Genomic DNA, 72,089 nt, shown 5'->3' with positions numbered 1-72,089 from the left:
GGAGTGTTTGGTCGGTGACTCCACATTGTTTGGTACCACTCTGGCTAAAGACTTGTAAAATGGAGTTCCGCTTCAAAATGTCGATGACTTGACTGCAGCAAGCAAGACTAAAGAAGAATCAGATTTAAACACTATCACCACTCTTAACATTCTGGCCTGGGCTGGGTACAAAGTATTCAGAAGCAAAGCCCACATTCTCAAGCCAAATTTAGCTTCCTGGGTTTCTGGCTCTCTCGGGGAAAAGAGAATTGTTCCCAGAAAGAAAAGAAGCTATTTGTGCAATCTCTCCTCCCTGGTCCCTAAGACTACTCCAAGAATTCCTAGGAATGGCAGGTTTTTGCAGAGTCTGAATTTCCAGCATTGGACTAATAGCCAAGCCTTTCCACAAAGCAAATGAAGGAAAAGATTCAGATCCTTTTATTTGGACTATGAACAACAAAAACCTTCTGGACAATTAAAGAAAAGCTCATATCGGGCCCCAGCCCTGGGGCTCCCCATTCTAGAAAAACCCTTTGAATTGTTTGTGCATGAGAATCAAGGAATAGCCACGCACGTCCTAACCAAAAACTGGGGGACTGGTGACTATATGTGGCCTGGAGACCACAATCAAGTGGAAAGTTTGAAAAAAAAATGAAGCAGACACTTAAAAGAGTCATAGGAAAGGTAGGTCAAGAAGCAAAATCAACATGGATACAAGGTTTCCATGTAGCCTTGCTTGGGGTTAGGGTGACTCCCAGAAGCAATCTTAGATTAAGCCCTTTTGAGCTGGTCCATGGAAAACCCCTCCTGCAAAATTATGGGCTTACAAATGGTGACCATTTAATTGTATTAGGTGGAAAAACTGTAGGAGAGTATTTGCATTCTTTGTCTCCTGTCCTTTATTCTCTCCACAGATACGCCATTGCCAGACAAGAACACAACCCTGAGGTGACAGTCCACCCGTTTCAACCTGGGAATTGAGCCCTGCTGCGTTCCTTGAAAGAGGAGCCTCTCCAGCTCAAGTGGAAAGGACCCTTCGAAGTATTTCTCATCACCCATACCGTGGACAAACCAGAAGGAGTCAAGCCTTGGATTCACCACTCCCGGCTAAAGACTGGGCCAGCTCAAGACCTTGATTCACCAATGACAGCCTTGAAGTACAACTGGAAGTGTGAGCCCTTACAGGACCTCAAATTTATGTTCAAAAGACTATGAAGGGAGGCGGGGCCAAGATGGCGGACTAGGTGGATCCTACCGCGGATCCCTCTTGCAACAAAGACTCGGAAAAACAAGTGAATCGATCACATACATAACAATCTACGAACCCTGAACAACAAACACAGATTTAGAGATGGAGAACGAACAAATACGGAGAGGCAGCAATTGTTTTCAGAGCCTGGAGCCAGCGTACCAGTCAGGTGACCTTTGGCGCCCGATTTGGGTCAAAGCCCAGGGGGGCAGACGGCACAAACAAGGGGCCTACCCCTGGCCCCCGAACTCATTCCGGGAGGGGGCCCAGCCAGTTCGCGCGGGCGGCGTGGCGGCGCAGCCGGTGGGAGAAGTCCCCGGGAGGCAGTGACTGGTCTTGGAGCGGGGAGAGCAGCGTCCAAGCTGGGGAGCCGTCCCGCCGGGATTTAGGATGGGAGCGGGCGCAGGGAGCTGCACCACCCCCCTGAACTAACCCCAGGAGGGGGCCCAGCCGGTTCGCACAGGCGGCGTGGCGACGCAGCTGGTGGGAGAAGGCCCCGGGAGACAGTGACGGGTCTTGGAGTGGGGAGAGTGGCGTCCCAGCCGGGATGCGCGGTCATGGCGTAGGCACGGGGAGCTGCTCCGCTCGCCTGAGCTGACCCCGGCGGGGAGCCCAGCCGGTTTTCGGGGGCAGCGCGGTGACGCGGTAGGCGGGACAGGGAGTCCCAGGGAGGCAGCGACTGATTTTGGAGTCGGGAGTGCACCGCCCCAGGCTGGCAGCTGAGGATCTGACCGTGACTCCGGTGGGCCAGACCCCCCGGGGGCAATCTCCACACAGACAGCACACATAGGCGACTCGCCCCGCAGAAATCTCAGATATAATAGTCATTCCAAGCAAGACTAGCAACTCTGGCTATATTCTGAGGTACTACTCTCCTATCTCTCTGATTCCTCCCCCACCCTCCCCAGGCGGCTTCATTAACATCCGAATAGCCTGAGCCAGAGCGAGAACTCTGATAGGGATCTGACTGCATTTTTTTTTTTAGCGGATTTTCTGGAAAAACTAGTTTCCCAGTGATGGCTCGGAGACAGCAGTCCATATCAAACCACATAAAGAAGCAGACCATGACAGCTTCTCCAACCCCCCAAACAAAAGAATCAAAATCTTTCCCAAATGAAGATACAATCCTGGAATTATCAGATACAGAATATAAAAAACTAATTTACAGAATGCTTCAAGACATCACAAACGAAATAAGGCAAACTGCAGAAAAAGCCAAGGAACACACTGATAAAACCGTTGAAGAACTCAAAAAGATTATTCAAGAACATAGTGGAAAAATCAATAAGTTGCAAGAATCCATAGAGAGACAGCATGTAGAAATCCAAAAGATTAACAATAAAATTACAGAATTAGATAACGCAATAGGAAGTCAGAGGAGCAGACTCGAGCAATTAGAATGCAGACTGGGACATCTGGAGGACCAGGGAATCAACACCAACATAGCTGAAAAATATCAGATAAAAGAATTTAAAAAAATGAAGAAACCCTGAGAATCATGTGGGACTCTATCAAGAAGGATAACCTGCGGGTGATTGGAGTCCCAGAACAGGGAGGGAGGACAGAAAACACAGAGAAAATAGTTGAAGAACTCCTGACACAAAACTTCCCTGACATCATGAAAGACGAAAGGATATCTATCCAAGATGCTCATTGAACCCCATTTAAGATTGATCCCAAAAGAAAAACACCAAGACATATTATCATCAAACTCGCCAAAACCAAAGATAAACAGAAAATTTTAAAAGCAGCCAGGGAGAAAAGAAAGGTTTCCTTCAAGGGAGAATCAATAAGAACAAGTTCAGACTATTCAGCAGAAACCATGCAGGCAAGAAGGGAATGCGACGACATATACAGAGCACTGAAGGAGAAAAACTGCCAGCCAAGGATCATATATCCAGCAAAACTCTCTCTGAAATATGAAGGCGAAATTAAGATATTTACAGATAAACACAAGTTTAGAGAATTTGCAAAAACCAAACCAAAGCTACAAGAAATACTAAAGGATATTCTTTGGTCAGAAAACCAATAATATCAGATACCAGCACAATACAAGGTCACAAAACAGAATGTCCTGATATCAACTCAAATAGGGAAATCACAAAAACAAACAAATTAAGATTAATTAAAAAATAAATAAATAACAATACACATAACAGGGAATCATGGAAGTCAATAGGTAAAAGATCACAATAATCAAAAAGAGGGACTAAATACAGGAGGCATTGAACGGCCATATGAAGAGTGATACAAGGCGATATAGAACGATACAAGTTAGGTTTTTACTTAGAAAAATAGGGGTAAATAATAAGGTAACCACAAAAAGGTATAACAACTCCATAACTCAAGACAAACGTAACGACTCAACTAACATAAAGTCAAGCACTATGAAAATGAGGATCTCACAATTTCCTAAGAAAAACGTCTCAGTACAAAAAAGTATGTGGAAAAATGAAATTGCCAACAACACACATGAAAAGGCATCAAAATGACAACACTAAAAACTTATTTATCTATAATTACGCTGAATGTAAATGGACTAAATGCACCAATAAAGAGACAAAGAGTCACGGACTGGATAAAGAAACACCATCCATCTATATGCTGCCTACAAGAGACACACCTTAGACTTAGAGACACAAACAAACTAAAACTCAAAGGATGAAAAAAATATATCAAGCAAACAATAAGCAAAAAAGAAGAGGAGTAGCAATATTAATTTCTGACAAAATAGACTTTAGACTTAAATCCACCACAAAGGATAAAGAAGGACACTATATAATGATAAAAGGGACAATTGATCAGGAAGACATAACCATATTAAATATTTATGCACCCAATGACAGGGCTGCAAGATACATAAATCAAATTTTAACAGAATTGAAAAGTGAGATAGACACCTCCACAATTATGGTAGGAGACCTCAACACACCACTATCGGAGAAGGACAGGACATCCAGTAAGAAGCTCAACAGAGACACGGAAGACCTACTTACAACAACCAACCAACTTGACCTCATTGACTTATACAGAACTCTCCACCCAACTGCTGCAAAATATACTTTTTTTTCTAGCGCACATGGAACATTCTCTAGAATAGACCACGTATTAGGTCATAAAACAAACCTTTGCAGAGTCCAAAACATCGAAATATTACAAAGCATCTTCTCAGACCACAAGGCAATAAAACTAGAAATCAATAACAGAAAAACTAGGGAAAAGAAATCAAATACCTGGAAAATGAACAATACCCTCCTGAAAAAAGACTGGGTTATAGGAGACATCAAGGAGGGAACAAGGAAATTCATAGAATGCAATGAGAATGAAAATACTTCCTATCAAAACCTCTGGGATACAGCAAAAGCAGTGCTCAGAGGCCAATTTATACCAATGAATGCACACATACAAAAAGAAGAAAGAGCCAAAAGCAGAGAACTGTCCCTACAACTTGAATAGAAAGTAAGCAACAAAAGAACCCATCAGGCACCAGAAGAAAACAAATAATAAAAATTAGAGCTGAACTAAATGAATTAGAGAACAGAAAAACAATTGAAAGAATTAACAAAGCCAAAAGCTGGTTCTTTGAAAAAATTAACAAAATTGATAAACCATTGGCTAGACTGACTAAAGAAATACAGGAAAGGAAACAAATAACCCGAATAAGAAACGAGAAGGACCACATCACAACAGAACCAAATGAAATTAAAAGAATCATTTCAGATTATTATGAAAAATTGTACTCTAACAAATTTGAAAACCTAGAAGAAATGGATGAATTCCTGGAAAAACACTACCTACCTAAACTAACACATTCAGAAGTAGAACAACTAAATAGACCCATAACAAAAAAGAGATTGAAACGGTAATCAAAAAACTTCCAACAAAAAAAAAGCCCTGGCCCAGACGGCTTCACTGCAGAGTTCTACCAAACTTTCAGAGAAGAGTTAACGCCACTACTTCTGAAGGTATTCCAAAGCATAGAAAATGACGGAATACTACCCAACTCATTCTATGAAGCCACCATCTCCCTGATACCAAAACCAGGTAAAGACGTTACAAAAAAAGAAAATTATAGACCTATATCCCTCATGAACATAGATGCAAAAATCCTCAACAAAATTCTGGCCAATAGAATCCAACAACACATCAAAAAAATAATTCACCCTGATCAAGTGGGATTTATACCAGGTATGCAAGGCTGGTTTAATATCAGAAAAACCATTAATGTAATCCATCACATAAATAAAACAAAAGACAAAAACCACATGATCTTATCAATTCATGCAGAAAAGGCATTCGACAAAGTCCAACACCCATTTATGATAAAAACTCTTACCAAAATAGGTATTGAAGGAAAATTCCTCAACATAATAAAGGGCATCTATGCAAAGCCAACAGCCAATATCACTCTTAATGGAGAGAACCTGAAAGCATTTCCCTTGAGAACGGGAACCAGACAAGGATGCCCTTTATCACCGCTCTTATTCAACATCGTGCTGGAAGTCCTAGCCAGGGCAATTAGGCTAGACAAAGAAATAAAAGGTATCCGGATTGGCAAGGAAGAAGTAAAGTTATCACTATTTGCAGATGACATGATTATATACACAGAAAACCCTAAGGAATCCTCCAGGAAACTACTGAAACTAATAGAAGAGTTTGGCAGAGTCTCAGGTTATAAAATAAACATACAAAAATCACTTGGATTCCTCTACATCAACAAAAAGAACACCGAAGAGGAAATAACCAAATCAATACCATTCACAGTAGCCCCCAAGAAGATAAGATACTTAGGAATAAATCTTACCAAGGATGTAAAAGACCTATACAAAGAAAACTACAAAGCTCTACTACAAGAAATTCAAAAGGACATACTTAAGTGGAAAAACATACCCTGCTCATGGATAGGAAGACTTAACATAGTAAAAATGTCTATTCTACCAAAAGCCATCTATCCATTTAACGCACTTCCGATCCAAATTCCAATGTCATATTTTAAGGGGATAGAGAAACAAATCACCAATTTCATATGGAAGGGAAAGAAGCCCCGGATAAGCAAAGCACTACTGAAAAAGAAGAAGAAAGTGGGAGGCCTGACTTTACCTGACTTCAGAACCTATTATACAGCCACAGTAGTCAAAACAGCCTGGTACTGGTACAACAACAGGCACATAGACCAATGGAACAGAATTGAGAACCCAGATATAAATCCATCCACATATGAGCAGCTGATATTTGACAAAGGACCAGTGTCAGTTAATTGGGGAAAAGATAGTCTTTTTAACAAATGGTGCTGGCATAACTGGATATCCATTTGCAAAAGAATGAAACAGGACCCATACCTCACACCATGCACAAAAACTAACTCCAAGTGGATCAAAGACCTAAACATAAAGACTAAAACGATAAAGATCATGGAAGAAAAAATAGGGACAACCCTAGGAGCCCTAATACAGGGCATAAACAGAATACAAAACATTACCAAAAATGATGAAGAGAAACCCGATAACTGGGAGCTCCTAAAAATCAAACACCTATGCTCATCTAAAGACTTCACCAAAAGAGTAAAAAGACCACCTACAGACTGGGAAAGAATTTTCAGCTATGACATCTCCGACCAGCGCCTGATCTCTAAAATCTACATGATTCTGTCAAAACTCAACCACAAAAAGACAAACAACCCAATCAAGAAGTGGGCAAAGGATATGAACACACATTTCACTAAAGAAGATATTCAGGCAGCCAACAGATACATGAGAAAATGCTCTCGATCATTAGCCATTAGAGAAATGCAAATTAAAACTATGATGAGATTCCACCTCAGTCCAACAAGGCTGGCATTAATCCAAAAAACACAAAATAATAAATGTTGGAGAGGCTGCGGAGAGATTGGAACTCTTATACACTGCTGGTGGGAATGTAAAATGGTACAACCACTTTGGAAAGCTATCTGGCGTTATCTTAAACAGTTAGAAATAGAACTACCATACAACCCAGAAATCCCACTCCTCAGAATATACCCTAGAGATACAAGAGCCTTCACACAAACAGATATACGCACACCCATGTTTACTGCAGCTCTGTTTACAATAGCAAAAAGCTGGAAGCAACCAAGGTGTCCATCAACGGATGAATGGGTAAATAAATTGTGGTATATTCACACAATGGAATACTACGCATCGATAAAGAACAGTGACGAATCTCTGAAACATTTCATAACATGGAGGAACCTGGAAGGCATTATGCTGAGCGAAATTAGTCAGAGGCAAAAGGACAAATATTGTATAAGACCACTATTATAAGAACTTGAGAAATAGTAAAAACTGAGAAGAACACATACTTTTGTGGTTATGAAGGGGGGAGGGAGGGAGGGAGGGAGAGGGTTTTTTATTGATTAATCAGTAGATAAGAACTGCTTTGGGTGAAGGGAAAGACAACACTCAATACATGGAAGGTCGGCTCAATTGGACTGGACCAAAAGCAAAGAAGTTTCCGGAATAAAATGAATGCTTCAAAGGTCAGCGGAGCAGGGGCGGGGGTCTGGGGAAAATGGTTTGAGGGGATTTCTATGTCAATTGGCAAAATAATTCTATTATGAAAACATTCTGCATCCCACTTTGAAATGTGGCGTCTGGGGTCTTAAAGGCTAACAAGTGGCCATCTAAGATGCATCAGTTGGTCTCAACCCACCTGGAGCAAAGGAAAATGAAGAACACCAAGGTTACACGACAACTAGGAGCCCAAGAGACAGAAAGGGCCACATGAACCAGAGACCTACATCACCCTGAGACCAGAAGAACTAGTTGGTGCCCGGCCACAATCGATGACTGCCCTGACAGGGAGCACAACAGAGAACTCCTGAGGGAACAGGAGATCAGTGGGATACAGACCCCAAATTATCATAAAAAGACCATACTTAATGGTCTGTCTGAGACTAGAGGAATCCCGGCGGCCATGCTCCCCAGACCTTCTGTCGGCACAGGACAGGAACCATCCCCGAAGACAACTCATCAGACATGAAAGGGACTGGTCAGTGGGTGGGAGAGAGACGCTGATGAAGAGTGAGCTAATTATATCAGGTGGACACTTGAGAGTGTGTTGGCAACTCTTGTCTGGAGGGGGGATGGGAGGATAGAGAGAGAGGGAAGCTGGCAAAATGGTCACAAAAGGAGAGACTGAAAGGGCTGACTCAATAGGGGAAGAGCAGGTGGGAGTACGGAGTAAGATGTATGTAAACTTACATGTGACAGACTGATTGGATTTGTAAACATTCGCTTGAAGCTTAATAAAAGTTAATTAAAAAAAAAAAGACTATGAAGTCTTTTTTCATTTTTACCTTTGTTCCTACCCCTAGCCTAAACCTGGCATAATCTGTTGCCCTGTTTAGCAGGTGCTCCTTACAACCAATGGAATATGGTTTATGGCCATATCCCCAACGAGAAGGTGGGATTAGATAGTGAGCACAGCCAGGAGCTGCTCAGCCATTATCAAGTAAGACCTGTTCCTCCTCTCCATTGTCAGCAAATCTTTAAATGATAGTGAAGTGTGTGCCTCAATTAGCAGCTGCTATGCCATTTTTTTTTTATGCCATTACCAAAGGAAACATGCCCCCTCCTGTCCATTGTCCTCAAAGACCCCAAGCTGTGCATATGGCTCAGTTTCTGCCTTACACCAGTCAAACCCAGTTTAGTAGCCTCAAAAGTGTCCTAAATTAACTTAAGCCTCATTAACTCCTTACTGAATATTAAAATCTCCACCCAGGGTGGGGCTAATGTGCCATTTTCTATAAACGCTAAAGAAAAAATGCCATTTGTCTTCCTGTGCCTGTGTGCCATGATAGCCTATGTAGTACATGATGTTTCTATGTTGTACCTTGTGGGGGGCGGTATAAAATGTTCTGCCTCTGTGTTCAGTGAGCTAGATTTGAGGTGTATACCTCCTTGCTCCCTCCTGCATGCTTGCAATAAAAGCGTACCTTGGGTACACTATGAAGGGGAGATTAGCTCAGGCATGTGGGCTGTTAGTGGCTTGTTGACATCACAAGCATAAACGGACAAGCCTGGAGGGCAGAAATCACTGTAAGCCAGATTTCAGTGGGTGCGGGACTTCCTGAGTAAATGAACAAGGAATAGACAGACTCTGTTAAGCCCCATGTCTGCCAGTCACTGGACATCGTCACCTTACCTTTGCCATAAATTAAAGGGCAGATGCACAGGGGAAAATGGTTCCAGACTGCATGGCATAGGTTATAACCCTTTTATGAAAGTGTTTGTAAAATCTGACAGGAAAAAAACCCAGTGGAAACATGTGAAAAACAGAACGTAAACAAAATTCACGAAAGGGACAATAGAAGTGGAGACCAAACATGTTTGATTAGAGGTAAAAAGGTCAAATAAACTGGCATTCTCTATCAAAAGTTTTCCAGAACCTTCAATTTGTTTATCATTTTTCACTTACCGTTTTACATACCAGATACTTTTTTGTTTCTCCTAAATGCAATCATCTGTTTTTTTTATTATTATAGATTATAATTTACAACATTGGAACATTATTTACAGTCTTTCAAAATTGGATTTTTTACCACACCACATCCAACTCTAAGAGAACAGTTATTATACTTTTTCAATAGGCTGTCATTAGAAATTATGTTTATGAAGAATATGAAATGATAGAAAATGGCTTGTAAAATGAGTTCAAAGATTGCACAATCCAGTCCTTGCGTATCTTAGGTCTTGTCTCTGCCTTGCTCCTTTGATTCCTGCCACATTTTTTCTTTCCCTGAAGTATGCTCATATCACTTATTATAACCTGGCATTAAATTACACAAACACACACACACAGAGTTGTTGTTTGCTTATTTAATGTCTGTCTCCCAGACCAGCAGGAAAACTCGTGAAGAGAGACCTTTTGTTTAGTTGGAAAACTCATGAAGACAGACTTTTTGTTTAGCTGGAAACCTCATGAAGACACACTTTTTGTTTACTTACTTCAGTGTTTGCAGTGCCTACAACTGTGCCTGGCATGTAGTAGGAGCTTGGTGGAGAGTTGTTTCACTTTTTTAATATTGAGTTGTAAGGATTCTTCAAGTAATCTTTTCTCATAAAAAAAAAACCCGTTGCCGTTGAGTCATATGTCCAGTTTATCAATTGGCTTATATTTTTACATGCTTGTTTTTGATTAGCTTATATTTTAGTTCAATAGAGTCTTTTATTAGAGAAACTCCTGTTTCACATAAACATCATATAAATGTTTGCTTAAACTTTGCTGGTTTCTATTTTTACATTTTACTTTTCAGTCCCTATGGAGTTTGTTAGCTATTGGTGTCAGCTATGGAGTTTTCCCCCAGAAACATGGCTTTTCATTCATTCTTTTATTGCATATTCCTTCTTATCTATCTCTTCAACCATCCATCCATCCATCCACCCGTCCGTCCGTCCATCTGTCCATCCATCCAAACTGGGTCCCATTTCTGAGCTCCCCCACCACTATCTTTTATTAATTAAAATACCAGCACGAAAACCAGTTGCTGTTGAGTCATCTTCAACTCCTGGTGACCCTATATTTGTCAAGAGTAGAACTATGACCCATAGGGCTTTCAATGGCTGATTTTTCAGGGACCTTCTTGGGGGTGGTAGGTAGTCAATAGTAGTCAGGGAGATGCTTCAGTAATGCACAGAGATAAGGAAAGTCAGCAGGTATGGTTCAGGGAGACAGAAGAGCAAACCTGGACTCTTGGTGGTTCCCAAATGGGTCGTACAGCACGCTGTGCAGGGAAGTTCAAAGGAGGTAGGGATGGTCTCGAGACACATGGCTATTTGGGCTTAAAAATATTTGTGCGCACAGGATATCAGGATCAGGGGTTGGATTCAAGACTGAGTGGCCAAATGATGTGTACCTGGAATGTCTGGTATAGACTCCAGTGGTGAACCCAGGGAAAAGTCACTGGCTAAAGTTGTGGTCAGTTGGCTCATGGTCATTTCCAGTGTCTATGTCTTGAGTTGATGTCTTCTGAGGTGACATCATCTCCAGCAACGAGCTCTTGGACCGGGGTGAGTCATCTCTGCTGATGAATCTAGGGGGAAGGCCCCTTGGGTCTGGGGTAGCACCCCTAGGTAGCTATAAGAGGAATTAGCATTTGCCCAGGAGAAACACAGGGTTTTTGTTTATAGATTGGTGCTTAGGTCAAAAACCTGAGCCCCACCCAGATTTCCATTTATCCATACCCCTTCCACCTGGAGTGTGGGTCTGGTTCCTGGCCCAGCAGTTGCTACCCTTTGGAAGAACCCTCCACCACCATTCCAGTGGATTGCTGGCCAGCCCCTCATGAGTCAGGAAGCTGATGTGGGGGTTAGGTAATCCCTCAGGACTGGGGTTTAGAAATATTGGCTCCTGAGGGTATTGAGAGACCCATTTTCAGGAGTATTTTCCAGATTGTAATTTTAAGGGGGATGTCCTTTAAATGAGGCATTCTATGAGTTCATACACTGAAGGCTATAGGGCAGATGAAAGTTTCATTGAATGTCTTACTCTACTACCCAGATCTGTACTGCTTGGGATGTAAAATATGATCCTGGGTAGGAATCTATTATTTCAGGACATGAAAGGGGACCAATGTGTTCTCAGGTCAACCACCAGTAGTGGTTTCACTGGTAGACTAGTAGCTCGGTGTGAAGTGAAAGCCAGCATAATCTTGTATAGGAACCAGTCATAGTCAGGGCAGACCATGTGGCCCCAGCAGAAGGTGTCAAACTGCCAATGTAATTTCCATGCCAACTCTCATAAGGTCTTGAAACCTGTGAAACAATCTCCCAGCCCATATAGCGCCAGTGTGTGGTCTCAGAGCATGAAGCTCAGGCGTCTGTTAGAGCTTTGCACAGTGTAGGGCCCATTGAAGCCTATGCGGCAGGCCCATCTATGAAGGCCTGAGTTTCCCTGTGGCCAGAGATGTTATGTGCCCAACCTGCCAAGGTACATGGAAATTTTGGTGTGTCCTTTGGGGGAGTGAGGTCCACCCTGTGTATTTTCGCTGTGAGCCCACCGTAGGATTGCTAGGGTTCTTTGTGCAGGAAAGTGAGTGACTGAGACAGGCAGGCATGGCCTGTGGAAGTAGTTCCTTCTACATCGAGGCTCCCATAAGGCCTTCCCTTGAATGGCGAAAGGGTCTAGATGTCATTGGCAGACCAGAGAGCTCACCCATTGCCTATCACCTGAGAATTGGTGAAAACACAACCCTCAGGAGCAAAGCGCTTGAGGGCCTCCGTTACAGCCATGGGCACAGCCTCTAGCGCGGCCAGTTGTGCCACAGTGGAAGCCCCATCTGTAATGAAAGGCAGGGTGGAATGCTGTGCTCAACAGCCGCTATCACGTGTGACAGGGGCGCTACTTTCAGTGATATACGCTGATTGCCTTTACCGTGTCAGGTGTTTGGATACAGAGGGTTCCCCACATAGCTAGATGGGGCACCAATAGGGGCGTCATCACTGTCAGCGAGAGACTGATACATCCTTTGGAATCTGGGAAGGCCCATCTTGCCTGATTTACTCCCTTTCCTGAAGGTGCCATTTCCATTTTAACAGGGAGGCATCAGTGCAATGACGAGCCTCTGTTTGTGTTATTGTGAACCCACAATAAGATGTGAACCTGTGTACAGGCCCCACTGACTGGGGGCCGCTAAGAGCCTCTGTCAGTAGTCAGCTAAAATTTGATGCTCAAGGGGCGTATATCAGGTGCCTGCCGTAGGGATCCTCCAAGTGCAAAAGCCCGTGGTTGGCCACTTAGTACAGTCTTTGTCCAGAGGGTCCTAAAGGCTTGGTGGTCTAGGCCTCAAGTCTAAATCCAGTGCCTGGGGGCACCTAATGTACATCATGTTAAAAAAAAAAAAAAAAAACCCACTACTGTGGAGTGGATTCTTACTCATAGTGACCCCATAGGACAGAATAGAACTGCCCATAGATTTTCCAAGGAGCACCTGGCGCATTTGAACTGCCGACCTCTTGGTTAACAGCAATAGCAGTTAATCACTACACCACCAGGGTTTCCATGCTGTTGAAAGGCTTGTGTAAATTTTAGTTCCCTTTTCTGGGAGTTCCCCCCCACCAATTAAAAACGAGGACTTATGGGCCACCTGATAAATGGGTTCGGAGAACTACTGAGAAATGTGGTGTGTGTTGTCACCAGAAGGTAAAGAGTCCCAACAGGTGCTAGAGCTGGCAGTGGGTCTGAGGAAGACACAGTAAAAGGAAGTAGGGGGTGACAGGAGCAGAGCTGTGCCTGTCCTCAGATGACCACATTATTCCAAGGAATTCAACAGTGGTCACCAGGACCTGGATCTTGTGAGGTTTGATAGCCCATCCCCTCAACTACAGGTGGTAGGTGAGGGTGAATTCCTGGACTTCCCTCTCAGAGGGGCCCTGTAGCCATATATCATCAATGTAATGTCACAGCCTGCAGGAGGCAGTCTGACTTCCTGCAGGTCATGGTGCAATAGATTACAGGCAATAGCAGGGCTATAAATAGAGCTTATTGGCTATCCAGTAAAGATATACTGAGTTCTTTCAAAGTTGAAGGCAAATTGGCACCTGGGGCTCTGATATTGGACAGAATAAAACATATTACCAAAGTTTATCACGACAAAGTAGCCATCCAGAGCCTTTTGCATGCCCTCAAGTAGTTCTGCCCCATTAGGTATTAAAACTTTGATGAAGGCACCTGAGTGTTCAGAATTCTGGAGTCAACTGTCAAGCACCATTCATTGTTACTTTGCTTGAGCATGGGTCAAATGAGGCTAGTAAAGAGAGAAATAGTGCACACAGTGACACACTGTCATAATAAGTTTTAATAGTAGGACAAAAGCCTTCAGTAGTTTACTTCAGATGACATTGGTGCACACTCATCACATTTATCAGTAGTAGAAGATCCATGGGCTCCTGACTGGCAGATCAGTCAATAATGCCAGGAACTTAGGTTTATGGAAATGTAGGAATTGGGCTGTCATGGCACCCACACCCACAATACGGAACTCAAGAGATAAAGAGGCCACCGCCCCTAGCAGCTTGGTTAGAAAGACTGTGTGAATCATGACATTAAGGTGAATTTGTTCAGCTTCTACAGTTTTGCCTGAGAATCCTTGCAAAGACTGCAAGTTTGCCTGTCTTTGGATTTACAGGGCTTCCTGGAATAACAATGACGTGGGCCCCAGTGTCCACCTGTTTTTATTGTGTGCCGTCGATTTGGTTCTGACTCAAAGTGACCCTATATGACAGAGTAAAAGTACCCTACAGGATTTCCTAGGCAGAAAACTTTACTGGAGAAGATTGTCACGTTTTTTCTTCCACAAAGTCATTGTGACACTGGGGCTATGATAGTTCCATGAAATAGAAATTGTAAGCTTCTCAATATACCACCGATTTTGTAAATGGGCAATTGTTTCCGGTGGTGGGACAAGAACTGAGGACTTGCGCGGTCTGTGGCACAGAGTTGGAGGGTGACAGTATCTCAAGTTAGGATGTGGCATAGATGGGCCATTAAAATCAGGCTGGCCATTGAGACTATCACTCTGGGTGAAGGAAGCATGAATATTATTATGTGGCGACATCATGGGAGTTTGTAATTGTAGGAGATCATCCTTTAGTTGAACCCATTTAATGGCAGATTTGCTGATGAGTAATTCATGGGGCACTCCTAAATCCCTCAGCTGCCAACACAAGGATCATAAGGGTACCCTGGAGGAGGTAAAGGTCACCTCCAGGACAGTGAGGGAATAGTGGGTGACATGAGCTTGGATCCTGGGCAAGTGGCCAAGGGACCCCACTGGGTCAAAGGTTGGTGGAAGTTTAGTATTTGAGAATCATGATCTGTGCCACCTTCATGCCTAGCAAGTTAGTCTACATTGACCATGGCCTCCCATATGTTCTGAGTCATGCCAATTAAAGCATCAGGCACCCCTGTAATTTGGAGGTGCTTCCTGAAGGAAGAATTCCTGGATTCTGGGTCAAAAAGCTGTTCCTCTCGGTTATAGATGTGCCCAGGGTCATCAGTGTCGGAGTGTTCAGCCACAATGATAGACTCACTGCCCCATGCCAGTCTTCTGAGAAGGTCTGGACTTCATTAATTTCCGTCCATCGAGTGTTGGCTTTAGCGGTGATGATGCACTGGGTGGGAGGGCTTCCAGGCCATAATCCAGGTCAGAAGAGGAAGTGCTTCTCCCTCTGGGATCCTCATCAGAGGCTCCAGTAACCTCCTCTGAAGGTGGTTAAGCACTCAGCTGCTAACTGAAATGTCAGCAGTTCGAACCCACCAGCTGCTCTGCAGGACAAAGATGTGGTCTGCTTCCTTAAAGATTACAGCCTTGGAAACCCTATGGAGCAGTTCTACTCTGTCCTGTATGGTTGCTGTGAGTTGGAATTGACTCAACAGCAACAGATTTTTTTGATGTGCCAGAGCCAGGGTAGGTTTGGCACCATAGCTGTAATCCAGGGAGACACAGGGCTCATATAGGGGTCACAACCTGGCCGGGAAGACAGGTCTGCCAAATTATAACGGGTCTGTGGGGTGTAACAAAAGTGGCTCCTGTGGCAACCAGGCAGGGGAAATTAACCCCTTGAAAAGGTGATGTTCCTGCCAAGACCAGATTTAAAGTAGAAGGAGGCTGTGCAAGGTTTTAGACAGAGGCGGCGATCTGCATGCAGCTAATGTTTATCGTGGGCTCACTGTGTGTCAGGCTCTGTGCACAGCACATAATGTGCATAACCTTGTTTGGTCCTCCCGTAGCCTTTTGCGACCTATCATCCCTTTAATCAGTGACAAAACTAAGGTTTACAGAGGTACTGTGACTTGCCTAAGGAAACATATCTACTAGGCAGAAGAAGGGCCAGGATATGGCAGCTGATTATAATGGTGGAAAAGATGGCTATATGTTCAAATCCCAGCCCTGCTACTTCCTAGCTTTGTGCCTCCTAGCCACACTGCCTTCCTAAGGCCCAGTTTCCACATCTGTAAAATGGGGCCAACACCTTTGGCTTCACCTGGTAGTTTTAAGGCTTAGGAATGCTCCTACCCAGCACAGCCCAGCTTGGAGCTTAAGTGGCAGAACAGAGCTTGGAGGTCAGGAGCTGTTCAAAGGACAGGTACTGACTTGGTTGTGTGCTGAGAGCATTGCTGGGTGTTTTTCCCAGAGATGTGGCCAGAGGTTCTCTGAATTCTGTCTTTCCCTCTCAGAGGCAAACAGAAAGAAGGAAAGGAAGAGCGAGGAGATCCTAAGATCACTCTCATATGGGTGCATTGGGGCATGACCTGGGTCTGGGCAGGCCAAAGCCAGTGGTGGATGGGGAGATTACCAGGTGGGGGGTAATTATAAAATCAAGCTCCCTTCACCCCCACTTTAGAACCCCAATGATGTAGAGCTCCAATGGACCTTTGGGATTAAGCCTCCAATCTCCTTATTCTCAAGGCAGGGAAACTGAGGCCCAGAGAGGGAAGGAGCTTTGCTGAAGTCCCAGGGTGATTCAGAGCAGAGTGGAGCCCAGAGTCCTGGGAGGCAAGCGAGAGTTTAGGCCACCAGAAGGTCAATTCCATGAGGCAGAGAGAGCTTTCCAGGGCTTTGTTCCCTGTGCATAAATAAGGATACACTATCCTATCTTGTTCACAGTGCCAGTTATACAGCCCAGTCCAGGGAGACCAAGATCACCCACCTCCAATGCTAAATCGTGTGGTGGTTAATATATCTCACTCCATATGCTTCATTTGAAAAATCTCAGCTTCCCCTCTCTGGCCAGCTCAGATCCCAGCTTCCCAGGCAGCCCTTCTATCCCAACCCTGGCCACCCAGAGAATTGGCCATCCCATCTCCAGCCTCCCTGGGTTTAGCTGTCTTATCCCTGGCCACCCAGTGCTAGGTCAGTGGGTACCAGCTGCAAGCACTGGGGTCCACACAACTCCCACCCATAGACCACCCATCTCTACTACTTGCTTTAGTTCTGATAATTCACTGGAATGACTCACAGAGTCTGCTAAAACACCATACCTGCTATAGCAACTTTAATATTACAAAGAAGGGTATAAATGAAGATATGCATAGGGCGAGGCCCAGGAGGGGTCCGAGTGCACGGCTTCACTGTCTCAAGAGTACACAGTACCCTCCCAAGAACTGATGTTCACTATCACCAACCAGGAAACTTTTCAACCCGGAAATGATCCATGACATCTCTTAGACCGTACTTCTTTTTATTTATGTATTTTTAAAGTAATTTTTATTGTGCTTTAAGTGAAAGTTTACAAGTCAAGTCAGTCTGTCACATATAAGCTTATATACACCTTACTCCATACTCCCACTTACTCTCCCCCTAATGAGTCAGCCCACTCCCTCCTTCCAGTCTCTCCTTTCGTGACGGTTTTGCCAGTTTCTAACCATCTCTACCCGCCCATCTCCCCTCCAGACAGGAGACACCAACACAGTCTCAAGTGTCCACCTGATACAAGTAGCTCACTCTTCATCAGCAACTCTCTCCAACCCATTGTCCAGTCCCTTCCATGTCTGATGAGTTGTCTTCGGGAATGGTTCCTGTCCTGGGCCAACAGAAGGTTAGGGTTCTATGACTGCCGGGATTCTTCTAGTCTTAGTCAGACCATTAAGTCTGGTCTTTTTATGAGAATTTGGGGTCTGCATCCCACTGTTCTCCTACTCCCTCAGGGGTTCTCTGCTGTGCTCCCTGTCAGGGCAGTCATCAGTTGTGGCCGGGCACCATCTAGTTCTTCTGGTCTCAGGATGATGTAAGTCTCTGGTTCATGTGGCCCTTTCTGTCTCTTGGGCTCATAGTTATGGTGTGACCTTGGTGTTCTTCATTCTCCTTGATCCAGGTGGGTTGAGACCAATTGATGCATCTTAGATGGCCGCTTGTTAGCCTTTAAGACCCCAGATGCCACATTTCAAAGTGGGATGCAGAATGTTTTCATAATAGAATTATTTTGCCAATTGACTTAGAAGTCGCCTTAAGCCATAGTCCCCAAACCCCCACCCTTGCTACGCTGACCTTTGAAGCATTTAGTTTATCCCGGAAACTTCTTTGCTTTTAGTCCAGTCCAGTTGAGCTGACCTTCCCTGTATTATTATCCTTCCCTTCACCTAAAGTACTTCTTATCTACTAACTAATCAGTAAATAACCCTCCCCCACCCTCCCTCCCTGCCCCCCTCATAACCACAAAGTATGTGTTCTTCTCAGTTTTTACTATTTCTCAAGATCTTATAATAGTGGTCTTATACAATATTTGTCCTTCTGCATCTGACTAATTTCACTCAGCATAATGCCTTCCAGGTTCCTCCATGTTATGAAATGCTTCAGAGATTCCTCACTGTTCTTTATCGATGCGTAGTATTCCATTGTGTGAATATACCACAATTTATTTACCCATTCATCCGTTGATGGACACCTTGGTTGCTTCCAGCTTTTTGCTATTGTAAACAGAGCTGCAGTAAACATGGGTGTGCGTATATCTGTTTGTGTGAAGGCTCTTATTTCTCTAGGGTATATTCCGAGGAGTGGGATTTCTGGGTTGTATGGTAGTTCTATTTCTAACTTTTTAAGAAAACGCCAGATAGCTTTCCAAAGTGGTTGTACCATTTTACATTCCCACCAGCAGTGTATAAGAGTTCCAATCTCTCCGCAGCCTCTCCAACATTTATTATTTTGTGTTTTTTGGATTAATGCCAGCCTTGTTGGACTGAGATGGAATCTCATCGTAGTTCTAATTTGCATTTCTCTAATGGCTAATGATCGAGAGCATTTTCTCATGTATCTGTTAGCTGCCTGAATATCTTCTTTAGTGAAGCGCGTGTTCGTATCCTTGGCCCACTTTTTGATTGGGTTGTTTGCCTTTTTATGGTTGAGTTTTAACACAATCGTATAGATTTTAGAGGCCAGGCGCTGGTCGGAGATGCCACAGCTGAAAATTTTCTCCCAATCTGTAGGTGGTCTTTTTACTCTTTTGGTGAAGTCTTTAGATGAGCATAGGTGTTTGATTTTTAGGAGCTCCCAGTTATCGGGTTTCTCTTCATCATTTTTGGTAATGTTTTGTATTCTGTTTATGCCTTGTATTAGGGTTCCTAATGTTGTCCCTATTTTTTCTTCCATGATCTTTATCATTTTAGTCTTTATGTTTAGGTCTTTGATCCATTTGGAGTTAGTTTTTGTGCATGGTGTGAGGTATGGGTCCTGTTTCATTTTTTTGCAAATGGATATCCAGTTATGCCAGCACCATTTGTTAAAAAGACTATCTTTTCCCCAGTAAACTGACACTGGGCCTTTGTCAAATATCAGCTGCTTGTATGCGGATGTTTTTTCATATGTGGATGGATTTATATCTGGGTTCTCAATTCTGTTCCATTGGTCTATGTGTCTGTTGTTGTACCAGTACCAGGCTGTTTTGACTACTGTGGCTGTATAATATGTTCTAACATCAGGTAGGGTGAGGCCTCCCACTTTCTTCTTCTTTTTCAGTAATGATTTACTTATCCGGGGCTTCTTTCCCTTCCATGTGAAGTTGGTGATTTGTTTCTCCATCATATTAAAAAATGTCATTGGAATTTGGATCGGAAGTGCATCGTAGATGGCTTTTGGTAGAATAAACATTTTTACTATGTTAAGTCTTCCTATCTACGAGCGAGGTATGTTTTTCCACTTATGTAGGTCCCTTTTAGTTTCTTGCACTAGTACTTTGTAGTTTTCTTTGTACAGGTCTTTTACATCTTTGGTAAGATTTATTCCTAAGTATTATTTTATCTTCTTGGGGGCTACTGTGAATGGTATTGACTTGGTGATTTCCTCTTCGATGTTCTTTTTGTTGATGTAGAGGAATCCAAGTGATTTTTGTAAGTTTATCTTATACCCTGAGACTCTGCCAAACTCTTCTATTAGTTTCAGTAGTTTTCTGGAGGATTCCTTAGGGTTTTCTGTGTATAAGATCATGTCATCTGCAAATAGAGATCATTTTACTTCTTCCTTGCCAATCCAGATGCCCTTGATTTCTTTGTCTAGCCTAATTGCTCTGGCTAGGACCTCTAGAACAATGTTGAATAAGAGCAGTGATAAAGGGCTTCCTTGTCTGGTTCCCATTCTCAACGGAAATGCTTTCAGGCTCTCTCCATTTAGAGTGATGTTGGCTGTTGGCTTTGTTTTTGTTTTTGTTTTGTATAGATGCCCTTTATTATGTTGAGGAATTTTCCTTCAATTCCTATTTTGCTGAGAGTTTTTATCATGAATCGGTGTTGGACTTTGTCAAATGCCTTTTCTGCATGAATTGATAAGATCATGTGGTTTTTATCTTTTGTTTTCTTTATATGGTGGATTACATTAATGGTTTTTCTAATATTAAACCAGCCTTGCATACCTGGTATAAATCCCACTTGGTCATGGTGGATTATTTTTTTGATATGTTGTTGAATTCTATTGGCTAGAATTTTGTTGAGGATTTCTGCATCTATGTTCATGAGGGATATAGGTCTATAATTTTCTTTTTCTGTGATGTCTTTACCTGGTTTTGGTATCAGGGAAATGGTGGCTTCATAGAATGAGTTAGGTAGTATTCCATCGTTTTCTATGCTTTGAAATACCTTTAGTAGTAGTGGTGTTAACTCTTCTCTGAAAGTTTGGTAGAACTCTGCAGTGAAGCCGTCCGGGCCAGGGCTTTTTTTTTGGGGGGGGGGCAGTTTTTTGATTACCTTTTCAATCTCTTTTCTTGTTATGGATCTATTTAGTTGTTCGACTTCTTATTGTGTTAGTTTAGGTAGGTAGTGTTTTTCTAGGAATTCATCCATTTCTTCTAGGTTTTCAAATTTGTTAGAGTACAATTTTTCGTAATAATCTGATATGATTGTTTTAATTTCAGTTGGGTCTGTTGTGATATGGCCCATCTCGTTTCTTATTCGGGTTATTTGTTTCCTTTCCTGCATTTCTTTAGTCAGTCTGGCCAATGGTTTATCAATTTTGTTAATTTTTTGAAAGAACCAGCTTTTGGCTTTGTTAATTCTTTCAATTGTTTTCTGTTTTCTAATTCATTTAGTTCAGCTCTAATTTTTATTATTTGTTTTCCTCTGGTGCCTGATGAATTCTTTTGTTGCTCGCTTTCTATTTGTTCAAGTTGTAGGGACAGGTCTCTGATTTTGGCTCTTTCTTCTTTATGTATGTGTGCATTTCTCGATATAAATTGACCTCGGAGCACTGCTTTTGCTGTATCCCAGAGGTTTTGATAGGAAGTGTTTTCATTCTCATTGCATTCTACGAATTTCTTTATTCCCTCCTTAATGTCTTCTATAACCAAGTCTTTATTGAGCACGGTATTGTTCAGTTTCCAAGTATTTGATTTCTTTTCCCTGATTTTTCTGTTATTGATTTCCACTTTTATGGCCTTTTGGTCTGAGAAGATGCTTTGTAATATTTTGATGTTTTGGATTCTGCAAAGGTTTGTTTTATGACCTAATATGTGGTCTATTCTAGAGAATGTTCCATGTGCACTAGAAAAAAAAGTATACTTTGCAGCTGTTGGGTGGAGTGTTCTGTATAGGTCTATGAGGTCAAGTTGTTGATGGTAGCAATTAGGTCTTCCACATCTCTATTGAGCTTCTTACCGGATGTCCTGTCCTTCTCCGAAAGTGGTGTGTTGCAGTCTCCTACTATAATTGTGGACGTGTCTATCTCACTTTTCAGTTCTGTTAAAGTTTGTTTTATGTATCTTGCAGCCCTGTCATTGGGTGCATAAATATTTAATATGGTTATATCTTCCTGGCCAATTGTCCCTTTAATCATTATGTAGTGTCCTTCTTTATCCTTTGTGGTGGGCTTAACTTTAAAGTCTATTTTGTCAGAAATTAATATTGCTACTCCTGCTCATTTTTGCTTGTTCTTTGCTTGATATATTTTTTTCCATCCTTTGAGTTTTAGTTTGCTTGTGTCTTTGAGTCTAAGGTGTGTCAGCATATAGACGGATCGTGTTTCTTTATCCAGTCTGAGACTCCTTGTCTCTTTATTGGTGCATTTAGTCCATTTACATTCAGCGTAATTATAGATAAGTATGTGTTTAGTGCTGTCATTTTGATGCCTTTTGTGTGTGTTGTTGACATTTTCATTTTTCCACTTACTCTTTTGTGCTGAGACGTTTTTCTTTGTAAATTGTGTGTTCCTCATTTTCATAGTAGTTGAATTTATGTTTGCTGAGTCATTACATCTTTCTTGGTTTTTATTCTGAGTTATGGAATTGTTAGACCTGTTTGTGGTTACCTTAATATTTACCCCTATTTTTCTAAGTAAAAACCTAACTTGTATTGTCCTATATCTCCTTGTTTTCCTCTCCATATGGCAGTTCTATTCCTCCTGTTATTTAGTTCCTCTTTTTGATTATTGCGATCTTTTACATATTGACTTCAATGATTCCGTTTTGAGCGTTTTCTTTCTTTTTAAAATTAATCTTAATTTGTTTTTGTGATTTCCCTATCTGAATTGATATCAAGATGTTCTGTTCTGTGACCTTGTGTTGTGCTGGTATCTGATATTATTGATTTTCTGACCAATTTCCTTTAGTATTTCTTGTAGCTTTGGTTTGGTTTTTGCAAATTCTCTAAGCTTGTGTTCATCTGTAAATGTTTTAATTTTACCTTCATATTTGAGAGAGAGTTTTGCTGGATATATGATCCTTGGCTGGCAGTTTTTCTCCTTCAGTGCTCTATATATGTCATCCCATTGCCTTCTTGCCTGCATGGTTTCTGCTGAGTAGTCTGAACTTATTCTTATTGATTCTCCTTTGTAGGAGACCTTTCTTTTATCCGTGGCTGCTTTTAAAATTTTCTCTTGATCTTTGGTTTTCGCAAGTTTGATGATAATATCTCTTGGTGATTTTCTTTTTAGATCAATCTTATACAGGGTTCGATGAGCATGTTGGATAGATATACTTTCGTCTTTCATGATGTCAGGGAAGTGTTCTGCCAACAGATCTTCAGCTATTCTCTCTGTATTTTCTGTTATCCCTCCCTGTTCTGGAACTCCAATCACACACAAGTTATTCTTCTTGATAGAGTCCCACATGATTCTTAGGGTTTCTTCATTTTTTTTACTTCTTTTATCTGATTTTTCTTCAGCTATATTGGTGTCAACAGCTTATCCTCCAACTGCCCCACTCTGTATTCCAATTCCTCGATTCTGCTCCTCTGACTTCCTATTGAGTTGTCTAATTCTGTAATTTTACTGTTAATCTTTTGGATTTCTGAATGCTGTCTCTCTATGGATTCTTGCAGCTTATTAATTTTTCCACTATGTTCTTGAATAATCTTTTTGATTTCTTCAACTGCTTTATCAGTGTGTTCCTTGGCTTTTTCTGTAGATTGCCTTATTTCATTTCTGAGGACATCCCTGATGTCTTGAAGCATTCTGTACACTAGTTTTTTATATTCTGCATCTAGCAATTCCAGGATTGTATCTTCATTTGGGAAAGATTTTGATTCTTTAATTTGGGGAGTTGTAGAAGCAATCATGGTCTGCTTCTTTATGTGCTTTGATATCAACTGCTGTCTCCGAGGCATCTATAAGATATTGTAAGGATTTATTTTATATCTGCTCCCTGAGTCCTACCTTGTTTTGTTTTCTTTCAATATACGTAGATGGGCTGCTAGATTGCGCCGTCTTGATTGTTGTAGCCCTTGAGTCACTTATGTCCTATTACCAGGTGGTTTGGGCTGTTACCAGATATATAAGCCTAACAGTCTATTTACTATTCTTGAGTAGAATATGATTTTGCGTCATCAAGTGTGTGGTGCAGACTGTCACCTATCCACCTAGAGGAGTAGTGGTGATAGTTGTGTGCACCAGATTCTAGCAGCAGCAGGGAGTCACACTCCAGGAGGGGCAGCGTGCTGACAGGGTTCCCCCAAGTGCCAGTGAGGTAGGTGTGTCTCTATTCCTAAAGCACCTTGGTGGGTAGGCTCTGCAGCTGTACCTTAGGCACCCAATGCATGTACCTCTACAGATTGGTAGGTGTCACCATCCTCAGACCCCTAAGGCAGGAGGCTAGGTGGTCTGGGGGGAGCTTCAACCCTCAGTTCCCCATTGAGGGTCAGTGAGGGCTCTGTTTAAAAAGGAGAGATATCAGACCTGGGAAACTTGTCTTTCCAGTATTCTGCTAAAACAATTACAGTCAGATCCCTATCAGAATTGCCTTTGCATTATAATAGCCACCTTGTTCCCTGTAGGGGTGAAAGCCCAAGACAGTGGATCTCATATGCTTGTCTGGAGCTGGTTCTGTGTTTTTAGTCCAATTAGGGAAGTATCTTTGGTCCCTGGGTTTTTTGTAGCTGCTTCTCTCGGGCAAGGAGAATGGGTTAGGAAAAAACCAAAAAACAAAAAACTGCAGAGCACTTCGCTCTCTGGCTCATGAAATTCTAATATTAATGAAGCTGCCTGGGAAGGGGCGGGGAGGGATCAGATAGATAGGAGAGAGTAGCACCCAGGAATATAGACAAAGTTACTTATCTTGCTTGGCTATGACTGTTTTATCTGAGATTCCCGAGGAATGTGTAGCCTGTGTAAGTTGGTGGGGTCGAGAGTGCCCCCAAGGGTCAGGCTCGCATCCTGTGCTTGTGCTGTCTCAGAAGCCATGGTCGGTTCCTCTGCTCCCAGTCCAAAGCCCAGCTCCAAGGTTCCCCGGCTGGGATGCCGCACTCCAGGCTCCAAAACCAGTCGCTGCCTCCCGGTGACTTCTCCTCCTGTCAGCCGCATTGCTGCGCTGCCAGTGTGCACTGGCTGGGCTTCCCCCAAGGTCACTTCTGGGGGCTAGGGCTGCGTCCCGTGTTTGCGCCGTCTCAGGATGCCGTGCTCAGCTCCCCTGTGCCCAGTCCAAAGCCCGGCACCAAGGTTTTCTGACTGGGACGCTGACTCCAGACTCCGAAAACAGTCATTGCTTCCCCGTGGTTGTTCGTTCTCAGTCTCTGTCACTCAGGTCAACTCTTTAGATCTGTGTTTGATGGTCAGGGTTCGTAGATTGTCATGTATGTGATTGATTCACTAGTTTTTCTGAGTCTTTGGTGCAAGAGGGATCCAAGGTAGCTTCTACCTGGTCTGCCATCTTGGCCCTGCCCCCCCGTACTTCTTTTTAATCAGACCTCAAACAGCCCTTTGCTGGCTCCGCCTTGTGCTTTTTCTCTGCAAGACTCCTCCATTCTACCTCCCTCACCTATCCTGGGCCAGATACTGCCCACTGTTCCCAGCCTGTCATCAGTCACACTTTTCCCAGCTGGCTGCTGCTTCTGGGCTGATTTAGCTCTCAACTTGGCCCAAAACTTACAACTCTTAGTGAAGCAGCTCTTCATCAGTGTAGAAGCTCTCGACTCTGCTCCATTCAATCCCTGTACAGCTCAGCTCCTATACAGGTAGCTCTGCTTCCATCCAGGAAGACCCATCTGAGGCTCCATGTTCTAGTGTTTATATAAGCCAGTCTTCATGTTCCTTCCTCAGTAACAGTAGCAGGCTCTTTGGCAATTACTGGGCGGGGCTTCCTAGCCAAACCACGCAAAAGTAACGTACCCTCAAAAAAGAAATTGCTGTGTAGTTGATTGTGACAGATAGCCACCTTATAGGAGAGAGTAGAACTGCCCCATAAGGATTCCAAGGAGTAACTGGTGGATTTAAACTGCCTACCTTTTTTTTAGCAGCCAAACTCTTAACCATTTGCCACCAGGTCTCCAAAAACCCTCAGGAGCAGGCAATTTAGGAAATCCCCTAAGGTCAATTTCCGGAAACCAAGGGCAAAAGACCACATCAGGGAACTCACTGCAACACAGAGTGAGTATCCTGGGAAGGGCACAAGGGCAGGGGAGACAGGCTGTCCCTGGGATTCTGTCTCTGCTCTGGGCCAGCTCTACCTCCCTGGGTAAGCTGCTTCTCCTTGCTGAGCCTCAGTTTCCCAAAGTGAGATCACAAACGCACCTTGTAAGTGCTTGAGCAAGAATTTGAACCCAGGTCTCCTGGATTTCAGGGTAGTTTTCCACACCACACTCTCCTGTTTCTTTTGCATACCTATTTCATCTGCTCATCTATTCACTGAGAAAATGTTTACTGAGCCCGCACATCATGCAGGGAACTCTTTTAGGCTCTGTGACTATAGCTGCAAACAAGACAGTCAAGGTCCCTGCAATCACAGAACTTAATGTTCTAGAAGAGGGAGACAGATCATAAGTGCTCTGAAGGCAGTGGAATGGAGTGGGAGGGGTGATGACTGACATGGTTAGGAAAAGCTGCTCTGCAAAGTTTATCAGAGAAGAGAAGCTGGCAATGCAAAAGCCTGAAATGCTAATTATGCAAAATGTAAAGCTTGTGGCTATTATGGAGTCCCTGGGTGGTGCAGATGGTTACAATGTTTGGTTGCTAACTGAAAGACGTAGTTTGAGTCCACCCAGAGGCACCTCGAAAGAAAGGTCTGGTGATCTACTTCTGAAAAATCGGTCACTGAAAACCCAGTGGAGCACAGTTCTACTCTGACACACATGGAATCGCCATGATTGATAATCAATTCAAGGGCAACTGGTTGGTTTTGCCAGGTTCTTATTGCATTTTCACAGTGGAGTAAGACTGTGTTTTGGATGTTCCTGAAGTCAGCTGATAATTAGTGTGTACATTTAAGTGGGAGTGTTTTTGTTTTTTTTTTTATGCCCTGAAGAGCTTCTTATTTAATCATGTCTCATAATGAGAACATCGTCCCTCCATCTTGGCCCCATGGAGAGGCCTGAATGAAGAGCCCTGGTCAGTCTATCAGCTTCCTCCAGATGGACAAGGGCACCACCATGTGGGCCAGCATCATGCTGAGCACACACTGTGACCATGGAGGCTGCTGACGGCTGCTGAGCCCTCTGCAGACAAACAGACCTGGGATCCAGTCCCATCTCTGCCTTCTTTACTGGGTGACTTTGGGCAACATCTTTCTTTTTTTAAGTGGGATATGTTTATTAAGTCATACATACATATAAAACGCAGTGTTGTATGTTCTCACATATATGAAGTATCTAGAATAGGCAAATACAGAGACAAAAGTAGATGGGCTGCGGGAAAGGGAGGAATGGGGAGCTCTTGCTTGATGGATACTGAGTTTCTGTATTTGGTGACAAAAAAGGTCTGGAGGTGGATGGTGGTGGTGGTTGCACAACATTGTGAACATAGTTAATGCCACTCAACTGTACACAGAAAGATGGTTAGAGTGGCGACTTCTGTGTTATATGCATTTTTACCACAATAAAACTTAAAGATTATATACATGTGCAGGTATGTGTGTTCCCAGCTTTTTATTTTCTACTGGACATTTTTATTTGCAAATCAGATAATATGCATGTCCATTTCTGGACTTCCTAATGTATCTACCAATTAAAGACGTAAAGGACTAGAAGGTAATAACACAGAAATTCTCTCTCATCGGAATTTCTGGATGTGAGAAAAACTAAAAGAGGCCTAAAAACTCTCCTTAAGGTTTCTTTTATCCACTGTCCCTGAGAAATCATTGTCAGAAAGAGTTGAACAATGCCTACAAAACCTGAATAGGTAACTACCCATACCTGTTACCTCAAAACGCGGGTTTGAGCTGTCTGCCGCAAAGCCAATACCGAGACAGGAGGAGGTAAGCGGTAAGAAGGCTTTATTGAATACCGGTATTCAAGAGACAGAGGGGGTTAAATTTCTCCCAAATTCTGTCTACCCTAAAGGGTTGATGGGAGGGTTTTATATGGGGAAGATCAGGGTTACCTAATGTTTTGAGCACGTAGTCCACAGATGGTCTTATATGTCACAAAACAACTACAAAAAAACTCTTTGTTAAACTAAAGATATGTTTATCAGGCATCTGGACTCTAATAAGTATATTTGTAACAGGCTGGAAAACTCACTTAAGAATGTCCCGGCTAGTGGAACTGTTTCGCCCAGTCCACTGTGGCTGAGACAGGGAGCAAGAAAGAAAGCTGCAGATTAAAAATGCCAGAGAGCCTTCCTGTTGGTTTGCAGGCTGAAGGCCATTTCTCAAGAGAACAAAAAAAAGAAGACAGACCAAGGCCACAGGAGCTGAGATAGCTCCACACCCCTTTGGAAGAGACCAGTGTAGCTGGTGCAACAAAAAAAAAAAAAAAAATGTTTAGAGATCACTTAGACCATCCTTATGACGTTAGTCATGTCAAGCTCTCAATCATCTATTTCAAATATGGGAAAACATGCTGTAAGGTATTAGGGTGTTTCTTATGTTTAAGAGTGGAACAGGCTGCTCGGCTATATTTTGAACAGAGCCTGCACCATTTTCCAAGGACTAGAGATTAATCACACCTTATACTAAAACAAATGAGAAAATATATTCTCTCTAATATTAAAACACTAAAGAAAATGCATTTTCGCTACTTCATACCCCATGCCCATTGCCTTTGAGTTGATTCCGACTCACAGCTACTCTGTGGGACAGAAAAGAACTGTCCCATAGGTTTTCCAAAGTTGTAAACCTTTACAGAAGCAGACTGCCACATCCTTTCTGCACAGAGCAGCTTGTGGATTTGAATCGCCACCCTTTTCAATTCTCAACTGAGCATATAACCACTATGCCATCAGGGCTCTTGAATAGGTAACTGACTGACTTCAATATAAACAAATGAAAAGTACTGTGTATACGAGTTACAAGTAAGATAGTTTCGACATCCTCACCAAGAATATTTCAAAACCATGGTCAGGTTAGGCAATATGTAGACGTTGGTTCCAAACCAAATTATTGTTGTCATTGGCTGCTGTTAACTTGGCTTCCAACTCATGACGACTCCATGTAATCCACAGGATTTTCATTGGCTGATTTTTTTTTTTTTTCCAGAAATAGATGACCAGGGCTTTCTTTCTAATCTGTCTGAGTCTGGAGGCTCTGCTGAAATCTATCCAGCATTGTAATGAAGCATAAGGAATTGTCTAAATTGCTGAGGGGTAAGAATTAGCATCAGCACAAAGCTGGTTCCTATGCGGCAGAGGTCAGGTATATCTGGTCTTCCCACTTCTCCGTAACTTCTGACACCACTCTGACGGCACTCTCTCCTTCTCTACAGGGTTTGATACTTGATTGCAGTGATCACACAGAACTCACAGATCATACTCACAGTTATGTGGTTTATTAGGGGATTAACAGGCAGCAGCTCTGGATTAGGATCAATTTTAGAGGAACAGCAACAACTTACGATCAGGATCAGGAAACACATAGGCAAGGTCTGGATGGGTCCCTGAAGTGGAGACCACATTCCTCGTCTTCAACGCAGGACAGTTTCCAACCAGGACAGCTCTTTCAGCTGCTCTGTGCCATGCAGGTCTCTGCCACACAGGCCCCCTCTTGGCCATGCAGGCCTCCTCAGCTGCGGTGGTCCCCTCTTGACTGCGTAGGCTCCTCTGCCTTAGGCCTCCCCACCGGTGGCCTCTCCACTGCTAACTGACCCAGCTCAGGGCCAGTGTAGCAGCTTGCTCAGCTGCTGCTCTCTTAGCAACAGCTTTCTGTCATTACCGCCGGCTCTCCTGTAGGGCCCCTTCTAGGCCTCTTGTCACCAGCTCTGCCACTTAGGCCACTTCCTGTCCTCGCACTGCTGCCTCTGCCACTGGGCTCCTTCTGGGCCTCTCGTTGTCTTCAGTATTACAGCCCTTGACCCTTATTACAGCTGTTTTAGGAGATTACCATCACAGGAACACGGGATCCAAACCACTCTGCTCCAGCTATTATTGGTCTTAAGGTTCCCTCCTGACCTCTCAAAACCTCTGTAGAGTTCGGCCGCTTATATAAGCAAACTCCTTGCCAATTTCAAGGTGTGGCCCTCCCAGCATGACCATGAATTGATCAACCCCCTTGGTGGTCCACAAGTTGCTTAATACTATTGGGAGGATTATACACCACCTTTCTGACTAGTAAACCTACCAATCCAAATTAAGGTGAGTAAAATAGACTAATCACAGGGCAGATTTCCACCCAGGGCCAGTCGAAAGTATCCAGCCATCAAGTTGTTTACAGCTTATGTGAAATGTCAGTCAACAGGGGAATCCCCTGGGCAGATGTAACAAATCCTCTGGGGTAGAAAACAACCTGGGAGCCCCCCTCCACAAATTGCTGCTCCAAAGAACTAAGGCAAAGGTGACTCCTCAGGGCTTAGGGAAAAAATCTCCCAAGCTGTTTTTCTAAGGAACCAAGGCAAAAGGCCACACAGAGAAACTCAATTCACCACAAGTATCATAGCAGCATGCAAGCCTCCAAGGACAGACAGGTGCTAGCTGTGAATGCAGCGCATGGACCAGGAATCAAACTCCGGTCTCCCACGGGGAAGGAGAAGTCTACCACCGAACCACCACTCCAAACCCTCCAAACCAAGTAATTGCTAACAAAAGAACCAGCTGCTCGTTAGGAGAAAGATGTGGCAGTCTTCTCCTGTAAAAATTGTAGCTCTGGCAACCCCATGGAGCAGTTCTGCTTTGCCCATATAGGGTTGCATTGGAGCCCTGGTGGCTAAGTGGTTAAGGGCTCAGCTGCTTGCGGAAAGGACAGCTGTTCAAATCCACCAGTGTCTCCTTGAAAACCCTATGGGTCAGTTCTACTGTGTTGGAACCCACTCAACAGCACCTAAAAAGAAGGACGACATGAGTCAGAATCAACAGCAATGAGTTTGGATTCAAAGAACATAGACTGATAAGGTCATCTTGATGGAGACAGTGAGCTGATGGTGGTGGATGGATTCAGTCCGAAAAGCTCTTGATGTTTTGTTTTGGTTACACAGATGGTGTGATATGTATCTTTCTTTAAATTGTACTTTTCATTTACTGTCTCGTTAGGTTATTTCTACATCAAAGCCCACATACCCACCTGCTGCTGTTGATTCCACACCATGGTGCACCATAGTTTATTTATGTGTATTCTTTTTTTTTTACACATTGACTTTGGTTCCACTTTTTCCCAATTAAAATATGCTGCAATAAATATCTTTAATTATGATGTCTTGTTTTCCTCTGGGGTATACCTCCAACATAGGTATAGTGGAATTGCTGGTTTTCAGAGAAACACTTTACTTTTTATTTGAATGTAAACAGTTACTGCTTATTATTCTCTGTATTAGTTATCTATTGCTGCTCCATTACAGCTTTTGCCACTAATAAGTGATCTTAGAGGGCAGCAGTGGTTCAGTGATAGAATTCTCACCTTCCATGGGTGAGACCAGGTTCAATTCCAAGCCAGCGCACCTCAAGTACAGCCACTACCCATCTGTCAGTGGAGCCTTGTTTGTTGCTATGATGCTGAACAGGTTTCAGTAGCGCCTCCAGATTAAGAGAGGCTAGGAAGAAGGGACTGATGATATACTTCGGAAAATCAGCCAGTGAAAATTCTATGGATCACAAAGGTCCAATCTGCAACCAGTCATGGGAATAGCGCAGGACTAGGCAGCGTTTTGTTCAGTTGTGCGTGGGGTTGCCATGAGTCACGGACTGACTCAACGGCAGCTAACAACAAGAAGTGGATTAAAACAATAATAACAAACATTTATTACCTCTCACAGTTTCTGTAAGTCAGGAATTCAGGAGAGGTTTAGCTGGGCGGTTATGGCTCAGAGTGTCTCATGAAGAAGTTCAAGGTAACTGTCTGCCAGGGTTGCAGTCGTCTGAAGGCATTGCCATGGCTGGGGGTCATCTTCCAAGGTAGCTCGTTCATATAGCTGGCAAGTCGGTGCTGGCACTGGCAGAGGCCTGAGTTCTATGTGGGCCTCTTCTCAGGGCTGCTTGAGTGTCCTCATAACATGGCAGCTCACTCCTGGCAGAATGAGCAATGCAGGAGAGAGAGAGAGCCTCAACGCCCTTATGACCTGGTGTTCAAAATCCCATGCCATTGCTTCTGCCTTTTTCTATTTCTTAAAAGCAAGTCACTCAGTCCAGCCCACATTCAAGGTGACAGAAACTTGTCTTCACCTTTTGAAGGGAAGAAAGTCAAAGAACTTTAAAACATATTTTAAAACCACTACACTTGCCAAATTTGTTGTTATTGTAAGATGCTAGCGAATGGATTCCAACTCATAGCAACCCTACATACAACAGAAATTAACATTGCCCAGTCCTGTGCCATTCTCACAATTGTTGCTGTGTTTGAGCCCATTGTCGCAGCCACTGTGTCAATCTATCTCATTGAGGGTCTTCCTCTTTTTTGATGACCCTCTATTTTACCAAGCACGATGCCCTTCACCAGGGACTGGTTCCTCCTAATAACATGTCCAAAGTATGTGAGACAAAGTCTCGCCATCCTCTCCTCTAAGGAACATTCCGGCTGTACTTTTTCAAAGACAGGTTTGTTTATTCTTCTGGTGGTCCAAGGTATATTCAGTATTCTTTGCCACACCATACTTCAAATGCAGCAATTCTTCTTCAGTCTTCCTTATTCATTGTCCAGCTTTCGCATTCATATGTTGCGGTTGAAAATACCACGGTTTGGGTCAGGCACACCTTAGTCCCCAAAGTGACATCTTTGATTTTTAACACTTACAGAGGTCTCTTGCAGTAGATTTGGGCCCTTTCTTAATTGATGGTCCACGAATGTTGATTGAGGATTCAAATAAAATGAAATCCTTGACTGCTGCAATATTTTCTCTGTTCATCATGATGTTGCTTATTGGTCCAGTTGTGAGGATTTTTGTTTTCTTTATGTTGAGGTGTAACACGTACTGAAGGCTGTGGTCTTTGATCTTCATCAGTAAGTGCTCTTCACTTTCAGGAAGCAAGATTTTGTCACCTGCACATCACAGGTTGTTAATGAGGCTTCCTCCAATCCCAATGCCATGTTCTTCGTATTTGCTCAGCATACAGATTGGATAAGTATGGTGAAAAGATACAACCCTGACACACACCTTTCCTGATTTTAAACCATGTAACCAAAGGGTCGGCAGTTTGAATCCACCAGGCGCTCCTTGGAAACTCTATGGGGCAGTTCTACTCTGTCCTAAAGAGTCGCTATGAGTCGGAATCAACTCGACGGCAGTGGGTTTTGGGTACTATGCACTCGTTCCATTTGAACAACTGCCTCTTGGTCTGTGTACAGATTCTTAACGAGCACAATTAAGTGTTCTGGAATTCCCCATTCTTTGCAGTTGTATCCATAATTTGTTCTGGTCCATGCAGCCAAATGCCTTTGTGTAGTCAATAGCACAGGTAAACATCTTTCTGGTATTCTCTGCTTTCAGCCCAGATCTGTCTGACATAAGCAGTGATATCCCTTGTTCTCTATCCTCTTCTGAATCCGGCTTGAATTTCTGACAGTTCCCTATTGATGTACTGCTGCAACTGTTTTTGAATTATATTCTTGCGTGTGATATTAAAGATATGGATGAAAATTTCTGCATTCTGTTGGATCATCTTTCTTTCTTTATAAAATTGTTGTGCAGTGTTTCAGCAGAAATTTATTATTTCTTATAAAATTATCCCTGTAGTTATAACAAAAACACTTTAGTAAGCCCAGCTGACATATGTCAATATACCTACAAAACTAAAACTGTATGCTCATTTACATTTTGAAACTTGTAATGCGCTCCGTCAGAGTTGTCATTATCACCAATTACAGAGATGCTTCAGATCACATGGTTTCGTCTGCATGTGGTTTCATCTGGTGTGTGTGACTGTGTGTCCACATCCATGTTTCTCTTTAGTGCAATTTCAACCTTACAGCAAGTGCTTAAGTCCTTAACTGTGTGTCCTTTTTGAGTCTGCAAACTATTCCATAAACACTTGCCAGGCAGTGGACTGTGAGTGGGGAGGGTGTGCACAAGGCCCAGGGGAGGTTCCCAGATTTAGAAAATAGAAATACTGGAGATCATTTAAATTTGAATTTCAGATAAACAATGGATACTATCTTGAAACATGCGTTGCCCATGCACTGTTGTATTTTATCTGGCTACTGTGCCTGGGCTCATATCCTGCTCTAAGGCAGAGCTGGCTGGGCTCCCTCCTACTCTGTGTTCTTCACCTGAGGACAGTTTCTCTAACACAGTCACCCCCATGTATCCACGTCAGTCAGCAATAAATACACTAGATAGGATCCCCATTCAGTGATGTCTGCTTACTTTCCAAGTCCTCATTCCATGACTCTCATAGCCGCCAGACTCAGAGCCCCTCCAGGGGCTGCTGTACCTGAGCTCTGGATCAGGGACCCTGGGACCTGTCACAATCAGAGTCTCAAGTCAGGCAGACTCAGAGAAACTTTTCTGTCCACCCACTGGCCTGCTTCACCCAGGTGTCTACAAGAAAGGGGAGTAAGACAGAGGTGTTGGGAAGTTGAGCCCAGCTCCCTGTTGTGTAAGAGACCAAACTCCAGAATTCCTGAGAACCTGGGAATCCAGTACACAGTTTGGCAGCCTGGAAACGAGGGCTCTGGTCTGATGGGCGCACAGGGAAGGAGGGTGCGACTCCGGGCACAGCCCCACATGCTGGTGGCCACCCTGTCACTGTGCTGGGCTTCTGGCTCTGATGCCTATTAGGAGAAAGTTCTTCAGAGAGGGTGAGAGCCCAGGACTTCCTAGAAATGGCTCAGTGAGCAGGCAGATGAGTCACGGTGCAGGAGCTCCAAGTAGAGAAATAAGGGCAGATGCATCTTAGCCAGGACACAGCACAACTGCCTCCTTTTGGGGAAGGTGGAAATAGACAAGAGCAGTGGAGAAACTGGAGACATGGTTGGATCTGGGCCCTGGGCCAACGCTGGGTGATGCCGGCCTGTTCCTGAGAGGCCTATGGGGTGATCACAGCTGAGAAACCAGCCTCTGGCCCTGAGGCATTTCCTTCTGTTCTCAGCTGACTGAACACCTTCCAGGACATCTGGGAAGCTCATCGTGGCCTTTCCCAAACCCACCCAGGAAAATGTTTGAAACCACTCGTGGCAGTTTGAAAACACCAGCAGCTCTGCGGGAGAAAAATGTGCCAGTCTGCTTCCATAGAGATTTACAGCCTTGGAAGCCCTATGGTGTCCCTATGACTCGGAAACAACTCAGCCAAAGTGGGTTTGGTTTGGCGTGGGCCAGTTTTGTTTATCTTGGTCCCTGAGTCTAGGCCTGAGACAGTGGAGTCACCCCTCTTATTCATCCCTAGGGGTCTCTACAAGGCCTCCTGCACCGCAGACCGTTCTTCTCTGTCAGGTGGGGCAGGATCAGGTTTAGGAAAGTGCATTCTGGGCCATGTTGGGTGCAAGACCCTCCCTTCCTTTCTGAAGTGAGTCCTTTTATCCTCTGTGAACAGGTGGGGCTCTTGGACAACTGAGGACATGGTTATTAGACACAATTCTTTGCTGGTAGTGTAGCTGGGGCTCCAAGGTGTTAATTGAAATGAAAAAACTTAAATTTCTTTCTGATTATTTCTCTGTCACCATAAACTCATTATATGGATTTTCTATTTTTTTTTTTTTTTTTCTGAGTTGAGTGTCTTTGAAGAAATATACTTTAAATTGTAGGGGTTTATTGAGTATGAGAAATTTACTCTGGGACTGGTGAGCATCTCAAGGATATTAAAAGCCTCCTCCATAGTAACTAACACTGAGAATAAACCAAACTATGAACGAAGACCATGGAGATGGCATGCTACATATATTTGTACATGTGAGGTTATTTGGTTGGTGATGTTGCCCTCAGGTGATCCTCACACGTATGGAAGGCTCTGAGAGATTCACAATGGATTCTTCCTCAGGTCTCTTAGAGTGACCACTAAAAGACTGAGGGGAGCTCCAGCTGAGCTGTGGGTGGTGGAACTCAAAGGTCAAGGGGGCTGTACCTGGTTTGGGCTCTTCTCACCCCTACCTGTCTTACCTTCTGCAGAGATGACGGGTCTTGAGGCACCAGGAGTATTCTCTCTCTCTCTCCTCACTCCAAACAATGTATATATATGAAGTAATTTGCATACAGTTTTAGGGTGATTCATGCACCCCTAAAACCTATCTGGTAATTCATGAATAACAGACCAAGAATCTTTGAACTGAATGACCATTCACTCATTCATTGATTCACTCAACAACTATTACAGATGGCCTGCTGTAGCATTTTGCCTTCCAGCCATAGTGTTCTATAACGTGAGATGACCCCGGAGGGTGTCTCAGATACAGCTTTGAACCTGTTACAACGACTTCTACCAATGACAGGCCACTTCCAGTGAACAGTACAGCATCCATGAGTACAGGAAGCTTGGCAAATGTTTCTGGAGTCCTAGAAGATGGGCTCATTTGTAGGAGACCCATATTTTTATGGTTTTAAGCTTCATAATCCATAACTTATATATATGATTTCAAGATGTTCAGTAATAGGATTCACGGTGTAATGTGGTTGATACGTTTGTTATATTGACTTAAATTTTAAGGAGGTAGTAAATAAAATTGCAAAGGTTCTTTCTTCATAGAGGTTATTTCCAAAATATTGGTGTTAAATGTAGCATAGAAAAGTATTTAAGGAAAGCCTGTGAGGACCATGTGATATGCACAAGGTACCATGGAGAAGCCCAGTGTCTACTGTCTGATAGCAAAATCCATTTGTTGATAAAGCTGTAGCTGCAGTTAGACATGACCCTGCCTGCACATCTCTGGGATGCTAAAGAGTAAGAAATAAACTAATCCAACTAATAACTAAATATAAATGACTATACCTAGAACGTATCCCCATGAAAATAAATGAATTTAAGATGATGTGAAAATTTATAACTATAAAACTAAATGACTCAAATGCAAATTATAAAAGAAAGCACATAGATGATTGAAATAAAGAAGAAATTAAAATTTATTAAAGAAGGAAATATTTATAAGCAAATGTAAATAAGAATAAAATAATAACTAAGAATAAATAACAGTGAACATTGAGTCATCTCCTGCTCCACTGAGGCTCAGGCCTCCAGGTCCCAGACTTCGCTGGTTTCAAGCCCAGAATCTGCAACACACACACAGGGGTGGGAGTGACTCAGGAGGTACCGAGATGGGTGGAGGAGGAGTACGCTGGGCTGGGCTGTGGGACTGAGAATTAGGACTCCTTGAAATCCTCGTATTCTAAAGGGTCAGGTGTACAGGTTGAGAGGGCAGCCTTCTGAATGGTGTCCATTGTCTTTTGAACCTCTCCTGTGTATCTGATACCTTCTTTGCTTCCTGGCTGTTCCCCACTTCCAAGCAAAGGGACACAATAAGATGGTCACAGGAGTGGGATCTGCCACTGGTACTGGGCTCTGCTTTGGGGTCCTGGCAGCTGGGCAGAGGGGTCAGCTTACCTTGAGGTCCTCCCCAGGGACACACTCCACCCTCCCCCAGCTACCACTGCACTGTATGTGTCGGGCCTGCACTAAGTGCTTGGTCAATCAACATCACCCCATTGACTCCAGTCATCTAAGAGATCATTTAGCATCAGCCCATTTCAAGAGCAGAAAACAAAAGCACAGAGAGGTGAGGAGACATGCTCCAGCCACAGGACTGGAAAAGGGATCCCAGGCCCAGGCTGTCTGACTCCCCCAGCCCATGCTGGGCTCCGAACTTCACTGAGCCCCGAGGGAGCCCATCTTTGCCCACCCAGATGCGGACACTCACTCACACCAGCCCTTGAAGATGGTCAAATCCTCTAGGTCTTCTTGCTGGGCAAGCGGGTGTTCCTGGATAGCTGTGCCCGGGGCTCCAGCTCACAGGACAGGTTGTAGCTACAGGACAGAAAGCAGCTGTGAGGCTACCGGGAGCCATACCTCATGCGGTCTGCCACCTCGTTTCTACTCAGAAGCTGGAGTCCAGGGGCCCCAGCTGTCATCGGAGAAAGAGGTCCAGCACTGACCAAGAAACCAGTCCACATTATCTATGCGACAGCCACCAGGGAGAGCCATGGCCCAATTCCTGCCCAGGCCTCACCTCTCAGTCTCAGTGAGACGCTCCATTTCCTGGAACCAGGCCTCAAATTGTTCCTGAGCCACAATGGTGTGGTGTTGGCAGGCCCTCTGGAGGAGTTTTATCTCCTGCAGCACACTAAACTCCTGGGAACAGAGGGAAGGACAAGAGACTGACCCGGCCTGAGTGTGGGCGATGGGAGAGCCAGGGTTCCACTCTCTGGGTCTTTCCTCCCATGGGCCTCCCCACCCTCCACTCCCATTTAGAGCCCTCCTGTCTCAGAACCGGTTTAAAGGCTCTTCCAGGAAGTTGACCTAGTTTCTAACCTCCTGGGTCTACCCTTATGTGGGATGTGTCTCCCCTTTCTGGCATCAAGCTCTCCCCATAAATCTAAAAGGAAGAGGGATAGAGCAAGGGATATCCTGTCCAGGAGGGGCTCCAATATCCAAGCCCACCCCACAGTGTGTTCCAAAACTGCTCACCTTTCTCCTTTTTTGGAAGTTTACCAAACCTCCCTAGAAGACACAAGGACATGTCCATCAGAACGGGTCCCCTAGGCCATTACAAGCCCCCAGCCTGTCTTATGGTGCACTACCAAGAGAGCTCAGCAGAGGGCAGCAGCTCAAGCACCAGCACTTGTTTGTGGGCCAGGTTTTGGCCAGCAGAAGAAAGGGGACAAAGAGACAGAGGATAAAGGATCATGAAGCCCAGCCTTCTCTGATGATAGATGAAGAGACTGAGGTCTTGGGCATGGAGGCGCTGCTCAGACACTCAGGGACTGCCTGACCTTGGGAGGGGTCAGCTTTACCCGCCTCCCACCCCGAGTGCCATGTCTTTATGGAGATCCTGTGTCCAACTCAGCCAAAGCCTTATGCGGTTGCAGTCAGAGACTCTTCTGCTTCATCAGCATGGGGCACCAGGACAGGTAGCTTATACTTGGCTTCCTTTTACGTGTGGGTAAGATGGCCTGACTCCCCCAACTCACAGGTGGCAGTGAGCCTCTCATGAGATGAGGTGCCATGTGCTGAGAGCTCAAGGAATGCTAGGGGGGGCCCTTTCCTCCCATGTCCTGGGATCCTGGTTACTGCCTCATGGCCCCAGGTCACTCACATCTAGGAAATCCTGTAAAGCAGTGTCCAGCATCACCAGGTCTGTGAGGTACACTCCCAGGTAGGGCACGGTGAACTGGACGACACCCTGTAACATGGGGTGGGGGTAGGAATGAGCACACAATCTCAGGTGCCCACAAAGGCCCCATCTCTGAAATTCCTCAACCTCACACTTCTTGCCCCACACAGCAGGCTCCCACATAGAGCACCCGGGGGACCCTTAACTGCCTCCACTTGAGTCTCCCTTCCCAGCTTCATGGACCCTGAACTCCCTCTAATCTTCTTGAGGGATCAGCTTGTGGCAACTGACAAACGCTATGTGCTCCCTGACCCTCCCCACTCCCAAATCCACCCTGACACTGGCTCTTTCAGGCCCTTCTTCTGGCAGCTATAACTTGCTCCCCTACCAAGATACTAGAAATCTAGGCACGGAACTTCTAGAACCCACAGGAGGGCATGTCAGTGAAGGCATATCAGCCACTGAGGCCTCAGGAGGGAAGGGCCTGAGGAGGAAGGTCACCTCCTCTCCTGACTTGGAGCCAGCCCCTCCTGGGCCCTTTCCAGGCCTCGGATCACTTACCTTCTCCCTCTGTAGCTACCCCTTCTGGGCTCTCTTGGGGTTCATCTCCAGGGTGGCAAACTTGGAGATCCCCTCTCATCAGTCATGGAGTCAGTGAGAACATCCACCTCTCAACACTTTACTTCTCCTGCACCTTGTTTGGGCCCTGAACACCTGGCCAGAGTCAGCTGGTACATCGCTACTGCCAACTCCAGTGTGCTCTGATTTTAGATTTAAACCCCAACTCAGCACTCACTGGAGTGTTTCCTTGGGCAAGCAGCCTGGCCTCCCCTGAGCCTCTTTCCCCATCTGGAAAATGTGGTGGGAATTCTGCCTACCTTATAGGGGCTCCTGAAGACCCAAGGGTACATTACTATTATTATTGCTCTCGCCATCACCCTTTCTGTGGTGGAGCCATGCACATACAAAGCTCACGCCCATACTTTTTCTCCCTAGCCCTCTTCACCATCCCATGAGGCGGGCACCACAGCATCCTAATCCTCCCATTTTCCAGATGAGAAATCAGGGGCCCTAAGAGGGGCAGCGATGTGTGCAGGGTCTCACAGGGAGACACAGGAGAGACCAGCTCCTCTCCCCCAGCAGGAGGCCCTGGGTCAGCTGCCTTCACTCCACCCCCACCACTGACCAGGGGACTGTCCTCCTGGCCTCTTGTTGTGAGGTTGGGTCCCAGATGGACTGAGCTGTGGAGAGAAGGGACTGAGTGTCTCAGAAGGCCTGCTCCCGCTCTGCTCAAGTCTCTGGTCCCAAGGCATTGCCAAAGTCGTCACCTCCGCAAGGAGCCCTCAGAAACTTCCCTGCAGAGAATTCTGTCCCCATCAACTATGGAATGGGCTTCCCAAAGGGCTATTTCTGACTAACTGGGTAGAAGTTGCCAATAGCAATGTGCAGTGACACTTTGCTCCCTTTTTGATGTGGAAGCTTCTGAGGTAGAATCCATATTCATTTGTCTCCGGACACTTCTCATAAGCCATCTGGCCATATGTCATTGCTATGGAGACCCCATAATGAAAATCCTGGGTCTGTGATTGATGAGCAGTGTCTGTTGTATGCAAAGTGGGTGGGGAGTGCCAGAATATATGCACATTTGACCCTGGGTGGAGCCATTTGGACCCAAGGCAGGGCCACAAAGCCCACAGGGCTCCCCTGCAGCCCTCATCCCCGTTGAAAGTTGGGCGCCATACCCCTTGAGTGTGCAGTGCAGACAGAAGGAGCAGCAGGGCTGTCTGCCTGAGGACAGGATATGTGCGCTGTGGAAGGAAGGACCCATGTCTGCTCAACTAACCAACAGCTTAAAGGAGCTAAGTCCAGTCATGAAGGTCCAGCTAAGAAACCAGAGACCTACTCATTCTGTCACCTCATCCACCCCTCCTACAACAAGCCAGCCTCCATCACTATACCGATTACCAGGGGCTTCCTGTGGTAAGCATGACACTGCTCCCAACCTGACCATTGACCAAAGGAATTCCTCTTCCACTTACTGCAGTCATAGCAAGACTGGGATTTTTCACACAAACTTTCAGAGTGAAACTCACAGAACTCCACCTGCCCTGTCCCTCCCCACCTCCTGCCTCCACTTTACCTTAATGGGCAGGTCCCTGATCAACATCTTCTTCTTCTTACACAGCTTCTTAAAGGTTTGATAGCTGTGGCTAAGGGAAGGAAAGAAGGAAGTAGAAATTTGGGGATGTAGGGCTGGGTATAAGTCAAGCCCATTTTGTCTGAGAGCCCAGAGGATCTAAACTATTTGCATGAGTGCTTTACAACCTGGGTTCCACTGAGCCCGCAAGGGCCCTCTGGGACTTGGGTGGTGCGGTCTCACGTTGGTGCAACAAGGATCCCACATCCCATTTCCTGAGCAGCTAGATTTTTCCAGTTTTGATTTCAAGTGGTCAGAGAGTTATGGAGATTTGAAGTAAACACCTGACAGTCAGTATTTTGACCCCACCCTGTATGTTAAGAGATCAGGAAATCAAGTCCTGACACTGAACTGCTGGTCTGAGGACACATGGAGGATTTGAGACCCTGCCCAGCAACAAGTTCCTACCCTCAACATTCCTCCCAGCCAGTCCCAGGTCACTGAGGGGGCAATTATCATCCCTGTGGAAAGTGCTAGGTCTACCCTGGTACTCCTGTGGGAGAGGCATGCCCACCTGGACACTTCTCCCCATGTTTCCTTCAAACGATTGATTGAAGTGCTCTGCAGAGCAGAGAGAATAGCTTGGAGCGAGGAGAAGTTCCTGTGGATCAGACACTCCTGGGGAAGGAAAAAGGAGATAGAGGGCTGGACCTCCACCTGCTGCAGCCTCAGTCTATTTCAGCTGACATCTGCCTTCCTCAATGAGACAGACACTCACAAAGCCCCTGCAGGGCACACTTGGACCCAAAGGACAAGGATCACAAGGAGGATGATCTTAGCTTAACCTGAGGATGAAGTTTAGGTAGGAATGGGTGTTCCCCAATGACACAAGCAAGTCAAGGCCAGTGTGCCATTTCATTGCACAGGAGGGACTAGGGTCTGTGTAGGGACTTCAACCACAGACCTCAATCCTGAGCTGACCAAAGAGGGCGTTTCCAGGACTGGGTGAGGGAGTCCCTTGGACCTCACCCACAACCTACCCTGGCTACCTCAATCCAGTGCTCCACCACTGTGGCCCTGTCTGAGGCCTTCATGCTCCTGTCCCCCAGGCAGGTGGTGATGACACTGTGTACTACACTATTAAACTGTGTGACAGTGGCCCGGACGGTGGGCGCCAGGTGCTCATTGCCCTTCTTCTTTCTTTGGGACCAGATGGATCCTAGGCAGTCATAGGGCACCACCTTCTTGAACAGCTCCTGGAGAGGAGGAGAAGTGTCACTTGACATTCCCCACCCCACCTCAGAGCCCACAGCCCCACAGTCCTAGGCCAGGGCCCACTGGGGTGAGCTGGAGCTCTGGAAGCTGAGGATGTGGCTTAAGCCTTGTGGTGTGTTTTGGATTTGTCTTCTCCCCATTGTGAACGCCCAGCAAATGAGTGAGCCAGAGTTCGTTGTTGGCCAGGAAGAGAGCACAGAATTGTCACCCAGCCCATCCTCACTAACAAAGGACCACAAGGTGGCTCCAGCCTGCACATACCAAGGTAGCACCTTCTGCCCATCTTGATAAGCCCTTTTGGTCTGTCACCCCGTTCAGATGCACATTCTCCCTGGACTCTACAACCTCAGGCTTTGTTTGGAAGTTTTCCGTAGAGCATGTACACATTAGTGCCTGATGAGTACTGAAGTTGGTGAGTATCTCTGGTCAGAAGGGTGGGCACCCATGAACTGAGTGTCCATCAAGGAGTACCCCTTGGCACTTAACTAGATGTCCCCCACCAACTTGAGTATTTGTCCGGTCTCTTCGAATCTTCACAGTCAGCCTATGCAGCAGATGGGTCAGTATCTTGTGTTTACTGTCCGTATGTGGACAATGGCCCAGGGGTTTAAGAAACTTGTCCAAGTCCCATGCTTGGTAAGAGGTGGAGCTGCCATTTGGAGACACATAATTGGAATCCACAACAGGGAAAGGCATGGCTTGGGGACCAAATGCCAGAACTAAGGTCCACCCCAGGCCCACCCCACCCGCCCAGCTGCTCACCATATCCATCATTGTTAATTGCTCTGCCACCAGCTTGGGAGGGAATGACAAGATGTTTGGCTTCTCCCCTCTGAGCCCATGCATTGTGCTCCCAAGTGAGGGGCAGGAAGACTCTGGTGTTGGAGCTTGCACTGGCCCAAGCTCTGGTGTAACTGCTGGGGCTGGTGATGGAGCTGGTTCTGGAGCTGCCAGAGGAGCTGTTTCCAGCTCCTGAGCTGCCACTGGAGCTGATGCTTGAGTTGTGTGTAGCTCCAGTGATGGTCCTGGAGCTGGAAAGAGTGAAAGTTTCACCAACACAAGGGCTTTCCATATGCTTTTCCAAACATACAAACCATGCCACTGCCTTGTGAGCAGCCCCAGTTCTCTTCCCAGAAGCCTTCCTAGACTGCAGTCCAAAACATGAGTGGTCTGAGGCCAAAACCTGGAATATTCTCCCTGGGTACGCAGCCAGTCCCCCCTCCCCACACAGCCACCCTCATTCTGCCTCACCCTCTGGCTCTGCCTCAGTGGGCTCTAGTTGTTCCATTTGTGCCAAAAGAAGGCGGACACGTTCCTGTAGTTCCGATCCGGGCATATTGAGCCCTGTGTAGTCTTCCAGCAGCCGGAGGCAGGGAAAATCCGGGAGCTCACGGAAATCTTCTGGGTATTTGTCCAACCACATACCCAGGATGGAGGAGATGGCACTGAGGGCAGGTGGGTGGGCAGCACAGTCAGAGGCCTGACTTTTCCTTTCATGTGTCCTCCAGTGGAATCACTCTGGGGAGCTGACCTAGTTGCTAGGGCCTGCCTACCAGAGGCTAGCCCCGCCCCAGCGCCCACCCACCCCCACTCTGGCTGTGCTGGTAGTTGCAGCTTGGTCCCCATGCAGAGGGCTGGAAAACAGCCTGCATCATAGGGAGCTCCAGGTCCCTGGTCTGACCAACTCTCCCTTTCTACAGGAAGCCTGACCTATACTGTGTGCCTCACCTGGGCCCTCCAACCTCATGGTAATCTCCAGGCGTTCCACAGATGTCTGATGGATGGGTGAACAATGGAGTCTGTCCTCTTGCCCCCATCTTCCCAGGGCCCTTGTGGCCACTCCACCTCTAGTTTGTGCTGCACCCACACACTGCCTTATTCTCTCCAATCCATGTGTAGTCCTGCCTCCCACTCACACTGTGTTCCCAAAGGGCAGGGATGCAGCCTGCCCCAGCCCCATGTACAGCTGAGGTTTAAGCCAGGTTGGGGAGCAGGTTGGATGCTACACCTGTTCTGGGCCCCAGGGTGGTGGTGTGATGGGAGCAAGCTGAGCCGAGATGGGGTTGGGGTGGAGATGGGTCTTTTCATGTTCTCTTTCTGAGCCTGCTGCCCACCTACTCCACTAGGCACTCTGGACCTCACCCTCAGCTCTTTGAATCCTTTCCTGGTGCAGGGGAGCCCATAGACTTCACCCCTCTAGTGGGAATCATAAGGTGTGTGAGACCCAGGATTCTGCCCGGCTTCTCCCCAGCTGTGGGTCACTCCACTCTTCCCACTGGTCTGTGAAGAAGGGGTCCCTCCTGCTTTAACCCCAAGTCCACTCACTTTTTTATTTCGTCCTGGGATTCATCACTCCCGAGCTTGTATCCGTACCTAGAGATAGCCGTGAGTGTGTCACAGTAACATTCTCTGTACATACCCACTGGTGAAGTCTGTTGTTTCTGTCTGATACATGGATAGAAGCACAGCCCAGGAGGGCAGGGGTTTGTCTGCTTTGTTCAAGAATGATGCTAAGTGCCTAGAAAATACCTGCAAATGGTGGGTGTTTAATATACATTTGAAGAATTCATGAGTGGCTGACCGCACCTTCCCAAGTATCTGAGTAGGCCATTTGTCCCTCGGCCACCCTTAGGGATCCTTACTCCAGTAACAAGGACCTCAAGATGGAATCTCAACTCTCATTTCCAAATGAGGAAACAGTTTTTCCCAAGATCCTGCTGTCACTGAGGGGTGAGACCAAGAGTTTACTTGTGGAGGAGAGGAACGTGAGTCAGCGTGAACCACCACAGCCTCTCCAACAGCCCTTTCTACACAGCAGACACTCAATAATCACTTCCCATGGCCATCCCACTTAGTCCTTACAATAACCCTGTGATGGGGGGGCCTTTCACTTGCCCACTTTTCAGAGAAGCAAACAAACTCAGAGGCGAAGTATCAGTCCCAAGACACACAGCTAGTATGTGGCATAGTCTCCATTGTGCTGTAGAAGGGGCAGGCACTTACTTTTTGAAGAGGGCCTCTAAGACCTGTTTGGTGGTCCCGAAGGACCGGTAAGTGGACAGAAAGGTGGAGACGTATGAGGTGTCATTGTCCTGGAAAGCAGGTACCAGGGGCTCCACTATTGTTTCAATCGTAAATAGTTTGTAGGTCCGCACTGAGGACTTCCTATGCAGGCTGGACACTGACTCCTTTTCACGCTGGAGGTGAGACAAAGAAGGGACAAACATTGTGGCGTGGCACCGTGAATGACTAGGAGGCCAGGGGTTGGAGCACACATAGGGAATCCCTAAGCCATAACACCGTTATCATCATCACAGCTCCCCTCACAAATCTCCTCAAATTGCATGACTTCTCCTTCAGCAATTCTTCTCTGTCCCATATGGACCTCTTTCCCCAATGGACCCAGTCTCATTCCGACCGCTTTCTGTCTTATTAGTTAGGTCCGTATTTCCTACCTGCCCACCTAACTGAGACTCCGTGAGGGTAATGGCTGTATGGCCTAGGGGCTGGTATGGTTGGGGAGGGGTGTGATACCGCCCAGGTGGGATCACAGCGGTGGCCAGACATGAATTGACCTTCCCCAGTCCACTCTGTGTTACCTTTGGGTTCTGCCCATCAACTGGCCTGAGGGTTCGGGGATGAAAGCGGAAGATGTTCTCACTCCATGACTTCCTGTGTCTGTATCCTCTGGAAGTCGATAAACAGCAAGAAAACATCTTGCTCTCTTGAGCTTCTTTGCCCAAGTGAGCTGGGTAGGCAGTTTTCTCTTGAATGTGAGTGCCTGGTTACCAGAGTTCCAAGTTCTGTTGGGGTCATCACCAAGGAAGTGCGGGTCACTTCCTGTGTCCCCTTACCTAGGCCTACTCCTTGTATGAGAACTCCCCAAAGGGCATCTGAGTTTCACATTCCGCTCCCATGACATCTCTGTGTCTCTGGACAGATAAGACAATACGTCTTAAAATCGTCCTGGAAAGCTAGGTTCAGTCGGTGCCCCAGCTTTGAACAGACAGAGCTGGCTTCAACCCTAGCTTCTCCCTCCTTCCAATTATGTGACTTTTGACCAGTTATTATGACTTTTCAGTGCTCCCCAGTCCCTCAGTCTTCTCAGTGGGGGTTCTGCTACCATCATCTTTCTGGGGATATCATCGGGTGTTCATAAAGTAAAATCTACAAAACCCATGGGATGATATGCTATGTAGCTAATAAACACATTTTGAGTTAGAAAAATACAAGCTGCGGCAGGAAGCAGCTTGAAGTATAAATCAAATGAGGGCTGGGTCCTGGGGGTGTGATGTTGTAAAACCTGCTTCTGCTGTTGGTCTCATTTCTTTGTCGGTACCATGAGGGGAATGAACTTAAACAAAAACTAGATACCATCACCCTCGGGCATAAAAGCCTCTGGTGGCTTCCAATTTATTTAGAGGCAGATCCAAGTGCCTCATCTCAGACTGCACACTGGTTCCCAATGATTCAGCCTCCTGCACATATATGTTCTTGTATATTGCCCACTTCTTAAGTGTGGATTGGATTCAGTGACTGCCTTCTAAAGAACAGAGCAGGGGAAAATACATGGGATTTTCATCTTGCACTCTCTTTCTCTTATTCTCTCTCTCTCTCCCCTTACTCAGGGAAGCAGCCGCAATAGTATCAGCTTCCTAAGGAGAAGCCCTATAGTAAAGACCCAAGGGAGGGTCCTGGTTAAGACTTAGAGAGGAATTTAGGACTTTAATTCAACATTTCACAAGAAACCTCATCCTGCCAAGAGCATGGGAGGGAGCCTAGAAGTGGACGCAACCCCAGTCAAGGTTGGATTGAGACCACAGTCCTAGCCTCTTGGAAGAACTTGAGGCAGTGGCACCATGCCCAAATCCCTAATCAACAGAAACTGTGAGATATTTTATGTTGTTGCTTTAAGCAACTAAGTTTTGGGGTAACATTGTCATAGACTAACAGATAATACAGGCTACCAGGCCACAGGATCTTGCCCTGCCCTCCTACAGCCCCATCCCTCCTCCCAAGCTCACTCTGGCCACACTGGTCACCTTTTGTCCTTCACTGGACAAACTCACATGTGCCTCTGAGCCTCTGCTCAAGCTGTGCCTTTTCCCTGACAACCTGTTCCCAGCTCAGTGCAGGGCTGGCACACTCTTGCCATTCTGGTCGCTGCATAAATATCACCTCAGTGAGCCCTTTCAGACCTTTCCACCTAGTAGCCCCCAGGCCTCTCTCAGCAGCCTGCTGTATTCTTGCCATCACACTTGCTCTTTACTTTCACACGTGTTCACATGCTTTGTCCATCACCCCTTCCTGCCTGTGATCACCTGCAGGGCTGGGACCATGTCAGTCATGTTCAGCACCGTACCCAGCACCTAACACTGGTGACTATTCGGAGCCTAGTTGAGGAATGAATAAATGAGATGGTCTCTGACCAGCTCAGAGTCTGGAAGTGGATCTTAATAAAGGAGGTACAAGTGGGGTCTGAGTCAGGGGGATTGCCAGAATGACCTCAGGATGCCTCCTCCCTGTCTCTATCGCTCCAGCAAAGCACATGGTAACCTCCGGGAGAAAGCCTACCACCCCCTGGTGACCAGTGCTAGCACTGCAGCCCCAGGCCCAGAAACCACAAAACAAAACACATGCCTTGTTTAGGTGTCGTCAGGACAGCTTCACTCTGGGGCCTTTGGGGGGCAAATAAGTGGGACTTGTAGACTCCTAGGTTGGGGCAAGGTTCCTGGCCACGCTGTTTGTCTCAATTGGCCTTGGGTGTCCAATTCACACAGAATGTATCCTCACCACAGCCGGAGAAATGACCCAGATCTCACTTCCAAAAGGAGGACCCTGAGGTTCTAACAAGGATTGGTTTTGACCCTGGAACCCAGACTCATGCCACAGTGCTCTCATTTTGTGCTCTACCCCAAGTCCTATGTTCCTCAGCCCCAAGCCTCTCTCTGTTCAGATTGACCTCCAGGGACCAGAAAGCATTTTTCAAGGCCCCCAGTGTGCGATGGGTCATCGATGGAGAACCAAGGCCAGAAGACACTTCTCTGAGTCTGTGGAGCCCATGGGTTTACCTATTCTAGAACCCAGCTACAGAGGAGAAAACTGAGGTCTTCCCTCCCACATCCCCTCTTCACATTAGTGGGAACTTACCCTAGTCCCAGGTTCACAGAGCATCGGGCTACAGAACCTCAGGCCCACTTATCTCAAGGCAGCCCTAGGGTTCCCCATCCCAGGCAGACCCATGGGGACCTCTGCTATCCCCTCCATCAGCCTAGCCTTCCCCCCACCCATCTCCCTGCTGTGGTCCTGTGGGTCCGTTCCTAGGAGACCGCATGCCACTGTCCATGGCAAAGAAGCTTCCTACCTCTTTCTTCTTACCCCTTTTTCAGGTCCCTGGTGTCTGCTCCTCCTCTGACCCCACCTCTGTGGTCCCCACCTTGTGAGTTTAGTGTGTGTGCCTGTGATCATGTGGGGGTGCCAAGGTGAAAAAGTCCCAGCATGGCAAGGTGTGGGGTAGCAGACTCCCAGATCTTTGGGGCTCTCATTCTCAAAGCTAATCCCAGGGGCAAAGGACGAGGCCTGCACTAGGAATTAGAAACCATTATGCCCCCATAGTCATCATATAGGGCTGGTCGCCCCTCTTGCCCATTTGTACTTCCTGGTCTCTATGTCTATAACGCTCCTTACAACTCAGAAGCCATTAGGTTTAGGACATACTCTACGCTGATAGGGCCTCATTAACATAACAAAGGAAACCTTATTTCCAAATGGGATTACACCCACAGGTATAGGGCTTAAGATTCCAACACTTATTTGGGGGGAGGGGGAGACACACAATTCAATCCATAAAACTCACATAATTCTACAAACTTCACCACCATAAATTTTAAAACTTTTCATCATTCCTCCCAGAAGAAACACCTTACCCATTAGCCAGCACTCCAACATCTGAGGCCTAGGTAGCCACCAATCGTCTTTTTGTCTCTATGGAATCACTTTTTCTGAACATTTCATATAAATGGAATCATACAACATATGGCCTTTTGTGTCTGGCTTCTTTCACTCAGCATACTGTTTTTAAGGTTCATCCATGCTGTCACATGTATCAGTGCTTCATTTTCCTTTTAGTGACCGAATAATATTCTGTCCCAAGGGTTATACTGCATTTTACTTATCCAGTCATCAGTTGATGGGCTTTTCGCTTATTTCCACTTTCTGGCTCTTATAAATAATGCTGCTATAAGCATTCATGTATAGGTATTTGTGTGAACGTGTTTTCATTTCTGTTGGGTGCATACCTAGGAATGAATTCTGGGGTCATACGGTAACTCTACATTTCACTGTTTGAGGAGCTGACACAATGTTTTCAAAGTGGCTGCATCATTTTTTATTGCCACCAGCAGCGTATTTGGGTTCAATTTTCTACCAGTCCTTGACCAGGCTTGCTGTTATCTGTGTTTTTATTCCAGCCATCCTAATAGGTGTGAAGTGACACCTCAGTGTGGTTTTGATTCGCGTAATGTCGCCTGAGGGTGAACAATGTCAAACACATTTTCATGTGGTTATTTTCCATCCATGTACCCATTTCAGTGACAAGTCCATTCATAACTTTTACCCATTCTCTAATGTGTTCTATTTTTTTATACTTACTCTTTTGCACACACACACACACACACACAATTTATAAAAGGTTTAAAGTGTGTGTGTGTATGTGACTATGTGCGTGTTAAAGATGTGAGGTCTTTTTCACGTGTGTAGTTTGAAAATATTTTTCTCTCCGTCTATGACTTGTCTTTCCATCTTCTTAAAGGTCATTCTCAGATGAAAGTTTTAAATTTTTATGAAGTTCAATTTATCAATTTTTATCTTTTATCACATATGGATCTTATTCTGTGCCCTCTCCATCAGAAAGGACTCCCCTCGCTGTAAAGAAAAGTCTTCTCTAGCTTAGACTGACATGTCCATTCACACTTCTCTCACTCTCACACCAGTGCCACATTCAGTCCTGCATTATCTGCTTCAAACATATGCAAACCTGACCACCTGGCGCCCCCCTCCATGGCTACCGCCCAGTTCAAGCCACCATGGACTCTCTCTGGACCACTGTGATAGCCTCGTATCTGGTCTTCCTGCTGCCCTGCTTGCTCCTACAGGCTGAAGCCAAAATGGTCTCGTTAAAATGCAAGTCAGGAAGATGGCGGACTAGGCAGACGCTACCTCGGATCCCTCTTACAACAAAGACTCGGAAAAACAAGTGAATCGATCACATACATAACAATCTACGAACCCTGAACAACAAACACAGATTTAGAGATGGAGAACGAACTAATACGGGGAAGCAGCGATTGTTTCCAGAGCCTGGAGCCAGCGTACCAGTCAGGTACGTCACAAGCACAGAGAGCTGCTCCACCCCCCTGAACTAACCCCGGGAGGGGGACCAGCCGGTTCCGCGGGCGGCTTGGGACGCAGCCGGTAGGAGAAGTCCGCAGGAGGCAGTGACTGGTCTTGGAACGGGGAGAGCAGCGTCCCAGCCGGGGAACCATCCCGCCGGGATTTGGACTGGACGCAGGTACAGCATAAACATGGAGAGCTGCTCTACCCCCCTGAACTAACCCCGGGAGGGGGCTCAGCCGGGTCGCGCGGCGCGGCGTGGGACGCAGCCGGTAGGAGAAGTCCCCGGGAGGCAGCGACTGGTATTGGAGCGGGGAGAACAGCATCCCAGCGGGGACACTCGGTCACGGCACAAGCACGGGGAGCTGCTCCACCCACCTGAACTAACCCCGGAAGGGGGCCCAACTGGTTCTCGGAGGTGGCACGGCAACGCGGCTGGAGGGACGAGAAGTCCCGGGAAGCAGCGACTGATTTTGGAGTCGAGAGTGCACCGTCCCAGTAGGGGAGCCTTGACGCTGGGCGTGGGGCTGGAAGCAGAGGATCTGACTGTGACTCCAGCGGGCCAGACCACCTGGGGGCAATCTCCACACAGCCAGCACACATAGGTGACGCGCCCCGCAGGAATCTCAGATATAATAGTCATTCCAAGCAAGACAAGCAACTCTGGCTATATTCTGAGGTGCTACTCTCCTATCTCTCTGTTCCCTCCCCCACCCTCCCCAGGCAGCTTCATTAACATCCAAATAGCCTGAGCCAGAGGGAGAACTCTGATAGGGATCTGACTGCATTTTTTTTTTAGCGGATTTTCTGGAAAAACTAGTTTCCCAGTGATGGCTCGGAGACAACAATCCATATCAAACCACTTAAAGAAGCAGACCATGACAGCTTCACCAAGCCCCCAAACAAAAGAATCAAAATCTTTCCCAAATGAAGATACAATCCTGGAATTATCAGATACAGAATATAAAAAACTAATTTACAGAATGCTTCAAGACATCACAAATGAAATAAGGCAAACTGCAGAAAAAGCCAGGGAACACACGGATAAAACTGTTGAAGAACTCAAAAAGATTATTCAAGAACATAGTGGAAAAATTAATAAGTTGCAAGAATCCATAGAGAGACAGCATGTAGAAATCCAAAAGATTAACAATAAAATTACAGAATTAGATAACGCAATAGGAAGTCAGAGGAGCAGACTCGAGCAATTAGAATGCAGACTGGGACATCTGGAGGACCAGGGAATCAACACCAACATAGCTGGAAAAAAAATCAGATAAAAGAATTTAAAAAAATGAAGAAACCCTAAGAATTATGTGGGACTCTATCAAGAAGGATAACCTGCGGGTGATTGGAGTCCCAGAACAGGGAGAGGGGACAGAAAACACAGAGAAAATAGTTGAAGAACTCCTGACACAAAACTTCCCTGACATCATGAAAGACGAAAGGATATCCATCCAAGATGCTCATCGAACCCCACTTAAGATTGATCCAAAAAGAAAAACACCAAGACATATTATCATCAAACTCACCAAAACCAAAGATAAACAGAAAATTTTTAAAGCAGCCAGGGAGAAAAGAAAGGTTTCCTTCAAGGGAGAATCAATAAGAATAAGTTCAGACTACTCAGCAGAAACCATGCAGGCAAGAAGGGAATGGGACGACATATACAGAACACTGAAGGAGAAAAATTGCCAACCAAGGATCATATATCCAGCAAAACTCTCTCTGAAATATGAAGGCGAAATTAAGATATTTACAGATAAACACAAGTTTAGAGAATTTGCAAAAACCAAACCAAAGCTACAAGAAATACTAAAGGATATTCTTTGGTCAGAGAACCAATAATATCAGATATCAGCACAACACAAGGTCACAAAACAGAACGTCCTGATATCAACTCAAATAGGGAAATCACAAAAACAAACAAATTAAGATTAATTAAAAAAAAATACACATAACAGGGAATCATGGAAGTCAATAGGTAAAAGATCACAATAATCAAAAAGAGGGATTAAATACAGGAGGCATTGAACTGCCAGATGGAGAGTGATACAAGGCGATATAGAACAATACAAGTTAGGTTTTTACTTAGAAAAATAGGGGTAAATAATAAGGTAACCACAAAAAGGTATAACAACTCTATAACTCAAGATAAAAGCCAAGAAAAACGTAACGACTCAACTAACATAAAGTCAAACACTATGAAAATGAGGGTCTCACAATTTACTAAGAAAAACGTCTCAGCACAAAAAAGTATGTGGAAAAATGAAATTGTCAACAACACACACAAAAAGGCATCAAAATGACAGCACTAAAAACTTATTTATCTATAATTACTCTGAATGTAAATGGACTAAATGCACCAATAAAGAGACAGAAAGTCACAGACTGGATAAAGAAACACGATCCATCTATATGCTGCCTACAAGAGACACACCTTAGACTTAGAGACACAAACAAACTAAAACTCAAAGGATGGAAAAAAATATATCAAGCAAACAATACGCAAAAAAGAAGAGGAGTAGCAATACTAATTTCTGACAAAATAGACTTTAGACTTAAATCCACCACAAAGGATAAAGAAGGACACTATATAATGATAAAAGGGACAATTGATCAGGAAGACATAACCATATTAAATATTTACGCACCCAATGACAGGGCTGCAAGATACATAAATCAAATTTTAACAGAATTGAAAAGCGAGATAGATACCTCCACAATTATAGTAGGCAACTTCAACACACCACTTTCGGAGAAGGACAGGACATCCAGTAAGAAGCTCAATAGAGACACGGAAGATCTAATTACAACAATCAACCAACTTGACCTCATTGACTTATACAGAACTCTCCACCCAACTGCTGCAAAATATACTTTTTTTTCTAGCGCACATGGAACATTCTCTAGAATAGACCACATATTAGCTCATAAAACAAACCTTTGCAGAGTCCAAAACATCGAAATATTACAAAGCATCTTCTCAGACCACAAGGCAATAAAACTAGAAATCAATAACAGAAAAACTAGGGAAAAGAAATCAAATACCTGGAAAATGAAAAATACCCTCCTGAAAAAAGACTGGGTTATAGAAGACATCAAGGAGGGAATAAGGAAATTCATAGAAAGCAACGAGAATGAAAATACTTCCTATCAAAACCTCTGGGACACAGCAAAAGCAGTGCTCAGAGGCCAATTTATATCGATAAATGCACACATACAAAAAGAAGAAAGAGCCAAAAGCAGAGAACTGTCCCTACAACTTGAACAAATAGAAAGTGAGCAACAAAAGAATCCATCAGGCACCAGAAGAAAACAAATAATAAAAATTAGAGCTGAACTAAATGAATTAGAGAACAGAAAAACAATTGAAAGAATTAACAAAGCCAAAAGCTGGTTCCCTGAAAAAATTAACAAAACTGACTAAAGAAATACAGGAAAGGAAACAAATAACCCGAATAAGAAACGAGAAGGACCACATCACAACAGAACCAAATGAAATTAAAAGAATCATTTCAGATTACTATCAAAAATTGTACTCTAACAAATTTGAAAACCTAGAAGAAATGGATGAATTCCTGGAAAAACACTACCTACCTAAACTAACACATTCAGAAGTAGAACAACTAAATAGACCCATAACAAAAAAAGAGATTGAAACGGTAATCAAAAAACTCCCAACAAAAAAAAGCCCTGGCCTGGACGGCTTCACTGCAGAGTTCTACCAAACTTTCAGAGAAGAGTTAACACCACTACTTCTGAAGGTATTCCAAAGCATAGAAAATGACGGAATACTACCCAACTCATTCTATGAAGCCACCATCTCCCTGATACCAAAACCAGGTAAAGACATTACAAAAAAAGAAAATTATAGACCTATATGCCTCAGGAACATAGATGCAAAAATCCTCAACAAAATTCTAGCCAATAGAATCCAACAACACATCAAAAAAATAATTCACCCTGATCAAGTGGGATTTATACCAGGTATGCAAGGCTGGTTTAATATCAGAAAAACCATTAATGTAATCCATCACATAAATAAAACAAAAGACAAAAACCACATGATCTTATCAATTGATGCAGAAAAGGCATTTGACAAAGTCCAACACCCATTTATGATAAAAACTCTTACCAAAATAGGAATCGAAGGAAAATTCCTCAACATAATAAAGGGCATCTATGCAAAGCCAACAGCCAATATCACTCTAAATGGAGAGAACCTGAAAGCATTTCCCTTGAGAACGGGAACCAGACAAGGATGCCCTTTATCACCGCTCTTATTCAACATTGTGCTAGAAGTCCTAGCCAGGGCAATTAGGCTAGACAAAGAAATAAAGGGTATCCGGATTGGCAAGGAAGAAGTAAAGTTATCACTATTTGCAGATGACATGATCTTATACACAGAAAACCCTAAGGAATCCTCCAGAAAACTACTGAAACTAATAGAAGAGTTTGGCAGAGTCTCAGATTATAAAATAAACATACAAAAATCACTTGGATTCGTCTACATCAACAAAAAGAACACCGAAGAGGAAATAACCAAATCAATACCATTCACAGTAGCCCCCAAGAAGATAAGATACTTAGGAATAAATCTTACCAAGGATGTAAAAGACCTATACAAAGAAAACTACAAAGCTCTACTACAAGAAATTCAAAAGGACATACTTAAGTGGAAAAACATACCCTGCTCATGGATAGGAAGACTTAACATAGTAAAAATGTCTATTCTACCAAAAGCCATCTATACATTTAACGCACTTCCGATCCAAATTCCAATGTCATCTTTTAAGGGGATAGAGAAACAAATCACCAATTTCATATGGAAGGGAAAGAAGCCCCGGATAAGCAAAGCACTACTGAAAAAGAAGAAGAAAGTGGGAGGCCTCACTTTACCTGACTTCAGAACCTATTATACAGCCACAGTAGTCAAAACAGCCTGGTACTGGTACAACAACAGGCACATAGACCAATGGAACAGAATTGAGAACCCAGACATAGATCCATCCACATATGAGCAGCTGATATTTGACAAAGGACCAGTGTCAATTAATTAGGGAAAAGATAGTCTTTTTAACAAATGGTGCTGGCATAACTGGATATCCATTTGCAAAAAAATGAAACAGGACCCATACCTCACACCATGCACAAAAACTAACTCCAAGTGGATCAAAGACCTAAACATAAAGACTAAAACGATAAAGATCATGGAAGAAAAAATAGGGACAACCCTAGGAGCCCTAATACAGGGCATAAACAGAATACAAAACATTACCAAAAATGATGAAGAGAAACCCGATAACTGGGAGCTCCTAAAAATCAAACACCTATGCTCATCTAAAGACTTCACCAAAAGAGTAAAACGACCACCTACAGACTGGGAAAGAATTTTCAGCTATGACATCTCCGACCAGCGCTTGATCTCTAAAATCTACATGATTCTGTCAAAACTCAACCACAAAAAGACAAACAACCCAATCAAAAAGTGGGCAAAGGATATGAACACACATTTCACTAAAGAAGATATTCAGGCAGCCAACAGATACATGAGAAAATGCTCTCGATCATTAGCCATTAGAGAAATGCAAATTAAAACTACGATGAGATCCCATCTCACACCAGCAAGGCTGGCATTAATCCAAAAAACACAAAATAATAAATGTTGGAGAGGCTGCGGAGAGATTGGAACTCTTATACACTGCTGGTGGGAATGTAAAATGGTACAACCACTTTGGAAAGCTATCTGGCGTTTTCTTAAAAAGTTAGAAATAGAACTACCATACAACCCAGAAATCTCACTCCTCGGAATATACCCAAGAGAAATAAAAGCCTTCACATGAACAGATATATGCACACCCATGTTTATTGCAGCTCTGTTTACAATAGCAAAAAGCTGGAAGCAACCAAGGTGTCCATCAACGGATGAATGGGTAAATAAATTGTGGTATATTCACACAATGGAATACTGCGCATCGATAAAGAACAGTGACGAATCTCTGAAACATTTCATAACATGGGGGAACCTGGAAGGCATTATGCTGAGCGAAATTAGTCAGAAGCAAAAGGTCAAATATTGTATAAGACCACTATTATAAGATCTTGAGAAATAGTAAACCTGAGAAGAACACATACTTTTGTGGTTACGAGGGGGGGAGGGAGGGAGGGTGGGAGAGGGTTTTTTATTGATTAATCAGTAGATAAGAACTGCTTTAGGTGAAGGGAAAGACAACACTCAATACATGGAAGGTCAGCTCAGTTGGACTGGACCAAAAGCAAAGAAGTTTCCGGGATAAAATGAATGCTTCAAAGGTCTGCGGAGCAAGGGCGGGGGTCTGGGGAACATGGTTTGAGGGGACTTCTAAGTCAATTGGCAAAATAATTCTATTATGAAATCATTCTGCATCCCACTTTGAAATGTGGCGTCTGGGGTCTTAAATGCTAACAAGCGGCCATCTAAGATGCATCAATTGGTCTCAACCCACCTGGAGCAAAGGAAAATGAAGAACACCAAGGCCACACGACAACTAAGAGCCCAAGAGACAGAAAGGGCCACATGAACCAGAGACCTACATCATCCTGAGACCAGAAGAACTAGTTGGTGCCCGGCCACAATCGATGACTGCCCTGACAGGGAGCACAGCAGAGGACCCCTGAGGGAGCAGGAGATCAGTGGGATACAGACCCCAAATTCTCATAAAAAGACCAAACTTAATGGTCTGACTGAGACTAGAGGAATCCCGGCGGCCATGGTCCCCAGACCTTCTGTTGACACAGGACAGGAACCATCCCCGAAGACAATTCATCAGACATGAAAGGGACTGGTCAGCGGGTGGGAGAGAGACGCTGATGAAGAGTGAGCTAATTATATCAGGTGGACACTTGAGATTGTGTTGGCAACTCTTGTCTGGAGGGGGGATGGGAGGATAGAGAGAGAGGGAAGCCTGCAAAATTGTCACGAAAGGAGAGACTGAAAGGGCTGACTCAAGAGGGGGAGAGCAAGTGGGAGTAGGGAGTGAGATGTATGTAAACTTATATGTGACAGACTGATTGGATTTGTAAACGTTCACTTGAAGCTTAATAAAAGTTAATAAAAATAATAATAATAAAAAAATAAAAAGCCAAAAAAAAAAATGCAAGTCAGCTCAAGGCCCTCTGTACTCGCAGCTCAAAACCCCCCTCTCCATTCTCAACTCAGTAAAGCCCAAACTTCGTACACTTACGCTGGCCTGCAAGGCCCTCCACAATCTGTGTCTCACGTCCCCCTCTGTCCTCATCTCCTGCACTCCCCTCGCTGACACCATTCCTGCAGCATTAGCTTACTCCGTGTCCCTTGTAGACACCAGACATGCTCTGTGTGTCACTGTTCCTTCTGCCTGGAATGCTCTTCCCTCAGATGTCTGCATGGCTCTCTCTATCACCTTCTTCAAGCTTTGCTCATACTCACCTTCTCATGAGGCTGAAAATGAAACCCAGACTGCTTCCTACCCGAATCTCATCCCCATAAATTGCTTTTGACCCATTGCATTATTAAGTTACAACATGTTAAAACAATTACTTATGTTTGTTATACACTTTCTTTTCCCTCAATTGTATGTATACTCCATGAAGGTTGAAAATTTTGTCTGAAAATTTCTCTTGATTCTTGGACAAAGGACAGGGCCTGAAACATACCACATGCTCAATAAATATGTTAAGTAACTGACTGAATTGCCTGCATGTTATACACACATCTTTCACTTTCAGTTCAAATTCAGGAACTCCCCAGGATCCCGGAGCCTGAGGTTGCTTGTGTGGCAAAAAAAAAAAAGTGGCAAGAGGATGAAAATTCATTCCTATCTCTCCTCGCCAAGAAGCTAGAGATCAGGACAATTGGCTATTTAATACGAAAGGTTTCCCTACTGGCGGAAACAGGGGACATCTCTGTTGACAGAAATGGTGACACTAGCTATTAGTCACCAGGCCTAAAGCCTTTTATTCTGCGGCAGGCTGGGCGACCTCTCGTGGTCTGTGTGGCATGTCGCCATGGTGGTCTATGGTAGTAGATTTTGTTTTGTCCTATGGTAGTAGATTTCCATCTGGTGAGGGGCATCCCCTCCACAGGGATACTTGTTATCATTTCCATTACAACACTATTGTTATTAGGCTCTCTAATAAAAAGCACATTAAAAGTCAATGCAAAGAATGGAATAATAAACCAAGCTTGGGAAACCAGGAAAGACCTCAGGGAGAAAGTGATGTATGAATGGAATCTTTAAATACATCACAAAGTAATGTAAGTTCTTTGTAGAAAGATTAGAAAATAGAGATCCACATGAAGGAGAAAATAAAGTCCCCCAAGTTTCAGTATGGGTTCATTCAGGAGACAGAAACCACACAGTGTTTCAGAGAGCGAAAGTTTAATTTAAACAATGATTGAGCTACGATGGGAGAGTAACTATATAAGCTGTAAGGAGAACTCTAAAGGATTGTCCCAAGGGAGATACACAAAGAAGGAGACAGTTGGGAGAGGCCCCTGCCCAAGGATGGGCTTCAGATCTCACTGGAGAAGGTGGGGTTGCAGCCTCCTGGGTGCAGAGAAGTTCTCTGGGTTGCCAGGGCCAGAACCTGACCACAGTCCCTGAGTGTCTTAGTTATCTAGTGCTCCTATGACAGAAATACCACACGGGTTTAACAAAGAGAAATTCATTCTCTCATAGTCAAGGAGGCTGGAAGCCCAAATTCAGGGCGCCAGCGCCAAGGGAAGGCTTTCTCTCTCTGTGGGCTCTCGGGGAAGGTCCTTGTCATCAGTCTTCCCCGGTCGAGGAGTTTCTCAGATGCAGCAAGCCTGGGTCCAAAGAACGCGCTATTCTCCTGGCCCTTGGGCAGAGACTTCCCCCGCCACACACCTGCATATCCCTCCCTGTGGCCAGACAGGATGCTGAGGGGCGGTGCCTTGAAGTAAGAAGGGGGAGGTCCCTCCTGGAAGTGGGCGGGACCATCTCCAGTCCCAGGGCCCTGGTTGGGCGGGCCCTGTTTCTGGGGGGCGGAAATGGTGACCATCGGGGCCCCGCCCCTGTAGCTTTCACTCAGTGGCAGTTGTAGGCTTTACCAGCAGCCGGGCCTTTGATGACAGCAGAAGCTGCTGAGGCACCTTTGCTCTGGTGAGCAGCACACCCGGGGTGTGTTTATAGAGATGATGGTCAGGAGGAACAGGTGCTTCTCGAATTTCTCATCCTTTAACCCAGCGTCTGCGCCTGGCGTCCCCAGGAAATACGGGGTTTGTCCAAGGTGGATCCTGAGGGGACCTTAGTTCCCAGCCCCGGAGGGGTCAGGAGGGCAGGGATGGAGGGCATTTGAATAATCCCTGGAGCCCCAAGGATGCAATGTGCTTGGGAATCTTTCGACTTGAGACTTTGACAAAAACTGAATAAGTTAAAATAGGGCGACTATTCAATGTTCTCATCCTTTAGAAGTTCATTGGTCCAATATCCACATTTGAAAAACTGCAGCCTTGGGTTATGTTGTATTAGTGATTGATGGTATGATGAATGATCACAAAAGAATTGCTTTGTAATTGTATTCTGAGAGGTTGCTACAAAATATAAGCTTAGTTGTTTGAAAATACTAGAAATGGAAAGTCTGTGTTCTTTGTGCGAGCCTTCTGCTCCCAATACTTCTGTTGTCCTGCTTTTATTTTGTCATGGAATCAGGTGGGGACCGGGGATCCGAACGCACAGAGCTCTGCATGCACAACCCAGTGGAACGTGGAGTCTGAAGTGACCCAGAAGGAAGCCCAGGGACACCACCTCTGTGTCACCTATCCTCTCCCAGGCCTCCAAGCTCACTAGGTAAGTGGCTGTGGTGAAGGTTCAACTCTGACATGAAAACCCATTCTGTTTTCCGCCCCCTCCAGAGTAGCCCCTGACTTTGTCCTTTCTCTGTCCCACTCCTGCCGCCATCATCACTCCAGGCTTTTCTCAGGCCTGGTTTACTGTCCCGGCTTCTTAGGCAGGACCTGGCTTTTAGCTTCACCTTCTCTTATCCATGCACTATGCCACTGCCAGAATGATTATCATTCTAGACACCAGTTTCATCACATTACTTTTTTTATTGCGTTTTTGGTGAAAGTTTACACACAAACTTAGGTTCTCATTTAACCATTTCTGTACATATTGTTCAGTGACGTTGGTTACATCCTTTACAATGTATCACCATTCTCGTCATTTTCATTTTAGCTGCTGTTCCCATTAATCCAGCTCCCCTGTCCTCCCCAGCTGTCTCATCTTGGGTCTAGGGTAAACGGTAACATTTGGTTTCATCTGGACGATTATCTTTAGAAGCACAGTACTCAGGATGATATTATTTATTTTCTAGGCCAATCTGTCCTTTGGCTGAAAGGTGACCTCTGGGAGTGGTTTGAATTCCAAGTTTAAAGAGTATCTCAGCAATAGTGTCAGGGGTTCACCTAGTCTCTACTGGTCCAGTAAGTTTGACTCATTTTTTTAGGAATTTGAGTTTTGTTCTACATTTTTCTCCCATTCTGTCTGGGACCATCTAGCGGGTTCCTGTAGTGCTAACCAGGCACCATCTGGTTCTTCTGATCTCAAGGTAGGTGATGTTATCGTTCACGTGGACTATTGGTTCTGTAGACTAGTTTCTTCTTTCAGTCTTTGGTTTTCTTCTTTTTCTTTAGCTCTGAGCGAGTAGAGACCAATAATTGTATCTTAGATGTCCTTCGAAAGCTTTTAAGACCCAAGACGCTACTCACCAAATTAGGACGTAGAATACTGTCTTTATGGACTGTCTCAGGCCAATTGAGTGAGTTGCCCCATGAGACTATGGTCCTAAGCCCTCAGACCCGGTAGACCAATTCCATGAGGTGTTTAGTTGTGTCTAGGAAGTATTCATAACTGCATCACATTACTTTCTATTTCCATTCTTGTTACTGTTTTCCAAGACCTGGCTTTTGACCCACTGGCTGCTTTAGGCTAACTGATTTTACCTGTGTCTGACCTTGATTATCAGGCAGTTTTGTACTGAGTTGCTACAAATATTACACTTGTTTTAGAAAAGGTTTGGAAGGGTCTTGATGACAAGGATGGTTGCTTGTGTCTCTTGAATTCCCCACCACACACAGTTGGTCTTGTGGAAACACTCTGATGAGCAGGCACAGTTCTCAGAGAGCAGAGTGCTGATGTCTGAAGATAATGTTTCAAAACTGAAAACTAACCTTGGCAGGCAGATGAAAATTCCAAAAAATTAGTTTGTTTTTTGGGTTTTCTTCAGCTTCAGTTTTACCATGGAACCTAACTTACTCATTACTTACTTATAAAATGAGGGGTTAGAATAAGTTACTTCTAAGTTCCCACTGAGCCCTAAAAGGCTGTTTTTCCTTCATTTCTTCCCTTGATATTTCTCCTGAGATGAAAACTGATGAGATGTGGGAACATATTTAATTCTGATAATTCTTTCCCTGCTGTATTATGCAGTTATATTCTGGGTATGTGCTTGTAAAGGGATTTTGGGTTTGCAGTTTTGCTCCTTTTTCGAAGAGCAGCCAGGATGCCTCCCCACCACCTCCCCCCCCCCCCCAGCTCGTTGCTTCCTCCTTGCTGCTCTCTGGGAAAGTAACACTTTTAGTTCAGTGAAGTTCTAACGCAATCCCTGCTCCCCTTCTGCAGACACCGGGAGGCTACTGCACAACAGCGCAAGTGTTGGGATGTGTTTGGGAAAGTGGTGAAAATCGCCAGTGTTGTGATGACATCCAGGCTTCTCATGTGACCTTGGATAGTTCCCATTTTTGCTGACAATCTCTTATAATCAAATAAGGGAGTGTCAGAGGAACATTCCTTGTCTTCCTGTGCACAAGGTAAAGAATTTGGCCTTCTGTTCTTTTAGACGAGGGTGTCTAATATCTCGATATTTTTGCCACGATAGATTGACACTGGAGCGAGATCGCTCACTAAGAATTCCAGGATTGCTGGGCTGTTAGACTCTGATGTAATTGAGGTTGAGTTCCATACGCCTTGCTAATCACAACAATTTTTCTCTAACATAAAATCACTCAACAGAATGGTGTACTCTGTGTAGGAGCACGCTCTATGGATGAAAAAGATAACTAATGATGCTGTGAGCATGGGTGTGTGCATGAATTTTATGATTTGGTTAGCGGTCATTGGTTTTCACAAAAGTTTCCGCTTTAGAGGACAGTTCTTAAAACAATCATGTTTTAAATTGGGTAGAAATTTGTAAGATAATATTTCTGTGAAGTATGAGCACTGAAAGTTATTGTTTTTTTGTTTTTTAAGGTAAAAGGTATAAAGGTAAAGAAAATGTCTGAAAAGCATACAGATTTAAAATTTGGACAATAATAAGTTCGAGCATAGGATTTAAACAGCTGATGAGTGATAGAAAGAAAGGATCTTTACTAAAAGTTGATTCACATATACTTGAGTTTCAGTGGGCTTTTGAGTCCCTCTTTCTTTTTTTTTTTTCTTCCTAAGTAATCTTCCCCAAATGCTCCTCCCAGGTGGGAGATAAGTTAGGAGTTTGTTCACTTGCTGACTGTTCTTGAACGATCATGATCTGCACTTTATCAGGAAATCCCAGAATTGCATTAATGGTGTGGGGTGAGGTGGGGGAAAGGCTGTGGAGAGAACCTAGAAATTGTTGTTGTATCGTTACTTTTAGGAGGAGAATAAATTTGCTGAATCTTGAGCTCTAATGAGAAGGGTCCAGAGCTGTGTCAAGATGCAGATGTTGAGTGTCATTACAGCTGTTTCTGTGACGCTAAAGGCATTGGGGAAAGTGGGTCTCCCTGCACCTGAGACATGCATATTAGAGGTCCAGTGGTTATAATAAGTTGAATTTTTTCAAGGTATTGATTCTCATTAAATTTGATTTTTTTTTTTTTTCCTTGAGAAATCCTCCAGCTCTCTTGTATTTTCACTTATGGCTAGTTGTCATGAGCTACTCACAACTGCTAACTTGTTTATTTTTAACATCTGATTTTTGCTTTAGTGGCTGGTTTGAGTTCATATCACACAACAGAACCATCTCACTGTAGAAGTGGGGAGATGGATGTTTTCAGAGAACAAGTTTCATGTGTTTTTTTTTTTTCCAATTCACCTTCTTATTGGCAAACTTGTCAATAAAATTTTAAGGAGAATCTTTTCACTCCATTGAAATTTCATTTTCTAACCCTGGTGGCGTAGTGGTTAAGTGCTACAGCTGCTAACCAAAGGGTCAGCAGTTCGAATCAGCCAGGTGCTCCTTGGGAGCTCTACGGGGCAGTTCTACTCTGTCCTATAGGGTCGCTATGAGTCGGAATTGACTCGACGGCACTGGGTTTGGGTAATTACAGTCTTTAATATTTGTGCTGAGATCATTGCTTTTGAGTGGTGTCTTAGTCATCTAGTGCTGCCATAACAGAAATACCACAAGTGGATGGCTTTAATGAAGAGAAATTTGTTTCCTCACAGTAAAGTAGGCTAAAAGTCCAAATTCATGGTGTCGGCTCCAGGACAAGTCCGTCTCTCTCTGTCAGCTCTGGAGGAATGTGCTTGTCCTCAATCTTCCCACGGTCGAGGAGCTTCTCAGGCACAGGTATCCCATGCCCAAAGGACGTGCTCTGTTGCTGGTGCTGCTTTCTGGGTGGCATGAGGTCCCCAAATTTGCTGAAGATCATTCAAAAACGGCTGCAGCAGTATATCGACAGGGAACTGCCAGAAATTCAGGCCGGTTTCAGAAGAGGATATGGAACCAGGCATATCATTGCTGATGTCAGATGGATCCTGGCTGAAAGCAGAGAATACCAGAAGGATGTTTACCTGTGTTTTATTGACTATGCAAAGGCATTCGACTGTGTGGATCATAACAAACTATGGATAACACTGTGAAGAATGGGAATTCCAGAACACTTAATTGTGCTCATGAGGAACCTTTACATAGATCAAGAGGATACTGATTGGTTTAAAGTCAGGAAGGGTGTGTGTCAGGGTTGTTAGTGAGTCTTCCTCCAATCCTGATGCCCCATTCTTCTTCATATAGTCCAGCTTCTCGGATTATTGTCTCAGCATACAGATTGAATAGGTATGGTAAAAGAATACAACCCTGACGCACACCTTTCCTGACTTTAAACCAATCAGTATCCCCTTGTTCTGTCCAAACAACTGCCTCTTGATCTATGTAAAGGTTCCTCATGAGCACAATTAAGTGTTCTGAAATTCCCATTCTTTGCAATGTTATCCATAATTTGTTACGATCCACACAGTCGAATGCCTTTGCATAGTCAATAAAACACAGGTAAACATCCTTCTGGTATTCTCTGCTTTCAGCCAGGATCCATCTGACATCAGCAATGATATGCCTGGTTCCACGTCCTCTTCTGAAACCGGCCTGAATTTCTGGAAGTTTCCTGTCAATATACTGCTGCAGCCATTTTTGAATGATCTTCAGCAAAATTTTGCTTGCGTGTGATATTAATGATATTGTTCTATAATTTCCACATTCGGTTGGATCACCTTTCTTGGGAATAGGCATAAATATGGAACTCTTCCAGTCAGTTGGCCAGGAAGCTATCTTCCATATTTTTTGGCATAGACGAATAAGCACATCCAGCACTGCCTCTGTTTGTTGAAACATCTCAATTGATATTTCATCAATTCCTGGAGCCTTGTTTTTCTCCAGTGCCTTCAGAGCAGCTTGGACTTCTTCCTTCAGTACCATCAGTTCCTGATTATATGCCACCTCTCGAAATGTTTGAACATGGACTAATTATTTTTGGTATAACTCTGTCTATTCCTTCCATCTTCTTTTGATGCTTTCTGCATCGTTTAGTATTTTCCCGATAGAATCCTTCACTATTGCAACTCGAGGCTTGAATTTTTATTTCAGTTCTTTCAGCTTGAGAAATGCCGAGTGTGTTCTTCCCTTTTGGTTTTCCATCTCCAGCTCTTTGCACATGTTATTATAATACTTTACTTTGTCTTCTCGTGCCGCCCTTTGAAATCTTCTGTTCAGTTCTTTTACTTCATCAATTCTTCCTTTTGCTTTAGCTGCTCGATGTTCGAGAGCAAGTTTCAGAGTCTCCTCTGATATCTAACTTGGTCTTTTCTTTCTTTCCTGTCTTTTCAATGACCTCTTGCTTTCTTCATGTATGATGTCCTTGATGTCATTCCACAACTCATCTGGTCTTCAGTCACTAGTGTTCAATGAATGGGGGCTTGCATGTTGCTGTGATGCTGGAAGCTATGCCACTGGTGTTCAGATACCAGCAGGGTCACCCATGGAGGACAGGTTTCAGCTGAGCTTCCAGACTATGACAGACTAGGAAGAAGGACCCGGCAGTCTACTTCTGAAAAGCATTAGCCAGTGAAAACCTTATTAGTAGTAGTGGAACATTGTCTGATATAGTGCTGGAAAATGAACCCCCCAGGTTGGAAAGCCCTCAAAAGATGACTGGGGAAGAGCTGCCTCCTCAAAGTAGAGTCGACCTTAATAATGTGGGTGGAGTAAAGCTTTCAGGACCTTCATTTGCTGATGTGGCATGACTCAAAATGAGAAGAAACAGCTGCAAACATTCATTAATAATTGGAGCCTGGAATGTATGAAGTATGAATCTCGGAAAACTGGAAATCATCAAAAATGAAATGGAATGCATAAACATCGATATCCTAGGCATTAGTGAGCTGAAATAGACTGGTATTGGCCCATTTTGTTTCGGAGAATCATATTGTCTACTATGCTGGGAATGACAACTTGAAGAGGAATGGTGTTGCATTCATTGTCAAAAAGAACGTTTCAACATCTATCCTGAAGTACAACACTGTCAGTGATAGGACAATATTCACAAGCCTACATGGAAGACCAGTTAATACGACTATCATTCAAATTTACATACCAAACACTAGGGCCAAAGATGAAGAAACAGGAGATTTTTATCAGTTGCTGCAGTCTGAAATTGATCAAACATGCAGTCAAGATGCATTGATAATTACTGGCGATCGGAATGCGAAAGTTGGAAACAAAGAAGAAGGATCAGTAGTTGGAAAATATGGCCTTGGTGATAGAAACAATGCCGGAGATCGAATGATAGAATTTTGCAAGACCAACGACTTCTTCATTGCAAGTACCTTTTTTTGCCAACATAAACGGTGACTATACACATGGAGCTCGCCAGATGGAACACACAGAAATCAAATTGACTACATCTGTGGAAGGAGACAATTGAAAATCTCAATATCATCAGTCAGAACAAGGCCAGGGGCCGACTGTGGAACAGACATGAGTTGCTCACACGCAAGTTCAAGCTGAAACTGAAGAAAATCAGAGCAAGTCCACGAGAGCCAAAATATGACCTTGAGTATATCCCTTACTTTCATATAACCCAGAAATCCCATTCCTAGATACTTACCCCAGGGAAATGAATACTTTTGTTCACACGAAAACCTGTATGTGAATATATATACCTACATATACATATATACATATATATGTGCATGTATATATACGTGTGTATATATATGTTAATTGCCATTGAGTCAGCTCTGACTCCTGGTGACCTGATGCGTAACAGAATAAAATATTTGCCCGATCCCTCACCATCCTCATGATCATCAGTATGTTTGAACCCACTGTTGTGATACGTGTGTGTGTGTGTGTTATATACATAATACCTGGTTTATCTCCTTAGTAAAGAACTGCTCAAGTTATCCAGTTTTCCTTGAGTGGGTTCAGAGTTGTTTTTAGTTATTGCTCTTGGAATAACAAATATATATACCGAACATTTCACAGTCTAATTAGAGTTAATATTTTACCAATTCTAGTAAAATGTACAAGGCTTATGGCCATATAGATTATTTTACCCATCTTTATATAATTTTTTTTTATATATATAATAGTTGGCACATGTATTACTCTACAGGAAGTGAACCTCACCCTCTGAGACTGTAGTATAGTTTTTTATTTCAAAAGTCGCACATATATTAAAGAATTTTAAAAAATGAGAATAACACGCATCCTCTCTATGACATCTCTACCAATTCTGACACCAACCTTCCCTCCCAAAGCAGTCTCTACTTCTCTGCTGTGTTCCATGATGTATTTAAATAGCCACACAGAACTCTCTCTCTCTCTGTCTCTCTCAGCCTCTCTCTCTCTTTCTCTGTATCTCTCTCTGTGTCTCTATGTCTCTCTCTCTTGCTCTCTCTCTGTCTCTCTCACTGTCTCTGTCTATCTCTGTTTGTCTCTTGCTTCCAGGAGCTTCTCAGCTTCCCGGATCCAAAGGACATGCTCTCTACTCCTGGCTCTTCTACCTTAGTGGTGGTAGGATCCTCCCCTCTGCTCTGGAACTGGCTGTCTTTTAAGGCAAAACTGACCATTCCCTTTGATGGGCCACAACTACCCTATCACACAGTCCTACCCAATCACACCTGGGTGGGAGTTACAAGACTATGGCTAGAAAGGTCACACAAATGTCATCAATAGCACTGCAAGTGGCTTCAGTTCTTAGTAGGGTGTCTGGGGGCTGTAGGTTCAGGGGTTCTTCAGTCTCTGTGAGAACAGTAAGTCTGTTTCTCTGGTGTGAATTTGAATTTTGTTCTACATTTTTCCTCTGCTCTGTCCAGAACCCTCTATCATGATCCCTATCAGAGCATTCAGTGGTGCCAGGCACCCTCGAGTTCTTCTGGGCTCAGGCTGGTGGAAGCTGTGGTTCATGCAGTTCATTAGTCGTTTGGACTAATATTTTCATTGTGTCTGGTTTTCTTCATTCTCCTTTGCTCTGGACACGATGAGACCAAGAGATGTATCTTGGATGGCTACTCACAAGCTTTTAAGACCTTAGACTCTACTCACCAAAGCAGGATGTAGAACATTTTCTTTACGAACTATATTATGCCAGTTGACCTAGATGTTCCCAAGACAATGGTCCCCAGCCCTCAGCCCCAGTAACTTGGTCCCTCAATGTGTTTGGATGTATGTAGGAAGCTTCGAAGAGTTTCCCTTGGTCAAGTTGTGCTGACTTCCCCTATATTGTGGGTTGTCTTCCCCTTCACCAAAATTCCACTTGTCTACTATCTAGTGGTTTCTCCTGCCCACGCTTCCCCTCCCTCGTAACAATCAAAGATTGTTTTTTACTGTGCGTAAGACTTTTCTTGGGTTTTTATAATAGTGGTCTCATACAGTATTTGTCCTTTTGTGATTGACTTATTTCACTCAGTATAATGCCCTCTAGATTCATCCATGTTGTGAGATGTTTCACAGATTCATCATTACTCTTTATGGTTGTTTCCATTGTGTGCACATACCACAATTTGTTTATCCATCCATCTGTCGATGGGCACTTAGGTTGTTTCTTTTTGCTCTTGTGAATAATGCTGCAGTGAACATGGGTGTACATATGTCTATCATGTGATGGCTCTTATTTCTCTAGAATATATTCCTAGGAGTGGGATTGCTGGATCATATGGTATTTCTAGCTTTTTAAGGAGGCACCATATCATTTTCCATAGTGGCTATGCCATTTTACCCTCCCACCAGCAGTGTATAAGAGTTCCAATCTCTCTACAATCAATCTCTCCAGCATTTGTTATTTTCTTTTTTGATTAGCACCAGTAATGTCAGAGTGAGATGGTATCTTATTGTAGTTTTGATTTGCATTTCTCTACTGGGTAATAATTGTAAACATTTCCTCATGTGTCTGTTAGCCACCTGAATGTTTCCTTTGGTAAACTGTCTATTCATACCTTTTGTCCATTTTCTAATTGGATTCTTTGTCTTTTCGTTGTTGAGGTGTTGAGGTATTCTGCAGATCTTAGAGACTGGCCCCTTGTTGGATATGTTATAGCCAAAAAAAAATTTTTTTCCCCAGTCCATAGGTTGTCTTTTTACTCTTTGGGTGAAGTCCTTTGATGAGCATAAGTGTTTAGTTTTTAGGATCTCCCAGCTATCTAGTTTATCTTTTGGTATTTGTTCACTGTTAGTTATGGTTTGTATTCTATTTATGCCATACATTAGGGCCCCTAGCATTGTCCCTATTTTTTCTTCCATGATCTTTAGGTCTTTGATCCATTTTGAGTTAGTTTTTCTGTATGGTGTGAGGCGTGGGTCCTATTTCATTTTTTTTACAGATGGACTTCCAGTTTTGCCAGAACTGTTTGTTAAAAAGACTGTCTTTTTCCACATTAAATGGATTTTGGTCCTTTGTTAAAGATCAACTGACCATAGGTGGAAGGACTTACATCTGGGTTCTGGATTCTGCTCCATTGGTCTATGTGTCTGTCTTTGTACCAGTAAACAGGCTATTTTGACTACCATGGCTGTAGAGTAGCTTCTGAGATTAGGAAGTGTGAGGCCTCCTACTTTGTTCTTTTTTTTTCAATAATGCTTTTCTTATCTGGGGCCTCTTTCTTTTCTATATAAAGTTGATGATTAGTTTTTCCATCTCATTAATTATAAAAGAAAATAATAACTTCATATGTACATATACATACACATACACACACACACACGCACACACAAACTGTAGTTTTCAAAGAACTTTGATCTTCTTCTACAGGTCAGAGGTAATATGGACGGTTGGACAGTGTCTGATGTGGTTGGTTTGAATATTCTGCCCCACAGGCTAAGCCAGTTTATGGGCATAGTGGCAAGGAGCAGAAACTTGAATGACACCCTTTAGTGAATGAAAAATAAAACAAATTCTTAATTTACATCTATTTTCTGTAGATTTGAATCTTCATACACAATTCAAAAGTTCAAAAAGTACAGATTCAATGATGAGCAATGGATTTGTTAAAAAAAAATAGTGGCAAATTATAATACATGTGGCGTAGCTTGTAAATTAAACTCTACTATATCTGGTTTCAAGTAAATCATGTCATAGATGATGTTATAATGAATGGGAGTAACAGCACCATCTTTCACAGACTGAGTCACAATAAAAAAATCATACCTGGAATTAGAGGACACACGAATCTCAGCTTATTTTAGAAGACTGTAGTACTAGGGTATCTGAAGTGAAAGCATATAGTACATTAATTTACATCCCTTAGACTGAAAGTGTTTCCCCTAAATTTAGAAGCCTGTCTGACTAGTGGACAGTGATTTGATAAAGCAGACGCATAAAACCAGAACTCATTGCCGTCAAGCCGATTCCGACTCGTAGTGACCCTATAGGACAAAGCAGAACTGCCTCATAGAGTTTCCATGGAGCGCCTGGTCGATTCGAACTGCTGACCTTTTGGTTAGCAGCCATAGCTCTTCACCACTACGCCACCAGGGTTTTCACAGATCTATGAAAGAAAGATACATTGACACAGGTAATGGCTCTCATGGGCTTTAGATTTCAAGGCATATGCGCTGATGCACAGAGGCAGAAACGTGAAACTGGCATATTTGATATGACCTTAGTTAACAAGATAGATGATCAATAGTTTAACCTTTTCAGCCTTAACAGAACTAGGAGGCTCCACTCCTCATCAACCCCATGACTCACTAGACAGGAATTTGGGGACCTGGGGATTCAGGGACAGGAGTTCCCCGTATCTCTTGAGGAATCACTGGAATATACTCCCAACTAGAGATGGCAGCCAGTCAATAAGGGTGTCAATGAACTGAATAAACATCATTTGTTAATAAACGTGTTTCCAAAGCTTTAGAGTTATCATAGAAACTACACCCACAACTGTTTTGTTTGGTCACTTAATGAAGGAAGATGATTTAAAGCTCAGATATTTTTAATAATTTCAAGCATAGAGGAAAAAATAAGAATAAAATGAACACCTGTATGCCCAGTACCCAGCTTTGTTAAATTTTAGTTTATTTTATTGTCTTCAGGTCTTTAAAAAATATACTTGAAGTCCCACGTCTACGTTCGTACCTTCTTTGGACCCATTCATCTACCTCCCTCCCTAGAGGTAACTTTCTATTTATATTTCAGTGCTTAGCATTCTTATGCACAGCTTTTAATACTTTAATTACCTAGATATGTATCTCTAATCAATAAACTTAACAGCGCTTGGGGCTGCTAACTGAAAGGTTGGTGGTTGGAACCCACCCAGTGGCTCTGCTGGAGAAAGACTTG

General features: G+C 44.2%; 1 protein-coding gene across 1 annotated transcript; it reads right to left on the bottom strand.

Moving 5' to 3' along the window:
- Positions 1 to 37,834: 37,834 nt before the first annotated feature.
- Positions 37,835 to 46,071, bottom strand: LOC100674091 (ral guanine nucleotide dissociation stimulator-like). Its single transcript, XM_064271931.1, is given in 12 exon segments — positions 37,835 to 37,910; positions 38,113 to 38,234; positions 38,571 to 38,603; positions 39,199 to 39,285; positions 39,778 to 39,849; positions 41,357 to 41,426; positions 41,928 to 42,031; positions 42,394 to 42,609; positions 43,523 to 43,653; positions 43,880 to 44,073; positions 44,954 to 45,001; positions 45,632 to 46,071. Coding segments are annotated over 12 exon segments (1,377 nt in total). The 5' UTR covers positions 45,856 to 46,071.
- Between the last annotated feature and the right edge of the window lie 26,018 nt (positions 46,072 to 72,089).

This window comes from Loxodonta africana, chromosome 19 (genome assembly GCF_030014295.1).
Source record: "Loxodonta africana isolate mLoxAfr1 chromosome 19, mLoxAfr1.hap2, whole genome shotgun sequence".
Taxonomy (NCBI): domain Eukaryota; kingdom Metazoa; phylum Chordata; class Mammalia; order Proboscidea; family Elephantidae; genus Loxodonta; species Loxodonta africana.
Note: the sequence above shows the minus strand (reverse complement) of the source record. Positions and strands in the feature narration are given on the sequence as shown.